The sequence below is a fragment of the Eschrichtius robustus genome, chromosome 16 (genome assembly GCF_028021215.1).
Source record: "Eschrichtius robustus isolate mEscRob2 chromosome 16, mEscRob2.pri, whole genome shotgun sequence".
Classification (NCBI taxonomy): Eukaryota; Metazoa; Chordata; class Mammalia; order Artiodactyla; family Eschrichtiidae; genus Eschrichtius; species Eschrichtius robustus.
In genome coordinates, this window is record NC_090839.1 from 4,500,201 (window position 1) to 4,570,549 (window position 70,349).

Here is a 70,349-nt window from a genome sequence, read left to right on the forward strand (position 1 = left end):
GCTATGGCAATCTTATGTGGATTATTCAGAGAAGAAGGCTCTAGAATTTCTGTGTGGGCGGGGCATACAGGCGGCCATCTTGGAAGAGGGGCTTTGGGACTTTATTCTCAGCCATCACTTTACTTGGACGGTTGTTTGTATGGTGGGCTGGTCTTGTGCTTGTTGCCTAGGTTTTAGTTAATTGTGTTTATTTGGAGTACTTCGGACGATTATGGGAATTTGGGGACTGGTCTTCTGGCTATATTTGCAGAGCAAGCACTCGTGTAGATTATATGTTAATTTGGGGGGGGTTTGAGGGTCGTTTTGTAACGAAATCTACCTACTAAGCCAACAATTTTTATGTGGAATGAATGTTACATAGGAAGCTTTGGGAAGGTTTATGGACATGGGGTATTTGCTACTTTTTCTGCCCTCCGTGGGGCATGCTTTGCTCACCTCTGGTATACTCTGCTTGAGGATTAATTGGCTGGGATTAATTTGACCTAGAAAATGGAACAGGAAGTAGGTTTTTGGCCTGAATTACAGAATCAACTTGATTACTGTCCCATTTGGCTAGTTTCAGAGGGTGCAATGATTGATGCTGGGGGCAAACTGGTCTCTCCCTCCCACCCCTCCAGGAAGCCACACCATGGGTGACCACGAACTTAAGGGATCAGCCTGGGGGGGGTGAAGGACTAGGGAGCCCAAGTGGACCTCAGGTCTAAGCCATAACCCACCAAGGATTCAGAGTTTGATGTGGGGCCCATGAGTGCTGGTGGCCACCCCCTCCCCCAACAGTGGTGGAAGATTGTTTTATTTGTATTTCACTTCATTATGAGTGAGGTTGCATGGTTTCCCCCATGTTAATTAGTTATTTGTACCTTTTTAAAAAAGTAAAATTGCTTGTTCATGTACCTTGCCCATTTTTGCGAGGTGCTTGCTTATTAATTCTTCAGACCTCTTTGCTTATTAGGGAAACTAACCCTTTGTTACAGATTTTTACCTAGTCTCCACCCCCACCCCATTCATATTTGATATTAATTTTTGTACGGTCATCCCCCACCCCTCTTTATGTTATTTTTAAAATCTTAGGTCATGCTTATTAGAGAGGCCTTCTATAAACCAAGATTTTAATTATAAAAATTGCCATTTTTAAAGTAACTTTTTGTACTTAAACACATGTTTGACCCACGTTGAGTTCATTCGTGTATGGAACAAGGTAGGGATAATTAGTTATTGGTACCTTTTTAAAAAGTATAATTGCTGGTTTATGTACCTTGCCCATTTTTGTGATGGGCTTGCTTATTAATTCTTAAGAGCTCTTTGCTTATTAGGGAAATTAACCCTTTGTTACAGGTTTTTACCCAGCCTCCACTCCCACCCCCATTCATATTTGATTTTAATTTTCATACAGTCCTCCCCCACCCCAGCCCCCTTATGTTTCTTAAATCTTAGGTCATGCTTAGAGAGGCCTTCTATGAACCAAGATTTTCATTGTAAAAAATGACCTTTTTTGAAGTAACTTTTTGTATTTAAACATATGTGTTTGACCCACACTAAGTTCATTTGTGTATGGAATGAGGTGTAGGGATCCAGTTTAATTTTTTCCCCAAATCGCTACACCATTTCTTTCTGATTATTTGATAGCTTTGTACCAGCTTTATTCCTCCTCACCCCCCACCTCCCACCTTTACTGAGATATAATTGACAAAATTTTAAGATATTTAAAGTGTAAAATGTGATGATTTAATATACATTGTGCACCATTTCTTGAATAACTCCACTTTTCCTGATTGTAAACTGCATTCCTAAATTCCTCCCACCCAACTGAGTCCCTGTCTTAATGCAGGACAGACAGCCGAAATTCAAACACCTATTTGGGGAGACTAGGTAAGCAGGCACACTGTGAGACAATATAGAAGGGTATAAGTTGGTAGACTCTTTGGATAGGGCAGCAGTGATCAAAGTATAGAACTTTTTTTTTTTTTAATTAATTAATTAATTTATGGCTGTGTTGGGTCTTCGTTTCTGTGCGAGGGCTTTCTCTAGTTGTGGCAAGCGGGGGCCACTCTTCATCACGGTGCGCGGGCGTCTCACTATCGCGGCCTCTCTTGTTGCGGAGCACAGGCTCCAGACGCGCAGGCTCAGTAATTGTGGCTCACGGGCCCAGTTGCTCCGCGGCATGTGGGATCTTCCCAGACCAGGGCTCGAACCCGTGTCCCCTGCATTGGCAGGCAGATTCTCAACCACTGCGCCACCAGGGAAGCCCTAGAACTTTTTTGATGGGGCTTAGTGGCTTTCTATGGGGCATGGGTTTGAGAGGAGGACAGGATGGACATTTTGTATTGTCTGCAAATTGTTTTCAGAAACCCAAGATTAGGTCAACAAAAACATAGAGTGGCAATATTTTATACCCACTTATAACCTTGGGGCCTTGTCACCTCAACACGGGGGCCTCCCAACTTTTGATGCAGTCAAAATCCTGAACAATGGGTGTCTGCTTGAAACCACAAATAATTCACTGGAGTCACATCCTTTGCTCACATTTAATTTTTATTTTGATTTTTTTTAATGCTGCACAACACAATATTTATTTCATTTGTTTCATTTATGTCATTTATTCTGTTATTTCTTTATTTCTGTTTGCTGCTGTTATTTTACTTACTTAAAGAGAGAGGGAACGTTTGTGGCCTTTTTTTCCTTTATCTTTTTCTGTAGGCCGCCTTAAGCTTTCTAAATTTGGAATATTTAAGCAAGCTGAAGGGTAAAGGGGGTTTCGCAAAATCACTTGAGGGAAAGGAAAGGTTGCTTTGTTAATCATGCCCTATGGTGGGTGATCAACTGCGTGTACAATTACGTTTCACTTTTCATTAATTGTGCTTAAGGCCTTAATTAAATTTGGAAGTTCCCTTCTTAGAGCAGCTCATACTGACGGAGGTGCATGCGCTGGATGATGTCACGGCAGTCGTTGAACACACGGCGAATGTTCTCTGTGTCCACAGCGCAGGTGAAGTGAGGGTAGCAATAGTGGCGCCCGTCTCCACTAGCAGTGCTGATTCTCTGTGGGCACAGAGGGAAACTCGGTCAGTGCCGCCTCTCCAGTAACTCCCCGTGTCAGCAGTGGGGTCATCTACCAAGGACTGCCCACCAGTCATTGATGTTATGTGAAAACAAACCCAAGTTGAAGGGCACAAAGGCTAAGATTCATACCGGCTATTGGTGAAATAACACTGAGGAAATGGATGGTTTGATCCCCAAATTTAGAATTAAGGAAACTTACACCCCTAAGAATAAGAGAACAAGCAGAGAGAGGGAACGAAAGACAGTCTCTACTCACCAGAAATTCATCTCGAATGAAGTACTTGGCCCGGGTCACACGTGGGTCCTCTCCAGGCTCGGGAGTCGCTGCAAAGAATATAAATATTTTGTTACTTAAGTGATTAAAATAAGGTTCTTTGGCTCCCCCTACAGATCCCTTATAGTGTGGTGGTGGTTGGGGGAGGGGGGGGTTCCATTCTTAGAGGACGTTCATTTTTAAAATCCAGAAGGGAAAATTTTAACATATGCAAGACACCCCATAGGACCAAGGGGCACTAATCAACTGCAGAAGGCCACACATACCATCCTCAGGAGTAGTGTAGCGAGCAAATTCTGGAAAGTAGTCCTCAATCTTCGATTTTCCAGCAAGGACTTTCTCAGCAAGCAGATCTTGCTTGTTGAGGAACAGAATCACAGAGATGGTGCGCAGCCATCTAAGAAAGAGAGACACAGGTTTAATGCCCAGGAAAAGAAAGCATTCTTTCTGCAAGGGGTTTGAGATGCTTGCCCAAGAACTTGCACAGGATTCTTTTCTATTAGCCATGCAAATACAGGGCCTTGAGATCAGTGGGGAGGAGACCAGGGGGTCACCGCACAAACCTGTTGTTCCAGATGCTCTTGAAGAGGTTCAGGGCCTCCTGCAGGCGGTTGGTCTGGTTGTCTTCCCGGATGACCATGTTGTAGCTGCTGCTGGCAACCACGAAGATGATGGCAGTCACATCTTCGGCACAAGAAAGCAAAAGCAGTGCATGTTAGAAGAGAAAATGATCCTCAACGATGAAAAAACCAGAATGTCCTTAAAGAGCAGAGAAGCCCATGGCTTCCGTACCATTGAAGCACTGGATCCATTTGCGGCGTTCATCACGCTGGCCGCCCACGTCAAACATGCTGCAGGAGAGAAATGACACCTGGTCACTCCAAGGGCCAACACTGGTCCACCGTTCTCCCTGCCAGAGGGAACGTCAAGAAATCTCTCTCGCTCTCTTTTTTTCTTTTTTTAAAGGGAACCATTTACTTACTGGAAGTTGACTTTATCCACCTGGAACTTGGTCTCAAAGATTCCAGAAGTCAGGACGCGGCAGCGCAGCAGGTCCTAAAACAAAATCTTAGGTCAAGGGATCTCACCCAAACCAACCAAAACATTATTAATAATTGGCAATCTGGAGCAAAAGTCTTGACTAGGTTGGAAAGAGGGCTCCACGTCCTCTGCTTGTGAGACCGTGTGCATACCTGGTCGCTGGGCACATAGTCAGCCTGCTTGATGACGTCAATCTTGTCCAGGAAGCTGGGAGGAAAAGAAAGATGCACAGGGGTGACCACACACTCATGCCACTTTGCCCACTATTCCTGCCTCTCTGCCAAGTCCAGCTAAATGGAAATGATCACCCCACAGTTACCTGGCATTAAGTCAATGGGGACTTTGCTTGTGTTCATTATGGGTCCAAGCTTATGCCTTAGAAAAGGTTAGAGCAAACAGAATTTAAGATAAATGTACCTGGCTGACCAGTAGGTCTAGGAACCAGGAACTAGGGGTGGGCTCTCAAGACCCCTGGCCTACAGGTACAGCACAGGCCAGTGCAGAGCTCTGGTCTTGCTTTAATTTTAAAAGGCTGGTTCTGTGCATGTCAATTAGCTGAGGGCCCAAAATCAGGTCTATCTGATTTTGTGCCATTTGATAAAGACTGAGTAAAAAATTCAGATTTTCAAATTGTTTGGCTTTGACTAAAACGGCAAGTAGTTTGAAAATTGTACCCTTCCATGTCACGCAGTTTTTTTAAAAAAATGAAAAAGATGGCACACTTAAAAGGAACAAGGATTTTTTTCCCCAAGGGACTAATGAAAATAAGATTGAGTTACTCAGAAAGGGTATCCCTTCCTTCTACTTTTAAGAAGGGGCCCTTTTGGCCCTTACCACAGTGAACAGGAAACAGACACAAAGTTCCCTTCCGTTCTACTTGGCCCATGAAATAGAACAGTCCAGATATTAAACTTTGAGTTTTCAAAAAACCTCAGGGCCATCCAGGTTAGGGGCCCTTATCTGGGCAGGGAGCAGGTACAGTGGAGGGGCGGCCGCGGTCTCAGGGGCCGTCATTAGTGATGCGAAAGCTTCAGAGGGGAAAGCAGTGTTTTCTATCTCCCGCTCCACAGCCATAACTGTTCCCAAAGTAAAAAGTATCTTACTTGTGTTGCCTGACTAGATACACTGTTAGGAAAAATAACTCCTAAAAGACTGGACTAATTTAATTACTGTGGAAAGTTAGTATTAAAACCAGCTTTTTTGGGGGCAGGGGTCTGGATTGTTGTAAAGTGGGCTAATCAGAAAAAAATCACAAAGAGAGAAAAGTCTATTTAAAGAAATTCTATAAGGTTTCCCCACCCCCCCTCCTTCCTTTTTACCAGTTTAAAGTTAGTCTGGCTTAGAGGATATACCGACTTGCCCAATCAGTCTTACATTACAGCACCGGGCCAGAAATAGCTCCCCAGCCGCCCTGGCCTGCAGCACGTTGCCATGGCAACAGAACCACAGTTCTATAAATAGATCATCAGCACCAAATCTTGTGAGAGAGACATCTGGAGTAAGGCCAGCCAAACCCCAGCTCAACAAATAAAAATAGGCACCTTAAGGAACGGGCAAGGTACCAGGAGCTCAACTTTAACATAAAGGCCGTTAAACCAGAAACACGTTGGTCACTGCAAAGGCAGGGCTACTTTAATCATCGGGCTGGGGAAGACATTTTATATGATTCAAGCTATGTCCTCTATTTCCCGGAGTTCCCTTGAAACTTTCCATAAATTGTGCAAATGTTGCCATTTTCAGATAAAGTTGCAGGAGTAACTGAATTTTGCCTTAAAAAAACAACTTTTAAATGGTGTGAGATTCAAAAAAAAAACAAACTGGCTAAACTGTTCATCAATGAAGTTGTTACACCCTCCCCCCTTCCAGAGCGCTCAAAACTGGGATGGTTAAACCCTCCTAATCTTGTACCTGTACTTCTGACTTGGATCCAAAATACAAAAGGCAAACAATTCCAGGATTTCCATTTGTTTTGCGTTACTATAATTAGCACTTCCAGCTTTAAGCTCAAACTTTTGAGAAAATCAGGGGCTTTGTTGAAGAAGGGGTGGGGGTGGGAGGGTCACAGGGACCGGCCCAGATGGACTGTTTTTCTGCTCCTTGAAAAAATATACAGATTTGCTTGTATATTAAATCACAAAATAGCTACATGTGTGACAACTGAAAATAATCAAATGCATTTCCGATGGGAAAGCAGGGCCAGGGAAAGATAGATTGATAGGTTTCACAGCCCCTAACATCAGCCTGTGTGATGTGTCTATAACAGGATTCTGGGGAGCTTGCTTTGTGTTTGCTGTTTGAGTGCTGTCACCTCTTCCTCCCTCCTGTTTATTCGAGTGGTTTTCACAGTGAGTTCCTCCGGCGTGGGGCTCCTACGTAAGGCGATTTTAGCTTTTTGTGAGCCAGCCGGGGTACCTTGGTCCTGGTTACTTAATATTTTCAATAGCAAAATTGCTCGTGAGTTTCAGTTACTTACATGAGAGAGGCTAAAACATCACAAATCTCTCTTGCCCTTCCCCCGGTCGTAAAAGACAATCCAACTTGAGAAAATGATAACTGAGACCACTTAGTACATTTGTGCAACATCAGCAAACAAACGATATCTTTAAAATATTGTTTATGGCTCCGAACATCACATATTTGCTATATTATGTACAGGATAAGGAAGGTCATAAACTATTTAAAAGGCAACTTTCCAGCTGTGTTATCACATCCACTGGAAGACAGCCCATGAAAGGACAGAGCGAGGACCCCATGGGGGGAGCACCCTTGAGTTAAGGCCCAGTGTGAATGAATAAATAAGGATAGGAAATGGAATTCAACACAATACCCGACTCTAGATGAACTAGAAATACTGGACTCCGGCAGCTACTGTAGTCACCTACCTGATAGCAGAAACAGCAAAGCCACTTATCAGTCACCAAGGAGGAGGAGGCATATTTTTGTCCTCACTGTTCCTCTTTGTCAGGTTTTTACATTACAGCAATCAAATGGAATATTTCTACCTGATCCAAAGTGTGAGAGCTGCCCTATCTCCCTAAATGCTCGGAGGTCAATTCAGTTAATTACTTCAAGCTAGTTCATTACGAATGTCACTTTATTGCAGGTAATTATCATTTTGCTCTAACAGGCATTAATTGTTTGTATAAAAATAATGTCACCGCACTAAAAAGTGCAATTAAGGGCTTTATGAAACAAATGAATCAGACTAGAACTTTCTAACCGCAGGTGGGAATAACTGGCTGCTGGCTCCTATGAAAAGAACTCATTTACAAGTAACTTGGAAAGTGGGAGTCGAGGTTTGTAAGGTTCTCTCCGCGTGCCCGTGTGCGCGGACGTGGAGACGGCGTTACTCACTACTGCGCGCAGTCAATGAGCTGGTACTCGTTGGAGCGCTCGTAGCAGGCACGCACCCCCTCGTCCTCCCACAGAGCCTTGGCGTGCTCGTAGAATTCCTGAAAGTGAACACGAGAGGGAAGGTTTAGACGCGGGAGCTGCTCCAAGTCAGTGAGACCGGAGTTCACTCTGCCACCAACCCTGGGTGTGATTATTCCCAATTTCGGGGCAAACTACGGAATGGGCGTTCATAAAGACCTTCGGCGTGCTAAACGTATTCAAAAATTGAATCCGGCTGTCCTCTGATTGGTGAATTACTGCTCTTGGGTAGTTGTCATCCTATATTTTTGGGAGTGGGGGGAGGGGCCAGAGTAAACTATTGAATAACTTTGTTTCTTCACCCAACGGCTCATCTAGGACGTATAATCTAATTAGGAGGCGCTGCCAATATATGATTCCATGTCGTGGAAACAAGACGTTTTCATTTGTGAAGATGTGGTGGGATCGAAATTTTCCTTCCAGGAAAATTTGAATTTTAGAAAAAAATATTATGGTTGGGAGTCGCTGGCAAATCTGACCTTGTCCGTCAATGCCTGTCAATCAAAAGAGCAAATGACCTCTGCGTGGTTTTAAATTGCAGTAGGTCATGATTCACATTTCATTTGAACAGAAAAACATTTTTAATTGTATCGGGGCAATTCGTCCCTTACAAGGAAAGAGAAGGTTTTTCTGCAATGTGAATGCAGCAAGAAAAGGGTCAAAAGTAGGCAGGAACGTGAAGTTCAGCTAACAGAAGACCCTTAAAAGGTCACCGTCCTGGTGTATTTTTAACGGGCTGCCTTTTTTCTCCTATTAGAAATACAGAATCACGTCTCATGAAAAAGTCTGTGTTTGGCATTATGTGTGCTGTGTTTACTGCTCGACTTTTTTTCCATTTAAAAGAAGTTACCTAGCCATACTTACTAATACTGCTTCCTTGCTAGGAGAAGCTTGCAGCCAAACCCATTTAAAATACACAAACACAAATTCCCACGAAAGCCTGACAAAAGGCAACAATAAGTCATTGTTTTTGCTGTAGACAAGTCTTTTCCTTCTGGGCCTTATAAACTTGCCCATCTTTCCATCTTGTTTCCTGTTCCCCTCTTATAAACTATTCTTCCCCCACAAAGGGGTCAAAACATATATGCTTGGGCCACAGGCAATTTTGTGTTCCCTAAAAATAGTTCTTTATGGAGCAGACAAATCTTTGTTAAGCAGTGTCCTGCACGCCAGCCAGGGTGCACAGAGGACAGTCCCTGGGTTATGACTTATTTAGGTGAAGGTCTTTTCTTTCTTTTTTTTGAATAATGAGAAAAGACTTCATTTGCCCCAAGACAAGGACTGACTTTAGAAGAACCTTAATAAAGGTTAAATGGCAAATTGTTTAAAATGAGAATATCTTCCATTTATAAAACTCAGAGCTGGCACTTCATTTCTGCATTCCTTGGTATCTTAGGATATTTTCGATTAGCTGGACAATTAGCATTTGTGAGCCATACTTAACAGTTTCGTTTGTCACAAGATGTGTATAAGGGAATAATTAAGGCTGCCACGACTCATGACTTTTTCTCTCATAAAGATTTACAGTCTAATACAGTGAGAATTGTAGTACTGAACTGTGATGTTTACTTGCGGGGACGGGCGAGCCAAGACTGACGAGGGGTGATAGAAATTCGCTCATCCATCTTGACCAAAGCTCTAATGATTATTTTCCCTATCAATATCACAGAAATGGGTTTCGCTGGCAGTGTGCCTGTGCGGGGGGGGGCATCCCAGGGGGTGTGTGTGGGGTGGGAAGGGGCGTGGGCTTAGCTTACGGGAGGGAAATCAAAGTCTGGCACGTTCATCACGCTTAGAATGTAGTCCACTCTGAACTGGTTCTCGGGGTTGGCCAGCTCCACGGGGGGCACCAGGTTGCTCATGGCGGCCACGATGGTCTGAAAATGATGGAGCAAAGCGGTCAGGGGGACAGCGCTGTCTGAAAGGGAGGCTAAAAGAACGACAAAAAGGACCGGGCACGTACTTCAATGGCCTCTTTCAGGTTGTTTTTGATGTCCTGCACTTTGGTGGCCTTCTCACTACAGTGGGGTTGAAAAGGAAAAAAAAAATCATATTGCATCACGCTGACTCACAGTGTCGCTTCAATCACGATTTTCCAACTAAAATAGTATTCTGTTCTTGAAGGAGTGGTGGGTTCAGATCTGTGCAGAGGTTGGAGGTTCCTGAATAAAGGTGGTTTCAAATGATAACCTCCCAGACTGTGTCCCGAGGACACGCCCAATTGGGGCAGATTACCAAGTCGGCATCTAGATAAGGATCAAGGCTACTGTACCAGAAGTGGGGGCTGGCTCATCACTATTCAGAGGTGCTTCCATTTTCTTGAGGCCCACACCGCACACCAGCACTTCCGAAAAGGTTCCTATTGGCCCTTGCTAGCATCCCTGCTTTGGGGGTGGGGTTCGGGAGGGGGAAAAGTTCAAGGTGTGCCTCGGGGCTTCCTCAGTCACTGCATTAGCACATGGACAACCAGTGGACGAAATGCAGGTGGTAGTGTTAATTACAGATTTGAGGGCTTTGGGGCCCTGCTTATTTATTTTTGTTTATTTCAGTAGTCACTGTGTGTCTGTCACTGCAGCCAGCAGCAGTGGATGACATTTCTAGTTGATGATGTTAATATAGATTGATCCCTCGATGTGAATAAGGTAAAAATAAGATTCTGCCCCCGGAAGGCTTTATGATCTGGGACTTATTGGGGGGAGGGGGAGGGAAGCGGTGTGGCCCATGTCCCTCGGTTAAGTAGAGGTTAGCGTTTGTTGCTTATTGATTTTAACTTGAGCACCTGGGACAGCCTGTGTGTACATGTGGAACCATCTACATTCAGGGTCCCTGGGACCACAGGTAAAGACCACGCCCTTTGGCTCTGGGGTGCCCTGATGTTGTTTGTCCCCCTGTGTCTTTCAGACACTGTCCTTCATCACAGGCACAGCCAGGGAACATTCTCGGGTTTGTGTTCCTAGGGGTTAAGGACCTCTTGCTCGGGGTGTACATCTTGCCACTCTATAGGGGTTAAGGACCTCTTGCTCGGGGTGTAAATCTTGCCACTCTACTGCCCAGGCGTCACCTCTTGGTTTGGGGGGTGGGATGGGGTATTGAACCCACAGCCATGACACATCTACTGCGTATTAGGCCCTGGGATGTGACAGCACCGTCACGAGGAACTAAGGTGCTGTCCTCACAGAGGAGGGAACTGAGGCTGAGGGAGGGAGGGTCTGAGTGACAGAGGCAGGAAGACAGAGTGGGACACAGAGCTTACGTTTTTCTTGCCGGGATTTTAAAAGAAATCTCTTTAAAGAGAGTCCCAATTTTTGACGTATTCACGGGGTTAATTGCCCAAGAGTCGTGGGATGGAGGTAGAAATTAAACCACGTAGCCCCTCAGGGGCAGAACACGACAGGACATTAATGCAGAGGACACGCGGGGTGGGGGGGGGGGGTGGGTAACAGCAAAGTGCAGCCCAGCGGGGAGGTCAGCATGTGGACGTGGGGAGGCGGCTCTCGGGTCGGGGGACCATGGCGGCGGGGGATGGGGGATGTCACGTGCTCGCCTGCAAGAGCCCCGCCCCCTCGAGAACCTGGCCTTTCCTTCCATTTTATCCTTTCAAAATAAGTCTCTGCATATTCGTTTGAGGGGTGGGCCCTCGTTTTCTGAATGATCTCATCGCATTTCATCCCTACCCCAGGGTCAAACTAGCCTTTGAGACCCCGCCCCTCTCACACCGGAGTCCGGAGCTGGTTTAGAGATGCTGTGCTCATCAGGGGCTGAGGGTGTGGGGCGACAGGTGGTACCAGGAACCCCGTCATGGTCGGGAGAACTCCAGGCACGGATATGAGAGCTGTGCTGCCAACCAGGAGAGTGGGGTCCGTGCCCCAAGCCCCCAGACTCTTAACGCAACGACCCTAGGCTTAAAGGGAGACTGTCCCGACCCCTCTGTGGGACTATTCTGCTTTGTACGTTTCTGAAAATTACTAATCGTGTCCAGACTTGGTGCCACAGTCTGAATCAGGTATTTAAGACGTTGGAGTTTTAAAAGGACACGTGTTTGTCCCTAACGTTCACCCAGGAATTCAAATTCAAAACCCCATAGGACAAATCCATTCCCATTCATTAGAAACAAGCTCCATTTCCATGGTACTGAGAGCGTTTAACCTTTGGTTTTATGGTCCCACCAGAGTTAAAATTAGATTTGTCCGGGTATTTAATACCCAAATGAACACAGAGCAAGAGAAAAGTTATTTCCAGAAACCTGATTCTTTCATTCAGTTTGATATTTTGGTCTAAGTAGTAGTATGATAATTGGAAAACTTCCAGTCTTAAATACGGATATTTTGAGAACGTGTTCAGTATTCATCTACGTATGTGAATAGGTGTGGGAGTATATCAAGTCTAAAACAGCTAAAATAGAAATCTAAAATCTAATTCGGGCGTGTAATACTAAAACATAAAAATTCCTCCATTGAAGCAGTTACTCTGTAGATGGAGCTATGATTCTGGGGGCTGGCAGGTTTATCATAATTTTTACTATCGCTTAATGAACTTAACGTTGATTGTGACATTCGGAGAAGATTCCTCATATGTCTCTGAGCTACTTAACAAAGCCAAATTGTGTATCAATTGCTAGAATTCTGATGGACTGAAAAATGGGGGCTGGAAGTACTTTTAGGATATTATAGCTTCTCCTCCCCCCCCCCCCCACATATAAAGCAGATCAGGGCTGCTTTCTATGCTAGGTTTGAATTCTAAGAGCTGCCCACCCCGCTCCCCCCTTCAGCTAGTATTAGGGGAAGGCTATGTCGTACTAAGTTCTATACCTTTTTTATATTTATGCCTTTCTTTTTTTCCTTTGGTGGGAAAAGACAGAAGACAGACGCAAGATACAGGGAATGCTGAGACATGCAGATAATTTTTATTTATCACGTTAATACTTATTTCTACTTGTAGAACAGAGTCACAGATAGAAGAGCAGGCTGTTAGTAGGTATTAGAAGGGTTCAGGGGTCTAGCATAGCATCTAGTACACAGTAGGTGGCTCAGTAAGGATGTGTTATAGCTCTCAAATGCCAACTTTTGGTACAGTAAACTGTCAATCACTTTTTATGTAGATGCCTTGGATGGTTGATACACTACATTTTTGTCAATTAGGGATTCCTTTTTTTGTTTTTTTTTATTTTTTTGGTGTTTTTTTTTTTTTTGTTATCTTTAGAGGTTAGGTGGTAGGGCCCCCTCCCCCCTCCCCAACAGAATAGTATTCTTATTAGAAGTTCCTAAGACGGGCAATTCCAGCATGCAAAGTGTGATGGGACATAGCCGGGAAGATGAGAAATTGAAGCCATCATCTAGGGGTAATATTGTCTAAAAAAAACAGATGAACAAACATGTGTCAGTTACTTGGTCCCAACCCCCCAGTATCCTTTGCCCCTCCCCTCCCAGGCCACAGAAGCTATTTCTTTGAGATGCCCTAGGCTAGGTCAGTCGGCTCTGCATGTTCTCAGGAGAAATAGCTGCTCCCCCACTGCAAGCTGAATAAGCAAAGCAGTGCTCAGAGAGGGTTACCTGGCATGCATGTGTGTGCGTGTATGTGGGGGTGTGTGGGTGTGTGTGTGCGCGCGCGCACGCGTGATGGGCAGCGCGGATGCAGGAAGTGAAGAAAAAAATTTGATAATGAATGGAAAAAGATGGAGGCCATCATTAATTTCCTGTCCACTAGCTAACGTAAAGTGCCTTGGGTTAAAATAAATTTGACAATTTTAAAAAGACCAGAGGCTTTTCGAGATCGTTCTCAACAATGACCTCCCCTCCTCAACGTGCCGAGCAATTTTTTTTTCCCAAAATTAAGGACAGTGCGGCACCACGTATTTTAATAGAGGTAAAAAAAAAATTTTTTTCCCCCCGGAGGTCTGAAATTTTAAAATCAGACCAACCACTGGGTAGATGGAATTTAGTAGTTTTAAAAACAAGTAGCCAGTTTTAAAAGCAAGTAGCCAATTCAAATGGTGAGCTGAGGGGTCTGAAACCATATGGAAAAACAGCAATTCTCGAGAAACCCTAAACTGATCATCTAAAGCTGAAATCTATAGCCTTCCCCCAGCTGGATCTAATTATACTTTAAGGTTGGCCAAAAAAAAAAAAAAGGTTTTGCACTTCACTTGCTCTGAAATGTTAAGAAATCGTGCTGTTTGCAGACGTATACCAAGATGGCTGATGGCCCTTCAATGATTTTGGTTTTCTTCCCGGGTCTCTGTGTCCTCAGTTTCCCAGTATGATCTTCATGTGTGTCAAGTGTGTGTGTTAAAAAGTTTTTCTGTTTTTGAATGTGCCTACCCATCGCTGTTGCTCCTTGCAGCCTGCGGGTCCTCTTCGCCGCCCCTTTTAAAGAGAGATTGAAAGCTCACCTAATCTGCAAGGCACCGCAATTTCACAAAAAACCCCACACAGCCTCTCTACATTCCTGAACAAATGGCCACCATCCTCCCGTTAATTCTTAGGTCGCCTTCCTGGCTAAATTGGAATGTCTACTGAGACTGCAGGCCGTAGAGGGAAGAATTCCACACCTTCGCTGCAGTATTAGCAGAGTCCTCTGGGGACTCCCGTCGGGTACGTAAGAGACGGATAATTATTTTCTTGTGCTTTCACTAAATGTACATGCATCAGGGAGCTAAAGCAGTGATTTATCTCACAATTCTTTGGAGAATACAGCAGCACATAAGGCCCCTGATTGTCCCAGACCTCAGTCTTCACCACGTTGCATCTGAACACAGACATGGGTGCTTTTGGCCCATGATTTCCTGCTGCCGATATTAATTTCCTCCCTTTCTGTAGTCGGGAAACTACCTATGTTTTTATTTCTATATAACTGCTCCCCATAAACTGTCATCAATTAAGTGTGCCTGGACCGTAAGGCAACAAAAAATAGAATAAAACCCACTACCACCAACCCTCCCCACCCCCCAAAACCCAATCTTCATGAATGGTAGGAATTCCTCCTTGAAGGTGGGACGGGCAAGATGGCTTAAGCTGTCTACGTGGGTTTGTACTTGATTAGCTTATTAGCTCAACCAGTGTTAATGGCACTTTTTTAAAAAAAATGTAAGATAGAGAGTTAGCGTTGAGTTAGGAAAATCCGCATTTGATCTCTGTATTTCTGAAGGTCAGATTAATGACATGTTACTCTGCAGATGTACTCGGCACAGCAGTCTGCGGACAGTTAAGGCAAATGTAATAGCTCAGCCCAGCCCTGACAAAGCGCACATTTACGGAGGAAGGAGGGAGAGACCCTGCACCACACAAAACACCCTTTCGTGGACGGATGTCCCCACTTCACAGGGAATTCCTAGTGGAGAAGGAAACCGCTTTTGTTGCAATACCACAGCGAGGAAAAAGAAAAAAGGAGGCTCAGTTGGACGAGATAAAAATAAGGTTTCTAGACTCACATAAAGAATTCCCCTGTATGTCACTTTCACGGGCTAAATTTAACATCCTCGGAGATTACCTATGGCTTCCTCTACAAAGCAGGCAAACTGGGAATGTCGCTTCCTCTTTTGAAAAAATAGAAAAGAGAAGTTCTGGTTTAAATGCCTCGTCTGCATTACGGACGGGCTCACTTAGGGAGGAGAATCCTTTCCCTAAAAATTAAAAAATTTTAGGGCAATCTGCAGAGTAATAAAACTTTAAGTGAATTATGTCAAGGATGTCCTATCTTCTATTGGACTCGAGCTAAGGTAAACAGTGGCTGCTGCATCCTTTTAAAAAATTCGAGCCATGTCCAGTTTTAATCAAAATATTTATCTAGAGGGTACATGGTCAAATTATTTTTGCTTAACTAGCCTCATGAAGCAGCTCTCCCCAGCAAGTTGCAGGGGGGAAAATTATGCAAGATTTTCCTTTAAATTACAAGATCATAGCAAGAAGCCTATTTCAGGTTTTTTGTTTTAATTGACGGATGGCAACTCTGGTGGCAAGGCTTTAGAAATTAAGAATTGCAGAACTGGTTTGTGACAAGTGAACTGACTTATTTAATTAATAGCATGTATGTGCATATCAGTAACTCATCAGGAGCCAGTCATAAAATTAATAGTCCACCCCTCTGAATTTTAAAGCTTAAAAAGCATCCTAAACTGTCCATTTGTATGAGTGATGTCATCCTTTTCTCCACCCCCCCATTATTTGGTCTAAGAAATTCTAGAATTTTCCATAAAGAGCCTGTTTTCCGTAAACTGCCTTCAGCGCAGTTCTTTTACCTCTGAAAGGTGATAAAATTCATCTTTGTCGTGTCCCCCCACCCCCAGTAGGCGACAGTAACTTTTTTTTTTTTTTAACTGGTTTGTTTGGGGTGCACAACTGAATTAAACCATGCCCCTTTGACTCAATCTTCCCTTTTGAAACCAAGGGGGAATGCAACTTTCAATTGAATCCATGTTTAAGAAAGGGAATAGGACTGCTAACTAGTTAACTGCAAACTAGTGCCTTCAGGTGTTTGTAATCTAGTGAGGTTAACTGCTCTCACCCCCGGGAAAACAGAGGCTGGGTCTGGGGAGACTTGCGCCCCTTATTTACATCCTTCCTGGCAAGTAGAAGGCCATTCCCATCTTTTACATCCCTGATATAGGCACTCTTCTCGTTTCATCTTTATTCTCACTGCGGTATTGTCACATTGTCCTATAACAAAATGCCCTGAAGGACTTTTCAAAGGCAAAAGCACCTCTTGGTCTGGCCGGAAGTGCCCAACTCCCAGCCTTTCCATCATTTAAACGTCTCCTTTTTCTTTTCTTTAGGCAAGACCATCGATATTTAGAAAGGGAAACAATGATTTACCCATGATAATTCCAAAGGGGGGGGGGTGGGGCATGAGGAATTATGAACAAGGGCTGACTCTTCCAACTTTGTTTTATGTGACAATATCATTGAAACCATGTTTCCCTAGTAGTTTACAACATCCTGCACTGGTGCCTTGCGCTGAAGTGTGCTTGGGGGCGGGGGGCGTCTCTGCCGTGGTCAGCATCACCAGGCAAAAGGGTGGCCACGGCCAGCGTCAGCTATGTCGGAGACCCACTGCACCAAAAGCTGCCGCAGACCCGTCACGGGGCCAACACTGGGGCTTTATTATTATTACTGTTTTGTTGCTGCACCAAAGAGTAAAAGGAGGGAGAGGAGAACAACCCCTGAAGAGCTCTTCCCTGGATTTTCTAACATGTAGGCTGAAAAAAATCAAGCAGACGTTGCCCAGCCCCCGAAAGCTACCTAAACTTCCTAAAGGTTAGTATCCAATGTGCTACTCTGCCTGTGCCCTTGCCACAGATTTGACACTTACTCTCCATTAAACCCATTAACATGCAGGATCCTCATTTGCTTCACGATGGTGCTTTTACCAGATTCTCCAGCACCTAGAAAATGAAAGTAAGTCTCAGGTTAAGAGGGAGGCATTTTACACACTTTGGGCAGGGAGGAGAAAGAGAGAGGACTGCCGGTTTCTCCATAGAAGCAACACACAAAAAACAAACAAGAGACTTGCAATTTTCCTTGACATTTCGACGCAGAGAAAATGAAATAAACATCCAACTTTGTGTGTACCTGCAGTATTTCACCATCAGAACAACAAACAAGAATTAAAGGTTTTGCTTTGTTCAGGTGTTTTGTTTTCTTTTTATTTTTCCTTTTGGTTGCCTTAAAATTTGTGGGGTGGGCAAAGGGGCAAAGAAAGAATGACGCAATTCTGTCATGGGAGGGGGGGGTCAAGAAAATTGCAGTTAAAGCCATGAAACTGGATGTTTGAACTATGAGCGTTCACTGGTAAAAATGTACACATTAATGTATACGGCCACATAATTTACTGCTTGTCAGATGTTTCATGGTTAAAATACCCCAGTATTCACAAACAATGCCCCGGCCCTGCAGGCGCCCCCAGATCACGTACTGACGCAGCAACTGCCTCTTCAACATTTTCTTAAGGCTGCTGCCTTCTCTGCAGGGTTCTCGCCCCCCCTGGGCTACTTAAAAATCAACCCCTAAGCCCCATAATATTACATTTTATCCACTTCTCCACACCCCTCCCCCTTTCCCTGCTAACTTTATTTTTCTAAAGATAAACTCTCTCTGGATATGACAACCATGGGAGGGGGACACCATTGATTTGCTGTCAACTTCTCGAGAAACACATTTAAATATTAAATACAAGGCTTGAGAACTACCCTATTAGCATGTTAAAAGGACAGGACTTTAATCAGAAGGGAAAATATTCCTGGGAACCACTGAATTTTCAAAGATTCCAAGCCCTTCCCAACGAACAGAGCTAGAAGGGGCACATGCCCCCATTTTAAATCACCTTTCATTTGTAAAAACATGTATTTTATGGAAAAAAACACTTCCATCAAGCTAGAAGGAGGACTGATAGTTTCTCATTTTCTGTTTTTGCAAATGGATACTCTAACAACTAACCCTGAGGGGACAATTTTTTGTCCTCCTCAAGCACAAACCTGTTTGATTTTTTAGTCCTCTTTTACACTTTTAATTTTATTAATTGTTTTGTTTTACTGCCCAGAGAGCAAAGCATTCCTCCTTCTCTTGCCTTTTCACAAGGCTGTAATCAATATCTGTAAAAAGTTAAAATCAGTTTCCACAGAAACATTGATTTCAAAGCAAACATTCTATCTTAATGAGCCTAACTCTCATAAATTAAAATATTAAAGGTACGATTAAGAGATTCCATGAAGAGAACACACAGTCTTAATCAGAATCTCCAACACTCTCGTGTTAAAATGTGTTGTGTATCACCTCTCTTTACGGGCACAAACAGGTCCGTGCCTCAGTTTCCCCATTTAGGAAATTAGAGAATTGGACAGAAAAATTACTGCAAGATCTTTTGTGGTACTGTAATTCACTCAGATTTCATATCATTAAATTAAAAAAGAGGATTCTGGGCATCACTACTTTCCCTCTTTTGTGGGGGGGGGGGGCATCATTTGGTGAGAATCACCATTTAAAGATGCAAAATGTGTGGCACTGCCTTGGGCTGCAGACCCCCATATGCCAGCGCCTTCCATCAATTACGGTAACAGGGCTAGGACACCTGGGAAAGGTTAGCCCAGTGATGCCAGGTATGTTCAGAGCAACAGTCTCAGGTGAAGACTTTGTGATGTCCGTGCAAGGGTGTTAGAAATTTAAGGTACCATTAGCATCACACTTTTTTAAAATTAGTATTCAGATAGCAGGAGTGTTCCTAGGAAAGATTCTAGACTTTTCTAGGCTTATACTTTGAAATCAAATTACATGCACATTAATATTCACATAGCGTAGTTCCACCTTTAGAAGTTTTTGACAACACCTCAACATACGTACCATTTAATTACTGTAACTGCAAATGCATAAACACACACCAAAGGGACTTATTTTCACTTAATAATTTTCTGCTTTACATAAATCTGGACCCAGGAGAACAAAGACGTGACCCATCCAAAAAAAAAGCAAAGCAGACGCCACCACAAAGAAAAAACAGCCCTTTACATTTGATTCTTCATAATCAAGCTGTTCTGTTGATATGTGACCATGAACTAGGTCTTAACCTAGCAAATTCACAAATTAACTCAGATAGCCAAATTACTAAGGAAGTGGAAAACTTCCATACTAATTAATGCTTGTGTAATTCTTCTGGTTATTTCAACAATTTCTTTTATGCTTCTTTTGATTTATTTTTCCAAAGCAGCACCTTTAAGACAAAAGGGGAAAAGGCTATCTCCTTAAGAGTTAACACACACACCCCCGCGTATTTTTTTTTTTTTTTTTTTTTTGGCCAAAGAGGAAAAACCGCAATCAAAAGAGAAAACCCCAAACCAAACAACCAAATGTCACTTGACAAACAACTAATTAATGTAGTCTCATCTCCTTCCACCTGGAAAAAAAGTCTTTTCCTTAAAGCGTTCTCAATCCCCCCTCCCACCTTGAAAAGGACAAAAAAAACCACGCCATTTCCAGACCAAGAAGCCATTTACAGACAAATGTCATTTTCCAGTTCTGATTTGTGCATGTTTTTTTTTTTTCTTTCCATTTTTTTCACAAAGCACTCTCAATGTGGCCGACTAACAGGAAAATGTGTGTGTGTGTGTTAATGGTTTGGGGGGGCGGCAGCTGCTACAGTTAATTCTCTTCTTTGCTTTTCAAAGAGCCTGCATATCTGGAAGGGGAAAAAAGGTCATACTGTAAAATGACGTGTCATTTGGCTTCACTGGGCACTTAGAGTACTAACTCCATTTTTTTTTTTTTTTTTTTCGGCCTTATTTTATTCGATTCTCCTTCTCTTCCTTCCACGGCCCGGCCCGGCCCGGGACACGTCTGCTCCGCGCACACAGTGTGTCCTGCCCGCAACGCACCAAGTCGCGCCCAGCGGCCGCCGCGCTCCCTCCTCCGCCCGCCCCCCCGCCTCCGGCGCCACGACTCGCCCGCGCCCCCTCCCCCTCGCTGCACCACCTTTACCACTCCGAGCCCTTCCGAGGGGCTGATGTCACCCGCCCCCCCCCCACTCTCCTCGGCCACTTCTCCCGCCGAACCTCCCCTCGACGAGGCCCCCTCCGCCACCGCGGCGCCCCCCCCTTCTCCGCCGGCCCCTCTCGCTTTCTCCCCTTCCCTCTCCCAACAAATCACACACCCAACGGAGGCGGGTCCCCCTCCCTCGGCCCGCCACCCCATTTCCTGTCCCCGAAACCCTCTTTTTGTCGCAGTCTCCCGAGCCCTATGGGACTCCCCCTCCCCCTCCCCAACACGCACCCGAACCCCTGGCGTCGTGTAGGCCTCGCGGAAAAAGAGAGAGAAAAGAGCGAGGGGGAGGGCGAGAGAGAGACAGAGGGCGAGCGGCCAGGAGAGGGGGACCCGCGCCCGCGTCGCTACGGCCCCCCGACCCATTTTGGGCCCCCGCCCGGCCGAATGGCGCCCCGGGGTCCCCCTTCCGGCCTCGCCCCCGGGAGACTGAGCCCGCGGGCGGGCGGCGGGCTCGGGAGCGCGCGCCCGGGGCGGGGGGCGGGCTCGGCGCGCGCGGCCTGCGGGGCGCCCCGAGGGGCCCCCGAGCCGGGCCGGGGCCGGCGCCCCCCGCCCCGCCCTTACCCAGCAGCAGCAGGCGGTGCGTGGCCCGGTAGACCTGCTTGTCCTTCTGCAGCTGCTTCTCGATCTTTTTGTTGGCCTCGCGCTGCGCCTTCTCTTCGTTGCGCTGGTCCTCGGTCTTACTGTTTCCGAGGCAGCCCATGGCGGCGGCGGCGGCGGGGCGCGGGGCGCGGCCGGGCTGCGGCGGCGGCGGCGGCGGCGGCGGGGCCGGGCGCGGGCGGCCTCACGCGGGCGGAGAGGGCCGGGGCAGCGCCGGGCGGGCGGGCCGGGCGCGGGCTCGGCTCCTCGGGGAGGAGCGCGCGGGGCGGACTGCGAGCCGCGCGGGGAGGGTGGTGTCGGTCTGACCGAGCCGAGCGCGCGGCTCCCGGCCCCTCGAGCCGAAGCCGAGGGGTCTGATGGCCGCCGCGGACCGAGGCGGACCAGAGCAGGAGCTGCGGGAGCTGCTGCCGCCGCTGCCGCCGCCGCCGCTCTTATTGCCTCGGCCGGGGCCCCGCCGCCGCCCCGACCCAAAGCTCCGCGGCGGGCGGGGGGAGGCGGGGGGAGGAGGAGGCGGCGGCGGCGAGGGGGGTGGAAGGAGGAGGAGGAGGAGGAGGAGGAGGGATGAGGAGCAGCCGCGGCAGCGGCCGCGGCGGCAGGGAGGGCGGGAGCTGGCGGAGGGAGGCGCCCCCCCCCCCACGGGTACCCGGGGAGGGGGTCCCTCTGCCCGCGCCCGGCCCGGGACGGGACGGGCCTGGGAGACGCCCCCTCGCCCCCCTGGCTCGGGCCCCAAGCGGGGCCGGCCGCGGGGGGAGAGGGGGCGTCTCCGAGCCGGTGACGACCCCTCGCACGACGCCAACGCTCCACCCCCCGGGCCGCGTCGCCCTGCGGCCCCCGAGGCCGAGCCCCCTCCCCCCTCCCGCGGGCGCCGCCGAGGGGCCGGGGTGGGCGGAAGGGGAGGGAGCGCGAGCCAGAGCCCGGACTTAGGAAATTTTTCGAAAAGAAGAGAGAGACAGAGAGAGCTAGAGAGCAGGGAGTGTGGAAGAAGCGAGGCGAGCACGAACCAAAAGACAGAGCAACCGAAAAGGAAAATGTGTCCAAACACACACACACACAAATACTCAATAAAACTCCACACTACACAGCGATGGTGGTGTCTGGTGGCGGGGGAGGGGACGGGGGTCTGACTAGATGAGCCGCTCGTCGCGCCCCTGGCGCTGGGCGCCATGGCCCGAGCCGAAGGCACCCGAGATCCCGGAGCGCCCACGGCCTCTGCGCTTGGCCCGGCCGCCCACGAAGGCGAAGAAGGCGCAGCCCAGGAACATTCGGAAGCAGCAGGTCGCCCCGAAAAAGAAGCCGCAGCCGCGGCCCTGCTCCGGGCGCTTCTGCAGCAGGAAGTCGAGCACCCACGCGGGGCTGCGCACGGAGAGGACCAGGAAGGTCAGGAGCGGCAGGTGGGCGCTCAGCGCGCTGATCTTCAGCAGCCCGGACCCCCACACGGCGCCCCTGAAGCCTCGCAAGGCGTCGAACAGTTCGTCCTCGTCCTCGTCGCTCGAGTCCGTGTCCCACTCGATCCAGATCCTACTCGTGGCCCCGGCGCCGGCGCCCACGCCGCCCCCGCCGGCGCCCTCCGCGGCGCCCTCGTCTGCGCCGGCGGCGGCGGCAGCGGCGGCGGCGACCTCCGGGCCTCGGGCCTCCTCCTGGGCTTCTGGCACCTTCTTCTTCTTCTTCTTCTTCTTCTTCTTCTCCTTCTTCTCCTTCTTCTTCTTCTGCATCTTCAACTTCTTCCTCTCCTTCTCCTTCTTCTTCTCTTCGTTTCTTCTCTGGTCCAGTAGCTTCTCGATCTTCCGCCGCTCCTTTTCGGTCAGCAACTTCTCGGAGGGCGCCTCTTGCTCCGGCTTCTTGGGGGGCTTCTCGGTGTCCCCTTTCTTCCGCGACGCGTGCGGCTCGGCCAGCGTTGCAGCCACCGCCGCAGCTTCGGCAGCCACCCCGGCCGCAGCCAGCGCTGTCTTCCTCTCGCTCTCCACCGCCCAAGCTTTGATCTTCATGGCCATCTTCAGCATGGTGGCTCGGCCACCTCGGGGTGCCTGGCTCTCGCCTGGCCCGGGCGCCCTGCTTGCCCCCGGCCTCGGGCTGGCCGGACCCCGTGCGCCCCGTGTCGGGGGAGTCGGCTGCGATCCCCGCTGCGCTGCCCCGGGACCGCGGAGCGCGGCTGCCGGGCTTCGTTCGGGCTGCTGGGCTGGCTGCCTAAGAGTTAGCGCCAAAAAGGGTGAGCAAACGAAAAAGGGGCGAGAACAAACCAAAAAGCACCCAACAACACGATAAATCAAAAAGCAACAAGAAATGAACAACTCAAAAAAGAAAAGTGCAGAGGCGCGATGGCACGAGGTTGCTGTTACCCTCAGGCGCTCCTTGGTTAGGCTCTTGGGCACGCCAATGGAGAAAAGAGAAGAGAGAGAGAATTGGGGGGTGCCCGGGAGGCGCGGGCAGGGCGGCAGTGCTGGGGCACCCCTGCCCCGTCCCGGCCCCGGTCGCTATTTCCCCGCGCCGGGCGACTCGCACTTCCGCGGGAGGCCACGGTGCCCCCGGACTTACATGTGAGTGAGGTGCACTCACACGCAAGGCAGTGCCTGCCTGCCTGCCGGCCGCCCGCCGCCGCCCCGCGCTGGGACAGGGGTTCGCTCCAGCCGCGGCGCCGCAGCCCGGAGCCAGAGAGCCTGCGAGCCAGCGAGCGAGCCGCGCCGGGCCGGCCACCTGACGCAGCCCGCTCCGCGGTGCCGACGCGACTGAGTGTCCCCGCCGGAGAGCAGCGCTCCTAAGCAGCCCGATGACGCCCCAGCCTCTTCAGAGGACGGACCCACCGTGGCGGCCCCTATAAACCGAAGGGGAAGCCGAAAAATCGGCCCGCCGGGGACGCGCCCAAACGGGCCGCCGCGCACCCCGGAGGTGCAGGCCGGTGCGGGGTCCACGCGGGAGTGGGCGCGGGGCGCGGGGGACGCGGCGGCGGGGGCCGAGGCGGCGCCCAAGGCGGTGGGCGCCGGACCCCGCCTCCCAGACCTGCCTCCCAATTTTCGGTGAGTGGTGTAGCCCTGGGCGGCGTGCAAAGTGTGCGACGGCGGCGCTTACCCCTGCTGCGCGCCTCCTTACCTCCAGCTTCCCGGTTAGCGCGCGCGGGGACCGCCACCCACCCCTCCCTCCCGGCGGCGCGTGCCCGGCAGTCGGTCGTCCGATGAGAGGTGTTATGTGAGCGCGAAAAACGAGCATCGCAAGAGCAAGCAGGCGCCGGCGACTCGAGAGCCGAGCGGTGGTGGCCGGGGCCGCGCGGTCTGCGCCCCCGGAGTCCTCCTGGGCGGGCCAGGTGGCGGGCCAGGGCGTCCCGGTTATACGAGGCCGGGCCGGGGCGCCGCGGGGGGATGCTCTGGAACAGACGGAAAAGTAGTTTATTGAACACGAATTTGTTTGAGAATTGTTTAAAGACTTTCAAGAGTCCCACCCCAGCCCTGTCCCATATGAGGATAGGGTGAATGAAGAGCAGTGACACCAAGTTCTCAACGACTCGGCCGCGGCTCACTTTTCCTGGGACCTTGGTTGAGCCTCCCGGTTGAGCCCTGCGCGTGTCTGCTTGGGTACAATTCATTCATTCAGTCAATAAAAGTTTGGTCCGTGCGGCCCACCTTGGGCCCAGGTGAGTCAAGAGTAGCCCGGCCGTCAATCTAAGACTTGGCAACTGCCTTTGGTGGGTCACGGCTGCCTGCCGGTCAACGCAAATCCACAAAGTAGTCGTGAACTCTCCCGCCTTTAACTTTCTTTCACTTCGAAACAGTAAAACTTTGGATGTTTGGGGGTATAGAAAGAAAGAGGCTGCCTACTTGTAAATGGAAACACAGCTAACATACCTAGGGGGCGGGGTGATTGTTCGGTTTGGTCAGAGGCCTTGAGTAAATTGTCCAAATAGTGTTGTTTTCTTTGAAAATAGACACTGTTAACCATTCAACGGGAGTGCTGCAATCCCCCGCTTCTCCTCAGTTTGCTCAACTCAAAGTAAGAAAAGTCGTGACAGATGAAGATGTCAGCTACTATTGTTCTTGGCCCCATCCAGTACACCTCTACCCTCCTTCTACAAGGCCTCACTTTATGGACCTGAAAGACAGCGGAGGGCAATTCAAAGCCAGCAGAGAACACTTGGAATTAAGAACAGGAAGCGAAATCTTCACGCCAGACCCTCATGATCTGCATCTGCTACCTCGCCTGACTGCGGGTCTCAGACTCGCTTGAACTCTGCAGAAAAGTTGCTGTGCTTGCCCTTTCCTCCTCACATCCAAATAAGCCAGGTCTTGAGCGCACTCTGGATATGGCCTCTCCTTCTTACACAAAAATACACCTTCTTTCGACAAAAACTCAAAGGAACTACCGTTCGTCTAAACAAAAGCCGATAAAAATACTGACCCTATAGACGGGAATGTTCTCCTAAGCAAATTCGACAGTAAGGCTGTTTGAAAAGATCATGACACAATCATTCACCAACTAGATTAGAAACTACCTAAAGACGGGGCCCAAGTTTTATACCTTTATGTATTAAATAAAAACCTGTTGGTTGAATTTGATTAATCAACTGATTGTCATTTTTAAAAATTGGTGAAGACTTATAAGGAGGCGGAATAGGCCAGAAATTTTTGTTATGCTCCATTTGTTGCAAAGCATCTTCCTTCCTGCTTCTAATGTGGCAAAGCGCAAATACATTGTATTTAAGAGGAAGAAGGTAAATAGTAACCAATACAACCTCGATACTTATGCCAGTAGCTACACATTACTACAATGAATATAATGAAGGCTCCTTATTTGGAAATCCCTGAGTTGGGTTACCATCTCCCCCCTTTTAGATAAATGTCACACCTGAACTTTGAAAGGAGTGAAGCTGTCCCATGTCATATACTGACATATATTCCAGGCAAGGCACAATCGGGACTATTGTCCTAGAATGTATAAAGCAAGGTCAGGCTTCAGTCATTTCAACTTCTAACCCGGCAGGCCATCCTTGAAAAAAAAATTTTTTTAAGTGTAGGTTTCACCTATATTTTATTATGACCAACCACTGATGGACAAATAAAGCATTTACTTTGTAAATAAATGACAGCAGGTGGAATCAAGGGTTTACAGGTAAGCAAAGGCCACTGAGAGCTCTGAAACACAAGCTCGTTTGTGGTCTGTTCAGCTTTCTGTTTTCACCAGACACAAAGTGAAAGATGAGATTTTTACTTAATTGGCGTGGTGAGCTGATACCCGTCTACAGTTTTCCGTCTAGCATTTGACCTACCTGGGCCTTAAACATTTTAATGAAAAAAAAAAAAAAAAAAAAAAAGGCTTTCAGGTTTGGAGGTCACCATGCGTGACCTTTTCATATGAATTAGTAATTTATTTTAATAGGTTGTTACCATTTTAAGTGCCCGGTTTATGCTTTGCAAGTGAGCAACCCATTAGCATAATTCTTGGAACAGTCCAGACTCTAGAGTTTTCCAGTGGAAGGGGCCTCTTTTTTGGCTCAGGGAGAGATGGAAGTTGTGGAAATTTCAAGCTCCAGAGAGGGGCAAAGGGCCAGAATGTCCTGCGTGTAAAATGTCTGGTTCAGGTGACTTGCTTCATGCCAAAGCCAGCAAGTTGGGATAATAACACAAACCGCAACCTAAAGCACTAGGGTCACCTCACGATACAACTTGGTAAGACAGATGGGGGTCCCACTGCTATACACAAGGCCGGCCTAGCAAAAGCTCTTTCGAGCAATGCATATTTTACAACAATGGATGGATTTGCATGTCATGTCGGGGTTTGAATTTTGTGGTCCTGTAAGCTTCGTATTTATGGGTGGATGTGTTCCTTGGCCCTTTTGCATCTTCCTGTCTGAGAAAGAATGCCTCGTCTGCTCTTAAAAGAAACAGACTCGCTGTAGCTTAGTATCTTGAAAACATTTTTACACTTAATGATGTAATTCAGTTTTTGGACAAGGGTGTTCTTCTTGGCCTTTCATTAGATGGGGTCACTGTAAGATCCCAGAGAAAATAGAAATATAATATTATTTTAATAGCCCAGGAAACAATAAATAGGTTTCCACTGAAACAGAAACCTTAGCTGTAAGGTTTTAATAATAGTGCTTAGCACTTCAATGGTGCTTTCTGTCTTTAAAGCACATTTTGCACTTTATTTAAGTAGAATTACTGAAATTGTTGCAAATGAATGTGACTTGAAGCCTGCACCATACCGATGATGAAGCAGGTATTGTAAAAAGCCTTTTCCTAGTCCCAGTTAATCCCCGGTGAGAAGGTTCTATTACTTAGGACCATAAAGTTCTTAAAAATCTAATGTAGTGATTACCTAGAGCATTTTTTTTCCCTTGTCATATTCACTAGTTAATAATGGCAACCACAACGTAATCCAAAACTGGCATTCAGAACTAAACATGGTGCTCAAGTTAGTAAAACCTCATTTCAAAAGCCCTGACATTAAGGGACTAACTACAGGGCTTCCCTGGTGGCGCAGTGGTTAAGAATTCGCCTGCCAATGCAAGGGGCACGGGTTCGAGCCCTGGCCCGAGAAGATCCCACATGCCGCGGAGCAACTAAGCCCACGCGCCACAACTACTGAGCCCACGTGCCTAGAGCCCGCAAGCTACAACTACTGAGCCCACGTGCCACAACTACTGAGCCCGTGCACCTAGAGCCCGTGCTCCGCAACAAGAGAAGCCACCACAATGAGAAGCCTGCGCACCGCAACAAAGAGCCCCCGCTCGCAGCAACCAGAGAAAGCCCACACACAGCAACAAAGACCCAACGCAGCCAAAAATAAAAATAAATAAATTTATTTAAAAAAAAAAAAGGGACTAAGTACAAGGCCATATGAAATCTCCCTATTTAATTTCTATCAACTAATTTTAAAAATAATTTGTTTTTAATTTAGAACATGCTCGAATCCAAACAAAATATAGGGGCACATTGGCCAATGTGTTTGGACCCAATTTCTTGAGCCAGTGGCTTTGAGATTCCAATCAAACATCTACTTAAAACCACAGTTCACAAAATGAGGGCAGCTGGGACTTTTGTGCCTTTATGAATCTTCCTTGACTTTGATGGGTGGACACCATCGAAGAGGGGGACTTCCTGGTCTCCATGGATGCCCAGTTCCCAGGACGATTAGTGCCTTTCTCACAACATCCCCAGGAGCCCCAGAGTAAGTGGGAGTGGACTTTTACCAAAGCCACCATCTATTTTAAAAGGGGGAAACAATAAAGTAGAGACTACGTGCATTACAGTGTTCCTTTTAAAAACTTAAACCTAAATAATATGATACATATGGTAGCCTCGAAAAGATTCTAGATGGATAATTTGGATTAGGGGCTTACTGACATCAACCACAGACCAATGGACCCACTTACTGGAGATCCTGGGGGGGCAAAAAGATGTAAATTTGTTACCACTCTATAGCAGGAAAGTTATAATTTTCCTAAACTAAAATATCTTTAGCTTCCCTTGGGGGTGGGATTTCATGAGGACTAAGGTAATGGGAAAGCCTGTTGCTTAGAACTTTTCATTTGGCCTTGAGGATGGAAACTCATCCAGGATGGGGAATAATGCAGGGAGGACTAGTTAAAAACAGGTGCAGGTCAGCTAACTTTTGTTTTTATTTACAAGATGCCTTATTTAAGTGACATTTTGATCCAACATCTTACTTAACAAGTACCAACAGGAAAAAACAAAACGAAAAGCAAGTTGGCGCAAGCGAGTCTCAAAGTCCTAATGAGATCTCTGTAGATAAAAGAGCTCTGATTTTAAAGATTTTAGTGTTTTTTATTTCTTTTCTTTTCATTGCATTCAATTCTTCAAATTTAGCCCCATATAATTAAGAGTTCAGAGCGTTAAACACTCTGGATGAATCAGGTAATAAATTTCCTTTCATTAAATGCTGCTTTGTGTATACATATATACATAGGAAACAACTGCTAAATACAACTTTTACATCTTGGGGTTTTACTTTATTTACCTACCAACCAAGCATCGGTGACCGTTTTCAAACAGGCTTGCCCTTAGTTACTAGCCTCAGTTTGGGACAAGTGAGATTCTGATGGGGCTGTAGGTGTCACCTGCCTTCGTAGCTGAACCCTCCTCTCTAAACCCACTTCCGCCTGCTGTTGGTAAACCCGGAATTAAGCAATTAAGGGGACCTAATTAGTCACACGTTTAATTTATCTAAAAATGTAGGTACCTTTTCATCCGCCTGTGTTTGCCCACACACGTTGAAATTGAAAAACGTGTAATTATAGTTTAGCTCCACCTCTTTCCCCAGGTTTTTATTTTGAGGGCGCACAAATGCTTGGCTCCCACAGGACGAAGGCAGCCTCCTTCCTCCTTTGCACGTGGCTACACATAAGTCCCAGCCAGAGGCTGTGCCCTGCACTCCCTCCCTCACTCAGCACTTTATGGAGGGCTTGGCAGCCTGCACAGCCCTCTCTCCCTGACAAGTCAGGAGCCCGCTCGACTCAGCGGAGCCCAGATGGCACTGTGGCTTCCTAAGGTCTTTGCCGACCTCTGGAAGTTAGCAGGAGGAGAAAACTATCCAGTCAAAGCATCAGGCATTTGCAATCAGTCTGGGGATCAGATGAAAAGGAGATGCTGTTACGAGCTACAGACCTCAGCTTTACCCACACCCACGTCCCGGGGTCTCTGCCCGCCGCCCAGAAAGGGGAAAGAGGCCTCTGCCCGCTTTCTCCAACATTCCTGTCTCTCAGTCGCTTAAGTCTCTACTACCTTCTCAGATTACGGCTCCTTTTGTGCTAATTACACTGAAAAAATTGAAAGAATGTCGCTGACTTTACAAAGAACACAAAGCAGGCTTGCTTTAAAAACTAAATATAGCCAATTTCTTTCAGAAGGCAGACAACTCAGCTTTCAAATGATTTGTACTATGTGGATTAACTGCAGATGGACAGTTATGAAGACCCAGGTGACAGAAGGGAGGACACATCTAACATGTGTGTTGCTCTGGGGGGCCATTTACATAAAATCCCAAATCTGGTTAATGATGAACTTTCCCCACCCCACCCTCCAGCACTTAATTGTAAATTAAGACTTGCCACAGGGACTTCCCTGGCGGCCCAGTGGTTAGGGCTCCGCGCTGCCACTGCAGGGGGCGCGGGTTCGATCCCTGGTTGGGGAACTAAGATCCCGCATGCCATTCGGTGTGGCCAAAACTTAAAAAAAGAAAAAAAAAAGACGTGTCAATGATGGCAGACTAATATAAGCTACCATGAAAAAGGAAAGGGATGGAATGCCAATGTGTAGAAAGCTATGTACTACGCAGGTAAAAATATAAATGAAAGGAAAAGAAAGTCTAACTTCTCACTCTGGGAGGCTGTGGCTGCCAGAGAATGAGAGGATGCTGGTTTTGCAGCTCCTGTTGGCCATTATATAAGAAATGGTCTTTTAAAAGGAGAACTGGGAAGTGTCTGTTACTGGCCAAGAAAACTATGGATGACACCCCTGCCCTCCCTCTATGAAATCCTCTAAGGGTTAATAGGTGAACAGTAGCAGCTTGGAATGATTTATTTTTCTAAGGAACATTAAATACTGAATTGCTCATGCTGAAATAATGCCACAGCTGTGACCCTTAGGGCTGAATTTTGGACACCGGCACGAGTGACAGGTGTGCTCGATGTATGCCCAGCTTGGCTGAAGTGATGCCTAACTCAAGTCCCCCCCCCCCCCGCCCCCGATTAATTGGTGGGGACTCTGGAGCCAGCCAGGAAAGGGCCTTTTGCCACGGAAGACCATGTGTGCTCAGCCGTCAACAAAAATGCCAGCCTTTGAGGGGGATGGAGGCCCTGCTCCCTGAATAGAAAACAAGAAAATCAAGACAGACCTCAGAAGACAGGGGAAAGAGGAAGTGGGAGCTGAGAGGTCTGGTCAGGATCAGACCCTTCTAGGTTTTAAAGCAAACAGATCTGTCCTATAATTGGCTCTTGGAGGATTTTAGCAAACGAAGCAAGCCCAGGATTCTAGGAAATGTGTCACCAAAATTGGTATTATTAGAGGAAGTGGCACAAAGCTAGAAATACAGAGTCTAATCTGTAACATACTAATTACACCTATTTTTATCCCAGGGTTGCAGTGACCTAACACCAAGAAATAAAAACTCTAGAAAACTAGCCCTTCACGTATACAAGACATGAACACCTTGAGGGTAGGGGCCACAGGGCAAAGGTTTCACTGAGTCCTTTAATCTGACCTGGGGTTAGAAATCAGCAGTCACGAAGGTAGTTGACTTTCGAGGGAACTTGGCAACAGTGGAGGAGGACCAGTGAGGCTCCAGACCAAACCTTGGGAGCTCTGGTATGAAGTCAGCATGCTGGTAAGAGGGCAACTCTGGAATGTCAAAGTCCGGCCTGAGGCCTGAGCAAAATACCTACGGGGTGTCCTGGTCTGCAGAGGGCAGAAAGAAGGCTCTGCTAAGCCAAAAAGGAGCCTAGATGAAAAAGCTTTCCTTGGTCCATCCCACCAGCCACAAAGGCCCTGGGTCCCTATCCTCCAGCAAGATGATGCCAGATGGCTGACGGACAGAGAACCACCTCCAAAAGTTGACAAATCTCCCACTCTGGGGACTGGTTCCAATAAGGATGCGTCTCACTATAATGGTTGAAGGCATCAACCAGCTTAAAGCAGCATTAGGTTTTTTGCTTCCTTATCCTGAAAAGACAAATCTCTACCTTCTGAGTACCAGGATATTTTCATAATTGTACTCTCTGGGAGCTGCTTCAAAAAGCCTAGCTGTGAAAGAATTTTTCAAAGGAAGTTGATATAAAACTTACTTGGGACCCAAAGACATCTAATCTGCCAGTTAAATGGATATTCCATGTATTCATAACCATTCAAAGCATCCTAATGTCTAGAAAAACCTAACTGACCCCATCCTATCATGATGTTATTATTAACCCGGGCCTCAGGGGGGCGCCCTAGAGCAGGGGAACTTAAAGTCATTCTCAGCCTTAAAAGTGAATTTCTTAAACGGTTTTCTATTAGTTAAATCAGTAATTAGTCTAAATACATCATTTCAGTAATCTGCCATGAGTTAGTTGAATGCAAAATAGGGGGAAAAAGTGTGGGCTAACTAGGGTGATCCCCAAGGACACTTAATGTTTTAATCTTAGATATAAGATAACTTCATATTTCATTTGCCTTGCACATTCTTAAATGTGTTAAATAGATGTGTATTCCTCAACCTGGCATAACTACGTATCCTCTAGATTTACTGAGGGTACAGAAGGCAGACAGGGCAACTCTGTAAAAAAAAAAAAAAAAAAAAGAAGAAAAAGAAGAAAACTAAAGAATAGAACTCTACAACAGAAATTTAGTTTCTAAAATGGATGCCAAAGTAGAAAAGATATTGAGAGAAAAATATATGTATATTTCAGCAAAACTACAAACACACCAAAAAAGGTACCAGCAGCATGAAAACCCCAGGGGAACAAACAAAAAAATCACTCTAATTTATAGTAATTGAACCCTTGCTTTACCTTCCTCCCAACACCTGATAATTCTGTGAAATCACCCAGCTGTCACTCTTTAAGAAACATGACACTGATTTGTCTTTATTAGAATTCAGAGGTCTGCTTAATGGGGTCCCTAATAAATGTAAGTTCATCATCACTTCTTGACCTTTTTTCCCCTGAAATTCTCGGTATGCGGTTAAACTGCTGAAAACATATTTTCAAGGTTCTGTGACTGTAACATAAAAATAAAGGATCAAGGCTGGGTGGCTTTGGAGGTCTGAGCACATCTGGGCTCTGCCCTGCCTGCACCCCAGGGGGAAAATAAGGCAGATCGATTAGAAACAGCATCTGGGGGTAATAGCAACGCTCTGCTTTGGGCTGAGCTGCTTGCAAATAGGAATGCTCTGCACAAGACTGAAGTACAGCAGGGGGTACGCCAAGGAGCCCTTGCCCCTTCCTCTGCCCCTCCTAGCATCGCCTTCCTCCCCCACCTGCCTGGCTAATGAGTGCCTTGAAAGAGCAGGAAAAAAACCTGTAGCCCAGAGAGCCTCAATTAGCTATCCACATGAGAAAGAAAGAAAAAGATTGATGATGGAGTCCTAGTTATGGTGACTTTGAGATAAAAGGATGGGGGGCGGCTTTTTCAAGAAACTGAATCATGACCCTTTTTTTTTTTTTTTTTTCTATAAAAGCAACACTTCTCGTCCTTATTTTTTCACTGGCTGCACTGGGCTGGTGGTACCCTAAAACAAAATGAGGGCAGGTGGCTTCAGCCTTCACCACATCCTAAGATGGCCGCAGGCACCAGACAAATCTTGACCCTGACCGTGATGTTGCCAAGAGCCTAGTCATAGAGATTCCCCTCTGCATGCCTGTCTGTAAAGACCGGTGTCCCCACCTCCCCTCTACCGCAGACTTCAGATGGCCACTGCAGAGAAAGCAAGAGGGTCTAACATCTTATTCGTGTCCTCTCTACTTCCTCATTCTTCAGAGAGCAGAGGAATGGCTTCTAGGTCTGGCTTCTAGGTCTGTTCCCTCCAATTCCTAAAAATACGTTTCCCTACGGCATTCGGTTGGGGGGATGTCAGGGTAGGTGGTCAGATGAGCTTTTTCTCAAATATTTGACAAACTGGCTGTCTGTGGACAAAACAACCAGATGCTTTTTCATGATTGAACTTTCGACCAGATTGATTGGATGCTTTGGTGTCAAGAAGACAAAAACTCAAGTCAAAAAGATCACCAGAATAGGAAATTTGTGGGCGACAAAAAAAAAAAAAAAACAAAACCATACTATAGTAGGAAGCATTACTTTTTCTAGCAACAAAAATCTGAGTTTTCAGGTTGTGCTAAATGACTCAAAATTTGCCAGAGTGAAGAGACGGCAGAGAGAATGGATTTTTTAAAAGGTTATATTGTTCCTATTTATTTGGCTTCGCTGCTGCCAGAAAGTGGCTTGGAGCCCTCTTTTTTAGCACTCTATAAAATGTAAATGGTCTAAATTAAGAAGCCATCTAATCTCAACCAATATTAATTCTGACATGAAAAATGAGACCAATTCTTCAAACAGGATTATGATCACCACCACCCGACATTAACCGATCACCTCACCCTGTTTCTCAAAGAACGGGATATTTTCCTTTTCCAAAGTGCCTATTTATTTCTGAGAGCGGACCAAAATCCTCACACACTTTCCTTATTCCGACGTTGAAAAGGTACAGCCTCCTAACGTGGGCTGCTTTGACACGCCCCCATCCCCCAACTCAACAAGCTTTTGTATCTTATTTGTCTTTTTTTGTTTTTTTCCTCCAAACTAAAATCCCTCTAAAATATCTAAACACCTCAACGGTCGTAAGTTTCTCCTTGCAGACCGAACTGCCGGCTCCTAATATTGTTTTCCAAGCAGAAAAGGGAAAACCGAGAAGAATAAAGATTTTTTTTCCCTCGTGTTTTCTCCTCAACCGGTCCACTGAAATCAGCAGGATCACGGTTCCTCCGTCTATGCAGCAGGCAGAATCACCGTGCATCCAGATAAAGAATTTGCCTTTTGGCTGGGCTCAGATGGGGACACTGCAGTTGTTCTAGAAAAAGGAGGCATCTCTGCATCCCTGCAGTACCGCCTCGGCATCCCAAGACCACTACCCCCTCCCATAAGATCTTGCAGATGTTGCATTTGGCTTGTGAATCAATCCTCTTGGTAAGTGCAAGAAATAAAGTGGCTTTACTCGGAAATGTCCATCATTCACCTACCACACAAAGCCCTAAGTCCCTGCTGTTTCATTATCCTCTGCCCGGTAATAATCATCAAAATCAGAAGGGTCTCCAGCAGCATGATGATTCAGTGAGGGGCATAAGGGATCCCGGGAAAATCACGGATTGTTTGGGAGAACTTGCCGCATAGAGAGCCTCCCTGGGGAGAGGGGAGTAAGGCCCCTCGGTGTTTATCGCAAGGCTGCGGGGTGCTCTCCGTGGGCGACATCACTTTTAACAGAGACATCGGGTAATTCAGTTACACAAAAGCAGCGGAGATGAGCAGGGTCAGATCATCTCTCCTGTTCTGTGTAGTTCTGTCCTAGAGGCTCTCCAGCAGCCTGCGCTTGGTGTTTGCAAGGCATGAAAGGGTCCTAAAACGGAGGAGGGGGCTGAAATAATGCACCTTCTATGCCTTTTTGTTTTTCCCCCCCCTCTGCTCCCTCCATCCCTGGGGACCCGCGGGCAATGTGGATGCATGTGGGTGCTTTCTTCTTCACATTCCCAAGCCCAGGAGCTAAGGCTCTTTTCAGCTGGGAGACACTGCCAGCACGAATCCCAGGGCCACCTTCAGGGGCTGTTAGCAACCCAGTTGGGGGCGGGGGTGGGTGGGAGTTCCTGAGGGCTCAGTGTCTAAGGTCAAGGCAGGGTGGGTGGAAAGGGAAATGGGCCCTTTCCCTGATTCTCGCTTGAGCTGAATGAAACTGATTAACATCTGCTTTCCACCTCTTTTCCCATCGCTAAAACGCCGCCTCTGCCCTCAGAACAGCAGCCCCGGGCCTGCAGGGCTCTCTCTGGCCTCCTCTGCAGCTCCAAGGCCCTGGAATGGCCATTTGAACCAAGCACCTGACTTAAAAAAAAAACCACCCACCATTTTCAAGAATGAGACATACGGCCACTGCAAACCCCTCGGCTGCTTTCAAAGCCGATGGAGCAGAACACAAGCTAGACACCTACCCCCTCCTCCAAGGCTCGGGGTTAAAGTCACAGCTCACCCCACAGAGGGGAAGGGGGAAGCCGGCACCCGGCAGCTGGCTAAGTTCTGTCCTACCGGCCCTTCCTATGCCCGGCTCACCCCTGGCTGCAAACAGCGGGCCTGACCGGCGCAACGGGGACCGGGACCCAGGACCGTGGTGGTGGTGGGGGGGAGGCGCTTCCCTCCCTCCTTCAGTGTATACATCAGCCCGCGGTGACAGCCCGCTTTGCACTCCACTCGCATCTCTTTCCGAGCCCCCTCCCCTTCCCCCCACCACAAGCCTCCTCGGTAAAAAACCAAAAACCATCTTGTTCTTTCATCATAATTAAAGTGCTGTCAGGGAAAATGGCACGGCTGATTTTTGCCGCAGTTGAAATGACCCTCTGCTTTCCTCTCCTCTCATTTCCTCTCATGCTAAAGTGGTCCTTTCTCTGCCTGAAATCAGGCCCTTTGGTGATGGAAATTTTAGCAGGAAGCAGAGAGTTCTAAGCAGAATCCTAACCCTGGGAGGGTGGGGAGAGAAATCGGTGTTTTTGGAGCTGGCCCCTCTGCGGCAGCAGCCTAGGTGCTGCAGGGCTATCTTCCCGGCTGCCGCATCCCTCTGGCTCCATCCACGCCCGGCTCCCTAATTACCAGACATTGTCAGGGGTCGCAATTTAGCCACATTTGGAGGTCGATTCTCCCCGTTGACTTATCTAAAGGGCAGGAGGAAGCTGCTTGGAAGGAAGTAAACAGGTTCTGGATCTGGGAAGATAAAATCCAAGCGCCTTCCTCGCTCGGAGGGAAAGCGTGACTGCATATTTAATATCCTCGTCAGCCTGCGTGTTTGTGTTTGAAATAAAGCTATAACTTAGACGCATAATGAAATGCCCTCCTCCTCCCTGCCGAGTGCTACCGAGCCCCTGGGTGACACTCCTGTCACGGCCACTGCAGTGCCCAGGGCTCTCTCTGGAAATGGCATCTCATCTAATTTTGTGAAAACGTCACTCTGTCCTGTTAGCTATCAGCGAACTTTCTAAAAAGGACATTTCAGGTGAGCAATGCAGTAATGTTTAAGGATGAAAAAAAAAAAAAAAGAAAAAAGATTAAAAAGAAAAGAACGAAAAGGAACCCAGGGCCCTGAATACTTTTGAGCTGTGCCTTTGGAATCCATGACATATTATTCCAACTCGTATCATGTGAGGAATTCATAATAGTCATCCCAGCCTTCAACTACTTCGATTTTAAGGAAACATTTCAAAATTAGCTTAATTTCCTTTTCCTAAATATCATGCATCTTGGAAAGGCCCCTTCTGAGTTTCACTGGGGAGCTTAATTGGCAGGCTTCCGGGTTTCTAGAAGGGTATGCTAATATCTGGCAAGTCAAAATGGCAATCCAGGCCTCCCTCAATTGAATCATTAGTTGTTAATGCACCTCTGAGTAACTCCAAGCTCAGGTGTGAAACCAACCCAAGTGTCACTAAAGCACCACTTTTTCCTCGGGCTGCAACGCGGGATGGTGGGGCTGTTTATGTAACACGCCAGCAGCAAGCTTGTTTTTGCTGCTTCATTATTTGCCGGTCTGGCCTCCTGCCTCCTTGCTCCTTTTCCCCCGCAACCCCCGACCTTTCCCACCCCCCCCCCCTTTTTAGAGAAAGCAAAGCAGCTGTATAGTACTCAAATCTTTTATTTCCTGACTATTCTGTGTGTCAGAGCAGTGGACGCTGGAGAAAAACATGGGGCTTGTTATTACCGGCCTGAGCCGGAATGAGTCAGGCACCCGAAGCTTCGATCTGGACCTGACTCTGCCATTCGGATGGGGCCCCCCTCCTACCACCCACTAAGCTGTACCTGGAGAGCTGGGGTGGGGGAGAAAGTCCTGGGGTCACGGGGCAGGGGAGAGGGAGCCAGTTCGCTGAATTCACTGCATTGGGGGTGCACAGAGCTGGGCTGGGGAGAATGGGGCTCAGGTGTCAACTGCCCTAACGCCCCCTCCCCTGTCTTCCTCCACCGCCTCCTGTTAGAATTCTATTCCACTATTAAAAATGTGACTCTCTCAGCTTTCTGGCCCCGGAGAGCTCTTTATTAAAATGCAAACGTCCCTTAAGGGTAGCCCCATAAGCCTCTGCCAGCTAATGGGATTAAGTGAACAGAACACAGCCACCTGCAGGGAGGTAAGGAGGCCTGGGGGCCAACCCCACCTTCTCAAATTTGCCAAAGGCTCATCCCTGAACAGGCGGAAAGCAAAATTCAGCCTTCCCCGTCTCAGATGTCTTTGAAAGGGGACTCTGCAGCCAGAGCCTGAGTCCCAGCAGTGGGATCGTTTGCTCACTGTAATTCTTGGCGCCTTGGTGGCCCCATCTCTTTCCAATCATTTCTCTTAGGATGGACATCGTTTTCAAGGTATCCTAGCAGAGTGGTCCGGATTCAAGAGAGGAGCATCAGGCCAGCAGTGGGGAAGTAATTGCACATAACTAATTCATTTACAGAGGCAGCCACTTGTAATAAAGGACGTTTTCAAAGTGACTTGGCAAACTGATTTTTTCCTGAGCTGGTAAACAAGCTTTGCTTTATGCCCTGAAAATGGGTTTTCACTCACATTGATTTCTTAGTGTGCCTCTCAGGTGAAGAGCATGAAAATGTCACAAACAAGGAGAAGCCCAAACTTAATAATTCTGTAAACCTGAATTTTACTCATGGAATAAAACCAGTCCCCGTCGTCGGGGAGTTCCTTCAGTTCAGTAACCTTCACAGAAGCACTTCCCTCATCGTACAGCTAAGATAAAAATTCTCCATCTACCTATCTACACACACACACACACACATATTTTATAAAAATCACATACCATGGTGCTGAGCATTACAGGAGGCCTTTAGATAAAACGACTCTTCCAAAGCTACTGAAGAGATGACTGAAAAGTTTGTGAAAGAAACACTGGAAATTAAATTCTGGAATTAAGAGTGCATTTTTCTTTCCACAATGACCGGGAATTAATTATACTATTGAGTATCGCGGATCTCTATTTGCATTAGGAGACAGGAAAAAGAGGCCCAGAGCTCAGGATCTAAGATGGAGGACGGAAGCTAAGATGGAGGGCAGGTCAGGATCTAAGATGGAGGACGGAAGCTAAGATGGAGGGCAGGCCAGGGCCTAAGATGGAGGACGGAAGCTAAGATGGAGGACGGAAGCTAAGATGGAGGGCAGGCCAGGGCCTAAGATGGAGGACTGGAGCCAAAATGGATGGCAGCCCAGAAGCTAAGATGGAGGGCCCAAGCTAAGGTGAAAACACCCCACAGGACTTCTGGCTTCACACTACAAACACTCCCTCACCCCACCCCTCAGAATACAAACCCTAGACACAGAAGATCCTAAGGTTCGGTGGAAGAATTTGGGGCTACCCCAAAGAGCATTCTCAGTCCTTGAAGATCCTGGAAGGCATAGGCTCCAGACAGATCAGAAAAGGAAGAGAGATGGGGCCAAGGGCAGTTCTCTCACCACCCCAGGGCCAGGCCTCTGGAGTCCCTTCTGAAAGCAAGCCCCCGCCTCAGCTCTGCCAGTGACACAGGGCAACACCTCCCGAAGAAAGGCATCGTTCAGTAGCATCTCCGAGGCCCACACGGCGCCTGCAGAAGGCCCGTCCCCGCTGTTGGCATATAACTGTTCAGCCCCAGACTGGCATGGAAATCTGAACCGTATGCCTGGCCAATATCTACACACGTGTGTTAGTTTTGACCCAAGCAGATCCTTCGGGGTTTTCTGCAATCTCATTATCAGGACTCAACAATAATTTCATGTAACCACTGATTTGCTTTGCTCAACTAGGTTGGAGTCGTGTCGGAAGGCCGCTAAAGTCTGTTTTTTGACAACCTTTCCATCTTTTCTCAGCTGCCATGTCTATTACCCTATTTAATCACCGGGCAGCGATGGTCCACACTTAACTTCCTGGGGCTGTTTTGATTGTGAGACCCTCAAAGGGAGCAGCAATGTCTTATATCTTTATCTTCCCCACGGGGAAGGGCACATATTAGGTGTATATTGACTGAATGAATGAATAAATGAAAATGCCGCAGCGAAGGCCAACTCACCGACCCGGCAAGGATTTCATCCTTCTGGGAGGCTTGGCAGACACATGAGCGGCTACTGCAAGTTAAGAGACGCTACTAGAAAGGCAAAAAGGAAACAGCCATTTCGACATCCCATTTAACCCCCAAATTAGGAAAGAACTTATTGGTGAGGAAAAATGGGAGCATTTGCACCGAGAACTGGGCAGTATTCCATGCTCTTTGCCAAGCTGGACACAGTCTACTTATGAGGTAAACCTCAGATCTGCCAATAGTCAGAAACTTGAAAAATTAATTCGTGACAACTGTCTTCATTTGGAACCATGATTTCCCTCGATTAGGCATGTCACTTTATGCTAAATTCCCATTAATCACTTCCCAACAACTTTTTCTTTCTTTTTTCTGAAGAACAGCCATGACCCCCTTTCCCTCAACGATTCTTAAAGGTCACAGAAGGTCCATTTGATAAGCATATTGGTGGCAAATCCCCTTTCCTGGCTATTAGGACAGCAATTGTTTTTCCCCCTACTGGCCCCTAATCGGCAATTTTGCTGGGTTTCAAAGCAATGCAAATTTAGCTCCAATCAATTAGTAACACATTTCTAACTTTTGGGGGCTTGGGAAAAGTGTGAACTTTTCCTGGTGGAGGGAAGTTAAACCTTGAGAACAAACCAAATCCTGGTCAACCTAGCAAACCTCTTCTGCCTCAGTGGGCTGTGCCATTTTTTTTTTTTTTTTTTTAAGTCCCAAACTTGGGAGAATGGAGCCCTACTACAACAAATTAGGACAAGACTTTGTTTTTTTTTTTTTTTTCACTTGAGCTAATGAATAAAGCACAGGACACAGGGGCAGCTGACGGAATATTTTCCCCACTAATGCCAGGAAGCTGAAATCTGCTCTCGTGTTGTACTTTTTTTTTTTTTTATAGCCTGAGAGATTTGCATCTGGGTGTGATGGGCACTTGGGGGCCCCCCAGCACAAAGCAATAAATCTTGTCTCCTGCTGCAGAATCCCCCTCCCCCTTCCTCACTGAATAGAACTGTCTCCCCTCTCTAATGAACATACCCAGGAGAATAAAACTTGTTTTTCAAAAGTGTGGGGAAGGAAGAAAGGAAGGAAGGGAGGAAGGAAGGAAAAAAAAAGCACACAATGCCTATACTGGGTCTGGCCGGAGCCAAGTTCTTGAGGACACTAACCTATAAACTTCCAAGGATTTCCTCAACGTCTGAGATGTATACGTAATATACAGGGTGTTTGCTTTCAGCCTTAAGATTTGCTTTGCTTTGTTTTGAGTAATTATCAAAGAACTCATAAAGATTGGCCTTTTTTTTTTTTTTTTTTTTTAGGTCAAAAAGGTCCAACGGGTGCCAGATTTCTTAAAATCAAACCACTCAGTGGGGTAAGGCTGGTGAAAACACTCGGAAAGTTAGGTCATGCTAGAAGGGGGCTTATTACTAATTAAAAAAAAAAAAATTGAGCTATCATTTTAGGGTCAGGAGAGGAACATTCGGGAAAGTGAAAAAGGGCCGACTGTGGGAGAGAGGGCAGTGGTCAGAGCTCGGGGACAGTGGCGAAGGGAGGCAGGGGCCTTGGTCCTGGCACTCTCCACCAGCCCTCAGGTCCCTGTGGGCTCAGTGGGCTCCTGGGACCCACATGGGGCCCATGGGGCAGAGGGACGGGGAGGGGGCGATGCACCCCCCGCCAGACTCCCGGGCCTGCCTCCTCAGTCCTCCGGTCAAGGGCAGCCTGGCCCCTCAGCTGTGCAGGCCCTGGCAGCTCTCCATCCTCTGCCTGGGGCAACTTCCATTCCTTGCACCCCACCCACGCCTCCTCCTCCTCCCTTCCAGACTCTAAGTTCCTAGAGGGCAGGGACCACGTCTAGTGTCTAGAGCTAAGCTTAGCAAAGGCACTTTTTCTTTCCTTCTCTTTCTCTCTCTCCCCCTTCTTCCCTCCTCTTGCTCTCCCTTTCAAACTTTGCTTTTCATTTCTGTGTTTCTGTAGCTCTTTCCTTCCTTTTGTACCTTCTTTCTCTCTCTTTCAACAATAAAGAACTGGCTTGGGGGGAGCTGGTTTTTAACTTTGGAGTAGTTCACAAAAGTTCGGGGGAGGAAACACAAAAAAAGGAATTCAGATTCCTTCCCCCACCCCCCCCATCCCACCCCAGGGAAAGCGCTGAGCAAGTAAAAGAACCGTGAAAAGACACAATGGAGAATGTGGGAAAAGCTCTCAGGAAGTCAGTGTGTGTTGGCTGGGGGGTGAGCTAAAGGTGAAGTTGTTTGCACACCACGATTAGTACCCTCTTTAGAAACATCCATACGTCTGGGTAAAGAACAGGAGGAGATAAGGAGATATAAAATCCTGACAGGATAAGGGCGGGACGGGGGGGATTTCCTGTAATATTATAATGTCATTTTAACAATAAGTACGACTTCTGGAAGAAAAAGGGAAAGGGGTCAGGGAAAGTATGGGGTGTGGATTCCCAGTCCTGTGGGCAGCGAAAGTGGGCGGTTTGGCCCCGTGTGGGAGACCCTGAGTTCTAAGAGGGCATGGCCCCCTAGAAAGTAAAGATGTGCATGCTGTCCGGGGCGGGGGTCGGGGGGGTGGGGTGGGCGGGGAGAAACTGGCAAAGAAACCCATCCAATGAACAGACCTAAGCCCCCTGTTCCCCCAAAGCACAGAATGGCAGGATTGGTGTTAAAACTAAACTCCCAGGGACCCAGCACAGGATGAGACCGCAGCCTGAGATATCCCCTGAAACCTGGGGCTTTTTTCCGTAGGGCTTTCCTACATTTCATCTAGAAAATTCTAAGTGATCCCACTTCCTGCGGGCATCCCAGCCATTCTGAGCTCTCTGCTGACCTCTGGTGGGGGAGGAGCTCTACTGGCCCAGAAAAGGTGTTAGAAACTGGGCAGCGCACCTGCCCTGCTTTCCCAGGGACCCCAGCATCCAGAGGAACCCCCTTCCCCGGGGGGGGGGGGGCTTTGTTAACCTGCCTCGTCCAAGGTTCAGGGCTATAGGTTGGAAGGTGTGAGGAGGAAAAAGGTCAGAAAAGCTTTAAAGGAGCCCCAGGTGATTAGGAGCTTAAGAGAAGCATGTCGGAATAAAGTTTGTTGACTTAAAGAAAAGGATTTTACTAGCAGGGCGGGGGAAGCTTTTGCCCGAAGTTAATATATTTTATTCAGTCCCTTTGATTTTGTTTAACTATAAAAGAGGGAGGGGAGAGAGAGTATCTAAGAACAGTATATGGAGGGTAAGTTTCGTTGGAAACGAATAAACTCCCATGACGGGACTTGGTAGGTCCTGGCATGGTAAGTTCACGTGGCCCTTCTCAAATAGATGACCTCATGATTCTACAGCTGCTGCAGGGCGGGGAGGGGAGGTGGGGGGGGGTGGGGGAAGAAATGGCAAGGATGCCTGTTCTCTTTGGAACCAAGGAACTTGGCCCCAGACACCATCAGATCTCACCTCCCCGCCACTGGAAACTTGGCCTAAACAAGACAGAAGTGACCTTCCCCCAAGTCCAGGGTTGGGCCTGAGATGGAGGGTGCGGGTCCCATCCTTAGATGGAGAAGACTCTTCTTAGTAAGAATGCCCCTGAGTGCTCAGCGGGTTTGCAGCCCTGAGAGGTAGAGAAGGGCTGTAAAGGGGAGAAAATTAAAACTAGCTCTGAAATCTCCGAGACCCTCAAAAACCCAATGATGCTTCCATGAATGAAAAAACCATAAGGATTTACTCTCAGCCAGTGTCTTCTCTATAAGACAGCACCGAGCATTCGCCCCAAAGTCTACTCCCGCATTTCCCTGCCTCTTCCCATATTGTCTCAAATGCTAACTCCTCCAGGAAGGCTCCCTGGGTTTCCCCGATGGAAAAAAGGACCTCTACCCACCTCTGAATTTCTTTTCTAGCCCTTGACTGGGGTGAGAAAGAATGTCCCACTCTCCTCTGCATCCTGCAGAGATTCTCCCAGGGATGGGTTCCCAGAAATTATTAATTATGTACCAAAGGGCAAAAGATAGGCCTAAAATTTCCTGTACAAGCTGCCATTTTGAAAAGGATACTTTAAGAAAGAGAGAGAGAGTGTGTGGTGGGGCAGGGGGGTGGTTTGGCATACCAGGTCTACTGAAACTTTTAATAAGAGAATTAAAGAAGTTTTAAAGTGAGAAGGACATCCCTCTCATTTTTCAGATGACAAAAACTGGGACCCAGAAGATAAAGCAATTTGCCCAAGGTCTCAGAAACTGGTTCCCAGAAGACCCAGGGCACACACACGGCCTAGGAATTTAGAGGTCATTGTGATAGTGTGTGTTCCTGCACTGGCTAGGGTCTAATAGAGCCACTAGTTAAAAGGGACAGGATTGGGACTTCCCTGGTGGCGCAGCGGATAAGACTCTGTGCTTCCAATGCAGGGGGCCTGGGTTCGATCCTTGGTCAGGGAACTAGATCCCACATGCATGCTGCAACTAAGAGTTCTTGTGCCACAACTAAGGAGCTGGCGAGCCGCAACTAAGGAGTCCACCTGCTGCAACTAAGACCTGGTGCAACCAAATACATAAAAATAAATAAATAAATAAATAAATATTAAAAAAATAAATAAAAGGGACAGGGTTTGACCTCAGATATCAATTGTTCAACTGGAACACCTTTAAAACTATCCCTGGGCCTTGGGGGCGGGAGCTGTGTCCCTGGGAGAGAGGATTAGGGGAGGGGCCGTGGAATTCTGCCTTAGGCACCAGCACACAGTGAATTTTGAAAAGCCAGGCTCTCAATAGTAAAAGCCGAGCGCCATCTGCCAGCCAGTTCTGAGCAGCCTTGCTTTATTTTATCGTCTCTACTTCTCAGCCCTAAATAGTTGGTGTTCTCATCTCTTTCCCTTAAAAAAAAAAAAAAAAAAAGGTATTTCTTGCTCAGAAACCCCCTTAAAATAAGAATCTTATTTTTTTAAAAAAAATCTCAAGAGAGAGAGAGAGAAAAAAGGGAAAGCAAGGAAAAAAATGAGGGAATCTCTTAAGATGCTGATTTCTGCTCCCCCATTTCTGAGCTGTGTGGACCTCTGGGGAGAATGGGACAGGGCACCCCGCTTTCTCCATCGAAGGCAGCCCTGGTGGTCTGTCTCCTGACCCTTTCTTCCTGGCAGAATGAAAGATCAGTGCCCAGCTTGGAGCCTGCCTTAATATCGGAAGTCAGACCCTATCTCTGGGGAATCAAGGTTCTAGGGCCAGAAAGAAAGAGAGAAGTGAGGCCTCTGCCATCTGGCAACTTAAGTCTCAGGATAAGATGTCTGCAAGGGTTTTGGATTTGTCCCTTGGGTCATTACCTCTTTCTACATAAAGGTGAACACACGGAGATCCCCCCTGGCTTCCTCTTGGACGGCCCACCAAATTTAAGTCCCTATCCTGACCATGGAGCTTTGTCGGTACTTTCAAGAGTCAAACTTTGGCCTTTTCTGGATGTCACCTGGCAAATTCATGGAATCCTTGAATAGAGCAGTGGAATCAACCAAGGTTCCGGAAATGAGAGCCTGCTAACATTTACCCAGTGTGCTCTTTCCACGATCCTGGGCCCCTCTGCCCGCCCCCTCTACAACCAAGGCAACGTGGGGAGACAGCGAAGGATGATCATCACAAGCTCACCCCATCCCAAACCGCCCAAGGATAAAGATTTCCTGATAGCGCTCCGGAATGACCGGATCCCATCGGGAAAAGGCCCAAAGACTTCCATTTGGAAAGGAGAACCCTCCATCAAGTGTCCATCTTAAAATCAGCCCTGGCCATTTGTTTGCAGAACAAAATGATCTAATACGCTGCCCTTTTAGCAGCTAAAAAGGAAGAAATGAAATCACCTAAGTGTTGAATTATAAATAGCTATTATTTTCTGGCAATCCAACTTTAAAAAATTTTCCCCTAAGGTCTGGCATTTGTTTTTGGGTTCTGCCTGGAGCCTTCTAAGCATTTCCTTGGAAAGATGGTGCACTTGGTCCCAGGCAAAAAGTCAAAATCAACATTCAAAAAACATGCCTTGGGTAGTTTCGAGGCTTCTGCAATAAGAAGATCTTAGTTAGGGGGCACTTCACTTAACTAAACTTGGAACCTAGAAAAAAAAATGATATTTTAAATTTAACATGTCCAATATATAATTTATCAAACTACCCATCAGTTTCCACCATTTACCCTAAAGTAATCTTAACAGTAAAAGCAAAGGTCCAAGTTCATATAGGTGTCTGGAGTGGAGAGTGGGTTTTTTGTTTTCTGTTTTTCCTTCTAGACTTTGCAATTAACTTAAAGGCCACAAATTCCAAATTCTCTAAGGAAAAAGAAAAAAAAAAACTTTTTTAAAAAAAGTTAAATCTCTGATGAATCTGTAATAACTGTATTGGAAGATCAGAAGGGGGCAAAAATGTAAGTGTTTTAGGCTCAAAATATAATAAAGAAGTGATAAAGTCTCCTTCCATAAGGGATACTTGGGGGAGAGACTCGTTAGGTGCAAGCTGGGGGCCTAGACCACTATTTAAAAGTAAAATGATTTATTCAACTATACTTCAGTATAAAAAAAATTTGTAAAAAATAAAATTAAAAAATGATTTATTCCTGTTGTGATTATTCTAAGATATTGGTTATAGAATCTGCCCTAGGATGGGGTGGGGGGGGGGCAGCGTGCATCTTATTAAAAACCAAGTGCAACTCTCTTGATCAGGAAATGTCCCTGGGTTCTTATTCCTGTTGGCACAAGTATGTTTTATTCCTAAAAGATCTTATTTTACCTTCCTCAGTACGGTCATTCAGAGGCATTCCTTCCACTGCCCCCTATCCCACCCCTACAGCTTCCTGCCTTGAAATATCAGTTGCTAAAGGTTAGGGGGCACCTCCATTCAGTGGGCTGGTTCCCTGTGGTCGTGGGACTCAGGTGACCCAGGTAACAGGGCCCACGCCCATGGCAGGTGTGTACGCACTGCCAATCACAGGCTCCATTTGCGTTTTGTGGCACACACGCAAGGTGGGTCCCCAGCCATCCCAGAGCTGATATATGACCAGCAGCCATCTGAGTACCAGGCCTTATTATCTTGGCCACCCTTCTCCACGATGCACAGTGAATTAATTTACGCACATCAGACGGGGAGAATTCCCTGCCTCCTGCAGACAAAGGCCCCTAAAGAACCCCTAAGTGGTAGATGTGATCATTTAAGGGTTAAAGTCTATGTAAGCCCCCATTTATCCTGGCCCATTGATTAGCTATGGGACTGACTTGGTTAATCAGAGTCTTAGACCGATTCATAATTTCCACCCTTTTCTATTCTACTTAGGGTCAGCTGGTGACTTTTTAGGTCACCTTCTTTTCAGAGATTTTTGGAAATTAGTTCTACCCCGGAATGTAGGATCACCAACACTGGCATAAACATTTCTGACTGGTTATTAGTAACTGAAGTCAACAGCCTTTTCTCTGAAAATAATTTTTTATTTTTAAGGTGTTCGAGTTCTGACCTGTATGATCTCTACCTTCCCCAGGATTTGATGTTGATACTGTTAGGGCAGTGGTTCTCAACTGGGGATGATTTCTGCCCCCCCACCCCAGGGGATACTTGGCAATGACTACAGGAAGTTTTGGTTGTCACCACTGTGTATGTGGTGGTGCTTGGTGGGGTAGGGTGTGTGTGTGTGTGTGTGTGTGTGTGTGTGTGTGTGTGTGTGTGTGTGTGTGTGTGTGTGTGTGTGTGTGTGTGTGTGTGTGTGTGTGTGTGTGTGTGTGTGTGTGTGTGTGTGTGTGTGTGTGTGTTACTGGTGTCTAGTGGGTAGAGGTCAGAGAGGCTGCTACACACCCTACATTGCACAGGATGGTCCCCATGGCAACGGAACGCCTATGGAAGACCCCTTTGTTAGACAGAGCCCCCTGAAAATGCCAAAATCCCAGCACAGAGCCAGCAGGGAGAAGTCAGAGCTTAAACATAAAAGGCTAGGTCTGAGTAAAGCTCTGGGGCCTGTTAAATCCAGGCTTCGTCCTGGGGTGGGGTGGGAGGGTGCAGTTGGAGTGGGACCCTCCTCTGCCTCTGCTGGCTCTCCCCTTCCCCTCTCATTTTCACTATAGATGTGACACCTTTCTTCTGCCTGTACCATCTCACCATCTAGTGGCCACCTGAAATATCAACTCACCTTCACCATCTCTGCGCCATTCTAGATTCAGGCATTAAAAAATTCATATGGGGGGGGGGGGCAGTGGGTGGAAGGACCCCGAACGACATATATGATTTTATTAATAAGTTAATTAAGCATCTTGTAGGCCTAACAGACCTATATAGAGAACAGCGATAAGGAATTAAGATGAACTTTCTATGATTTCAGCAGCCCACAAAGGCCAAAAACCTTAGGAAGTTACCTTACATAACCACAGAGAAGCAAGTAGCATCTACTTAAAAGGGGGTGTCCAAGTGGCCCCAGCAATTTAAGTAGCTATATACTTCCTAAGTAACATGGCCTATTCTCCACAGATGGGTTTTTCTTTTTCAAAGGTAACAATCAGCTACTTTTACAGCTAAAGAAACAGGCCTAGGCATGTGGTCCCCGAGGTCAGCAGGGTGCTGGGATGGACACTAGCTGAGGTGTAGGACCTTGTTCCTACTTCCTTGGGCTGAGCCCTGGCAAGCAGCCCTTCTTGGCCCTGGACTCTATCAAAATGCCTGATTTTAGTTTGTGTGCCTCATCATACGAATTATTCTTTCTTTGCAAAAATCCCACAGCTGCAAACTTACCTGAATGGAGGTTCCCTATAAAAAAAAATCTCCAAGGTCATTTGCAAATTAGCAATCAGTTTGAGGCAAGGCAAAACTGTTCAAATAGGAAAGAGGAGAGAGGTACTCTGGTCTTCGGATTGAGGCGGAGAGTCAAGAGCTGGAGAAATCGAGTTCTTTTTCCCTTAGAAGAATCGACGCTCCGTGTTGACACAGAGCTCGTGAAAGCTTGACTGTGGCACTCCTTCAGAAGTGGGTACGAGAGATTTTCCTTCCCATTATCAACTCATTAAAGGAAGTTTAAGGTACGTACTCTGTCCCACACACCAAGTATGTGTGACAACTTCAGAAACATTGACTGACTCATAATAAATTCGGGATCCGATAACAATTTCTACCTTTATACCTCTCTCCTCGCCCCAAATTGAATCATTAAGAAACATTTAGTAAGATCTAATGTTCAAGTTCTGTGGGCAGAACTCCAGGAGTCGAAATGCTCGGGAATTCTCCTGAGGTTTAACAAATTACTCTGCAATGCAACGTGGGATTTTCCTTCTAAGTAAGGACGGCAGAGGCGCACGCCCTTGATTTTCATTGCTCTGTCACAGATCAGTTACCTAACATCCTTCTCTATTACAGCCCCCAGTTGCTGTCTGGGTAAAACTACGCCAGTAATTCTGATTGGAGGGGGCTACACCCCTCAAGTGTTTGCTGTCTGTCAGAGACCAGAGCATCCCATATCTCAACTGAGCATGTGATGATCAACAATCAGGAAAATTCCAACATGGTTTTTTTTTGTGTGTATGTTGTTCCCTACCTTGTTCTTGGAGGTCTCCTCATCTTCCATTCCCAGTGGCTGGCCTTCGTCACCATCTGGCTGTCGGGAAGGAAAACTAGAGACAATCTTTTTTTTTTTTTTGCATGTGTAATAAGCACAGAGCAATCTGTGCTCAGGACCCCGGGCTCAACCATAGTATCCGGTTGGTTTATAGATGGGGGCTAATAAAAAGAGGGGGAGGTGGCAGAGGGGGCTGTGGGCTCCGAGAGGGGGGTAGGCGGCACTGTCTCAGGACAGGTAAAAAAATAAGTTCCCGCCTCATCCTGTTGCGTACCTACCAGTGACTCCACACGATCATAAATTTGGCAAAGTGTCGTCAGTCTACGGCTTGGGTTGACCCTTATTTATAAAACGTGTACAAAGAGTGTACTCTGAAACGTCAAGACAGAAAGACAGGATGGGTGCCTGGGACTTTTAGAACTTTAGGTTTCATAGGGGAATACAGAAAACAAAAAACCCAACAACCAGGGACTTCCCTGGCGGTCCAGTGGTTAAGACTCCACGCTTCCAATGCAAGGGGCATGGGTTCGATCCCTGGTCGGGGAACTAAGATCCCATATACCACACGGTATGGCCAAGAAAATATTAAAAACAAACAGAAAACACCAAAAAAAAACCCTCACCTGGACCAGGGAGAGAAAAGTCCAGGAAGAAAAGTAAATTTCTAAAAATAATGGCTACCATTTATCAGACACTTACATGTGCCAGGCCCTGGGTTATAGGCTTCTCTCAATTGCTAGTATCTGGCCCCCATTTTAGAGGAATTAAGGAAAAGGACACATCTTCCTCTGATTCTTCTGCAAACACCCCTCCCCTCCCTTGGCCTACTCCAATGGCCAGTTTGTATCTGGGGCTTCCCACTAGCCTTCCTCAGTTTTATAAAGGCCACTTTGACTTGCTGACTCTTTAGCAGAATCCCAAAGAGAGAGACTCAGGCCCATCTTTCTCTCACTCCCTGAAGAGATGAGGCTCTTATGCTCAGGGTGACCACAGGCCAGAACAGGAATCTGATGGGACAAAGACCCTTTCAGTCTAATTCAATGAAATCTGTTGAGGTTGGTGTTAACAGGGCCAGAGTCTGAGTTCCTCTTACTGGGGGGCCACCAGAGCTGGAGAGGGTTAATTAGACTGACTTGACTAACTGTTTTAATTGCTGGTGGGAACCCTGTCACAGCAACTGGCCCTGCCCTTTCTGTTTTGAAAATTGCTACACTTGCAGAGGAATCCGATTTTGAAATGGACAACTGGCATGGTAATTTCACATTCCACTAGAAACCCCAGGAGGCACAAGGTGGGTTGGGAAGAACCCCGCCTTTGCCACAGGTTAAAGAAACCAAGAAGTGTAGAGACCAGTTTTCATTTGCTATTTACATGCCTCCTAAAAGTCACTTAATGGAGAGGGATTTGGAGGGCCACGGTTTTGCTGGGGGTGAGGGGTATATTTTATTTGGTGGGGAAATTGACTCTAAAAAGAAGACACACGGTTGGGATGGAGAATTTCAAATCTAGTCTATTAGGTTACCTTCTCTAAAAAAGTTTTTTTTTTTTTTTTGCTTAATACCAACCTTCCCCCATAAAAGTCAAAGGTGATTTCCAAGATTATGTACTGACACTCACTAAGAAGGAATTAGCCCCCACTGAAAGGAAGGAATACTTTTAAAAAAATAATCACTATGAAGAATATTGAGCAAGAGTTATTTTAATAGGGTCATTAGATCCAGGCCAGGAGATTCTAAACAGTCTATTACACTCAAACACTAATAATGGAGGGGCTATGCATAAAAGCAACTGTATTTTTAAACGATGATGATAATGATTTTTTAGTGGAAACCTGAGTAAAGAAAAAAGCTTTAGACCTTGCTAAAGAACACTTCTGGGGGATTTTAAAAAGACTTTAAAGAAAACCTGCATTTAAAAAAAGAAGTCCAACAAACAAACAAAGACTGCAGTGTTGGCAGATGAATTACAGCAAATGTGGAAACAAAATATCACCACAGCAGTGACAGGTATCCCAGCAATGAGGAGGCTCACATTTCACGTACACTCAATGGACATTTATAACCAAGGATCTGTCTGGTTCTGGCTATAATTCAGGAAGCAGAAGACTGCGGGACACCTGTCATCTGACAAGGGATTTTAAGAGCACATAGCGCACTTAACAATAATCATGCCTCACACTGAAATGACGCTTTATAGCTTATTACCGCATTTTGGGGGTAAGCACTGAATTAGAAACTTCTGATTCCTTCACTTACCTTGCAGTCTTTGAGCAAAAGTCCCTGACATTTAATCTCTGAGCTTTTGGTTTACTTGCCTATGAAATGGGGTCCCATCACATTTTTACTGCCCAAGGCTGTTGCAAAGGACAAATGTGACTGGATGAAAGGCTTTTAAATCTACAGTTAAAAAAAGTGCTATCATTATGTGTAATCATTACTCTTACAGGTTACTAACAATTCTGAAGGCAGTGAGGCTATCCCTCTCAAGCTGGGGGTGGGGAGAGTAAGGGGGTGGGAGGAATGTACAAAAAGGTGACAAACCCCACTTTTTTTTTGCTTAATACCAGTTTTCCATGGTATATGTAACGTAGGTGAATGATAAAAATTAACATAGCTGTATAGAAAGGCATTTTTTTTTTTTTTTGAGAAAAATCTATGGAAATTGGATTTTAAAAGGCAAGGAAGAGATTTTTGGCCTGGTAAGCCATGCCCTTCCCACTGCACCAAACAGCTCAGTGGAGGCATTTTGAATACGGAAAAATCTCTGAATTAAAAATAAATAAATAAATAAGCAAAGCAAAGAAAAAGGGCACTCCAGCAGGATGAGATGGATGCCTCACTGTTGCACCTGGTGGCATAAATAAATTATCATACAATTAATTGAGATTCACTGTATAAATAAAGTGTCATGGCAGAATAGCCATTATTATATATAGCATTTGCCTGTACAATTTTAATAAATTCAACAGCTACTAAGAAATTCTAGTCTAGCAGTCCCTTCAATTCTTAACAAAAATGAGGGAATTACCCAAATTAGTTTTCCAAAACATGTTTAAGCCACCAAAATTATTCAGAAAGGCAACAGAAACATGGAAATAAGTCTATTATTGGCTAGTGTTGAGTAAGAAAAAGGCTTCAACTTTTTAGCTATTCTAGAATTTCAGTCATATTACTGATTGTCTCTCTATCTACTTATCTATTTCTAACTATTTATCTACCTCTTTCCTTTTTAAGATTCCCTGTAATGTGGTTAAGCTGTTTGGGCAATAAAAATGGAGAGGGTATATACACAGAAACACACACAGTTTTAAAGCAACAGATGAATCTGTATGTCACCAATTATCAAAGGATGGTCATCTGATCTGCGTTTTCAGTGGTCAGCGTATACAGATGTCTTGTTTTATATGTTAGGATTTAAATGTTAGTGAAAAGCCTTGTCCTAAATGGAAGTGGGTCTTCATCCTGCCTCCTCTCCCCCTCCGCAATCAGTAATTCAGACCCAGCGGGGTGCCTCTCTTGTCACTTTGGCAAAATGAAACCTTGTCAGATTGCAGCCTGGCTCAACAAGCCGCACTGCCACAGCAGGCAATCTGGCTTTCTGAATTCAGGTTCATGCTAGACAGGGCCCACGTTTCACTGGACTACACTGCTTGTGAAAGTGCTTGGCCTGGGTGCAGGGCCAGGATGATGGCAGGGTGACCCCAGCTAATTTCCTTTACTTAAGGTGAATTTTCCCCCCTGCATATAAAACATGGGTAAGCAAGGGAAACTTCTAATATTCTTAAGGCTCAGCCCCAGACACGGACTGTTTGCTACAGAGTCGATGCGTGCATAATCTATGGTTTAAGGCTCCAGTCCCGATTTAAGTGGATGGTGCTCCCCACCCCCATCCCAAAGCCCCAGAATAGGGGATTCAGGGCATGGAGCAAAGGAGAACTTAGTGAAGATCTGCTTGAAAGCTTCATTTCACAAATGAGGCAACTGAGGCCCCGGCATATGAGGGGCACTGGCCAATTAGGGGTCAAGTGCACACCGTCACTTGGCTCTCCTGTCTGCCCCCAATTATGGCCGCCTCCCCCATCACAGGTTTGCTACCCAGAGCTATGCTTGGGATATTGAAATGGGGCTCTTGTGGCAAAATCAGTTGTCTGCAGGAAAACAGCACGTTGTCGTTTGAGGCGCTGTGCCTTCCACGCAGTTGAGGCATCCGAAATGTTAAAACTGTCTCCCTCCTGTATGTTTTTGGGGAAATGATGTTGTCCATATTTCCCTGGGTGGGCATAAATAGAATGACCATCACATTTAAAACTGTGATGCGTTAAGAGGCACATATCACAACAGCAACCAGTGATGCCCATAAGGTCATTAATAGACACCACCACACATTATAAAATATTTAGCAAACAAACGTAGCACCGCCTGAAAAGTTGTGATCTTGAAATCCCTTGAGAGGTCTTAGAGAATAAAGAAAGAAATTAAGATTGTGGAGTTTCACATCTGAAATTTTCACTTAAGCCCCACATTCAGACCTTTGCTAATTGCTGCTTTGATTAGCTGTGGCACAAGAGTCAAGCCCCAGGTTTGAGCTGAGTCTAGGGGAGGGGGAAGAGGGAAGGGGGAGGGGGGAATTGGGCGGGGCCAGGGAGGGACTTGGAGATACGGGAGAGGGTCTCGCTGTGGGGGGAGGAGGGAGGTCCTGGAGAGGGGAGAGGACCCTGAAAGCTGGCATAGGTGAAGGGAGGAGGAGGGGGAAGGCCAGGGCCACCAAAGGTACCCTTTCAATGGGATTATGAACATCTTTTTAATGTTTCTGTATCCCAAGCCCATATGCAGAGGATCTTACCTTTGAGCCTCTTTGCCCCCAGCTAAAGCTGCTTGAAAAAATTCACATGCAAACATTTACATGTCTCACAGTTTTATCACATTTTGTCCACACACTTAAAATACACTGGAAGCATTTTTTTTAAAGTTTTATTTTAATTGCATTTCAAACACAAGATGGGCATTCCACTCCCAACGCATAACCCCTCTCTCTTTAAACCAAGCCCCTCCTACTGTATTCTGTAAAAGGGTAAGTGATTGGCTTACCTCAGGCTCTTCCCTAGGAAGAAAAATGATTTCATATTTTGTAAACATGGCCACGCCCCCCTCCACCCCCCCCACCCCCTTCCCCCCCCCCAGAACCAGCCCCGTTTGGTTTGGGATGTGGGACTCGCCTACAGCGGGTTAAGTGGGGGGGTTTTCTCCCCCTCCTCCCTCCATCCCCCGCCAGGTGGGCAGAGTGTGTGCAGAACACCGAATTTCTGCGCACAGCCCCGGACGCCCCAGATACCTGAGTGTCTGGTTTTTCAACCGTAAAGGCGGGAGGGTTGGGCGAACGAATGAGAAGTGAGGAAACGCTTAGCGCAAAGGGAGAAAAGAGAGAAAGACAGACAGAAAACAGGTTACGGAGGCCGGCCGGAGGCGGCCCCCTCCCCGCGCCCCGCCAGCGGCCCGACATCCTGCCCGGCTTCTCCCGGTACCTTCTCGGGCGCTTTTGCGCCGCCCGCTGCACAGCGCCAGCGCACAGGTACCACCCGAGTGTGCGAACACGGAAAGTTTTTGCCCGCGCAATGGCGCAAAACACAAGACAGCCCGTTCCCCGGTACAAGTACACAGTCGGCGGGTAATCTGGGGGTGCCAGGGGCGGGAATAGGAGAACGCTTGAGCATATCATGCACAGGCGGACACAATATGGACACCAACACACACCAACAACAAGCCGTCTTAGTCCAAGCAGCCGTGCCAGGCGAGGCGGGGACGCACCTTCCCCAGTGACCCCAACCCACCAACGGCCCCAGCCAGCCTAGCCTGAGCGACCCCGGAGCCCTCCCCTGCAGTTCCTGGCTCACCTGAAGCCCCCGCCTTTCTTGCCGTCCCCCACCCCACGACTCGGCGACGTCTTACGGTCGTTGGCGCTGGTTTGTCCAGCTGGAAACGACCCTCAGTGTTGTACGGCACCACTTTTCTCCCTAAAGGGCATACACTTCGCCACCCAAGCCCACCCGAGACCCCTCCCGCTCCCGGGGCCAAGTTAGGGCCCCTAGCTGGAACTTTCTGGCAGGCTCTTCCCGCCTTTGCCCAGACCCCCTCCTCCCGCCGCCGGGCCCCAGGCCCCACCGGGCAGCCCTGCCGCCCGCTCCCGGGGCCCCCGGGCGGCCCTGCTCCCCGCGGGCAGAGTCCGCCGCATTACCTAGAAGCAGCAGGCGGTGCGTACACATGTAGCCCATCTTCTCGTCCTGGAGCTGCCTGTCGATGAGCTTGCCGCGTTTCTTCTCGGCGCGCTTCTGGGCGCGCTTCTCCATGCTTTCCTTGCGGGTCTGTCTGCGCTTCTCCGCCAGGGCAACCTTCTTGACCTTGGGGCTGAGGGAGCCTCTGGCCTGGGGGCTCTCGGATCGGCAGAAGCAGCCTCCGAAGGCCTGAACGAGGAAGTTGCGGAGCAAGTTGCGCCGGCTCTTTCGGCGGCGGCGGTTTCGCCTGGACCGAAACCAGCGGCGCCATCCGAAGGTCCCGTCGTCGGATTCGTCTCCGCTGTCGCTGCTGGCCGACATGTCGTCGTCGTCGTCGCCGCGGTAGCAGCTGCGCTCAGACCTGCCCCGCCAGGCATACGCGCGCGGAGGCCGCGGAGGAGGCGGATCGGCAGCCTGGATCTCGGGGCTGGGGGGTCTGAGGAAACTGATCTTGGGTCGCGCTCCAGAGGCTGGGGTTGCCCAGGCGGCGGGAGCGGTCCGGGCGACAGGGGTGGCCCGGGCGACAGGGGCGGCCCGGGCGACAGGAGCGGCCCGGGCGACAGGAGCTGCCCGGGCGGCAGGAGCTGCCCCGGCGGCTGGAGCGTCAGGGGCGGCAGGGGCTGCCCCGGCGGCTGGAGCGTCAGGGGCGGCAGGGGCTGCCCCGGCGGCTGGCGTGTCAGGGGCGGCAGGGGCTGCCCCGGCGGCTGGCGTGTCAGGGGCTGCTCCGGCGGCAGGGGCTCCGTCTCCGGGATCGGGGACTTTGCCTCTCTCCGCGGCAGCGGTGGCTGAGCCTCCTTCCATCTCGGCTGCTTCTCCCTCAACTGGGGGTCTCTCTCCCTCTGCTTGCTCTCTCTTAACTGGGGCTCGGGAGACCTCGATGGGCGGGCCGTCAAGCGCGATTGGGGGGCTGTCCACGTTGACGGGAGCGTCGTCGACCCCAACGGGGGCGCTGCCAATCTCGCGCGGGGGTCCGGAGATCTCCATCGGGGGGCTGTCGCCTGCGAAGTGTGGAGGAGGTCTGACAGCCTCTCGAGATGGGCTGCCGATGATGCCTGGGACCCAGAGGGGGGGCTCGTTCGCGGCGGGAGCGAGGAGGACCGCACTCGGGGCCGCGACTGCCGCGATCTGGTTGCCGCCAAGGCCGTCGATTTGTGGGATAGCTCGGGGGAGCCCAGGGGGTGGGCTGTCGTCCCCAAAGGCTGCTCCATCAAACTCAAATGGCATGTCCTCCTCAGGGGGAGGGCTGCATCCTCCTCTGAAGCCTGCGTTTGCAGGTCTGAGGGCTCGGGGCTCCTCGGGAGGAGCCCTGAAGACCCCCGCACCTGGGCCTCCTGGAGCGAGGTCTGAGACCTGCAAGAGAGGTTGGTTGCAACCTCCCTGGGCAGGCTGCTCAAACTCAAAGGGCATAGCTTCTTCGGGAGGAGGGCTGTAGCTTCCCAGGCTTGGCCTGGCCTCACCGAAGGCTCCGGGCTCCACGATCGGTGGGCTGAAGGCTTCAAGGCCTGCATGGGCCCCAGTGGTGTCTCCAGGGTGCTCCAGGGTAGGCCAGAAGCCTCCCAAGCTGGACTGCTCGACCTCGAAGGGCATGGCTTCTTCAGGAGGTGGGCTGTAGCCTCCATGGGCTCCGGCTTCCTTGATGGCCTGGCTGAGGCCCTGGAACTTGGGCCTGGAGACTTCTGGGGGTCCACAGGCCTCGCCTTCAATCTCGACGGGGACGGGCTCGCTGTGAGGCGGTGGGGTCTCCATCTCTTCGGCTGCGCCAGGCCCAGCACCGGGGGCAGCTGCCCCTGGGGCCTCCAAAGGTGGTTGCTCGGGCTGTTCCCCGAGTTCAAGGGGGATATTGCGTTGTCCTGACATATTATTGCCGTCGAGGCAGTTGCGCACGCCCATAACACGGTGGCGGCTTCTTAAAATAAACTTGGGGCCCCGTAAGACGGAGCACCCGACCGAACTAGGGTGAAAAAAATATTTTCCAAAAAATTTAAAAAAAAAAATCAAAGTACCAGCTGGAAAGTTCTCCAACCTCACTTTCTAACCCTAGTGAGGTCTAGGGGTTCAGGACCTCAAACCCCAGACCATGGCAGAAGCAAGTCTATTGTTGCTGGTTGAGTCTTGGCTCCTTTCTGGCCACTTTTTATCCCCTCAGGCTGCCCCTGGCCCCCCCTTTGGCCTGCCTCGTCCCCTCCTCTCTCTTTCTCTCAGCTCCAGGCCAGCCCCGCCTGCTTGGATCAGAGGAGCGCGCCGATTCGGTCCGAAAATCGCTCGTAGTGCTCTTTCTCTGCCACCAGGGGACTCCAGCCCCGGCCGAGGTGGCTCCGGGAGCCGGCTCCGGCAGCCGGGAGCCCCGGACTTTGGGTAAGGGGGCTGATGAGCGCAGGCCACGCAGGGACGTTTTGGCTCCTTCCAGTCCTCTCCCTGACTGATTTGGAGTCTTTCTCCTCTCTTCTCCCCTGGCCAGAGAGAGAGCTCTCCTGCGTTGCGGGACACGTGATGCAAGACGTGGGCCCCGGGCTGCTTGAGCGCAGGAGCTGAAACCCTCCCTCCCAGACCCAACAGACTCTCCTCGAGGGGAGGGGGGACTGCAGGAGTGTTTCATAACCCCAAATTACCCCTGAACCCCTGAGCCCCAGCCCCCAGCAGCCTCGGATCCTAAGCTCCGAGTCTGGAGCGCAAGGCTTTGGGCGCGTGGGAAGGGGGTGCAGGCGCGCGCGGGGATGCGACAGGTGGTCGTGAGCCCACCGGCGGAGCAGGCAGGAGGCGAGGGGCAAGGCGTGCCGAGTGTGAGCACGCAATTTGTTTTTAAAATGTGTTCGGGTACTTCCCATCGCTTCTGCAGTTTTTGTTTGCCGGTTGCCGAGGCTGGCTCCTATAAAGCACCTCTATGTCCCCCATCCCCACCACACTCTGGGGTCTCAGCAGTGGCCTGCGGTGGCGCAGGCAGGGTTCCTCCCCGTTTATGGGGACTATGATAAATACAGGGGAATAAGAGGGTCTCGGGCATCTACCACCGAGACTCTCTAAGCGGTAGCTGCCGCGGCACGGAACGGGGGGGCATGGGACGCACACAGGGACCCCACAGACTGTAGGCCCCAGAGTTCCGGGGGTCCTACTGTGCGGGGGGAAGGGCTAAATGGAATTTCAGTTGAAGTTTATGGCCGGTTTAGGGTGGTCTCAGAGACTGAAAAACCCCATGCGCACCAAATCCAAAAATACACACCGTGCCGCGCGGGCAGCTGCGGCCGCGGTGCGCTGCTCCCCGCCTCGGGCAGCGGCTGCGGGGTCGGTCAGTCTGCTCCTCTAGCCCCTCTCTAGCCCTCTTCCAGCCCCCTTCCAGTACTTCTGCTCTCGCTGTGGGTCTCCCAGAGTAGCTGCTTTACTTTTCCAGTGCTTGAGCCCGCTGAGGAGGCACACAAGTCCGGCCACAAACCCGGCAGTCGCCCGGCTGCATTCCCGTCGCCGTAGCGCGTGGTGGGCTCCTAGCCGGCGGGGATCAATGCCCACACCACCTGGGTGGGCTCGCGCGTGCATGCACACTGATCTGGGTGTGGGGTCGGCGAAATCTGGCTTTGAGCCCCGGGAAAAATTTGCTCTTTGCGGTTCGCGTAAGACCCGGGACTCGGGCACCGTATCTGTCTCGCCAGTGGGTGACAGGGACCTGTGAGCCACTTTTCGGTGGAAGGCAGCTGGGCAAGAGTCAGGTGGTCGCCTGGCCTTAGGGCGGGGGGAGGGGCGGCGGGGGGAGGGGCGGCGGGATGCGGCAAGCGGGGCGCATCGCCGGGATCGCATCGCCTGGATCGCTGTATCTGCCAGCCGCAGTCGAGCGAACCACGTACGCACGCACGCTCCAACCTCGTGAAACCTAACGCAACCCTCTTCAAACGAGGGGGTCACAGCCAGAGCGCCTCACTGCCCCCGCACGCGGCGGCGCTGCGAGGAGGAAAGCTGACCAAGTTGGACCCCGGGTAACGTGTGGAGCCTCCCCAAGGGCGTCTCCTCTCAGCTCTTCGGGTCTACACACTTCCAAGTGCCAACACTGAACTTTGGTTCAAACTTTGGACAACTATCCCCACGCGTAAAGGCTCAACCTTTTGGGCATCCACTGAATGGGCCAACTGGGTCGCAACAGTCAACTCGCTCCCCTCCGACCCCAGCGCTGGGTCGGCCATTGGGCTGGGGTCACGCCAATCAAGGCTGCCTGGCGAATGAGCGGGGGGCGTCGGACCGGAAACCGGATATGAGTGGGAGGTCCAATAGGGGGCGCCGCGTTGGAACGCCCTAAGAGGTTATGCGGCCGGGGTGGTTAGAAGCGGATTGGTGGGCGGGCGTATGGCGGCCAGGCCTGGACCGCCACGAGGCCGGGTGGCGCCGTGGGGTCGCTCTTCCTGGCGCCCCAAGTCACCAAGGCTGAAAGGGGAGGTGAGGGCTCTCGGGGACCAACCCTTGTTCTCGCTGATGGCGGTGGGCGAGCCCACCTAACAGGGATCCGCCGCCGGGGTGAGGCGAGGAGCAGGGCTTCCAGGCCCTGGAGGTAGAGGGCCCAGACCCTGAGGAGAGGGGCTCACTGCCCCGCTGCAGAGGAGCGGCCCCAGATGGATAAGGAGTTGAGGTCGCGGGGGTGCTGAGCCCTGCCGAAGTGGAAGGTTAGTAGACGTCGCGGCGTGGAGCCTCAGGGAGGCCACGATGGGGGCCCCCGGAGGGACGGTTTGCGCTCGCCAGGCCTCGCGCGCCGCCCACGTCAGCAAGGAATGGGCACAGGGTCTCTGTTCTACACCCTCATGAGCCAGTAGCATCCTGGTTGTTCGCCAGGAGAGCACAGGCATTGGCGGGATACAGACTGGGCAGACGGCGGGCCTCCCTCGCAGAGGCTGAGCAACGTAAAAACGAAAGAAAACACCTGCAACTGGGGGGACCTTGCTGGGGAAAATCTAGTTTCAGGTGGGCCTCTATGGAGGGATAGATGTCTAGGCTGTGAACAGAAGGGGGGGGGAATGGGAGACGCTGGCCTACCACGAACAAAGATCCAACAGTGGGAAACGTGGCACATGGCTGGGTAAAGAGAACAGGCCACCTCGCCGGGTCCGGGAGGAGCAGTGGGAGAGAGAGGCAGGAAAAACTGGGTAGGATTTCTCAGGGCAAGCAGTTTTGAGGCTCTTTTGGTAGGAAATGGAAGAGATACTGAATTTTTTTTTTTTGTCCCGCAAGTGAGGATTTGAGCCTGGTTTTAGGACAGGTTTGAGGCAGTGCGGAGGATGGTCCTGTTGAAGAGAACAAAGAAGGCTGTGTCTGGTCATGACCTTTAAGGGAGAGAGAACCACACACAGGGAAGGAAGCAGGAGGGCTGGAGGGAGGGACTCAAGAGGGATCCCAGAGGACCCTCTGGCGACCTCTGTGCGACGCACAAAGGGTGGGGGAGTCAAGTCTGGCGCCTGGATGATGGGACACCTGTGGGATCGGGACGTTGTGGAGGATCTGGAGAGAAGCTGGCATGGTGGTGGAGCCAGTCTGGTTTTAGACATGGCAGAGGGGAAGGAAGGATGTACAGTCTGGGTGGAGATTTTCTTCAGCTTATTATTTAGGAGGAGGGGACGGAAGTTTAGAAGGAAGGTGAAGACCCCGAATTCAAAGGGACAGTTATCCTTCTTAGAATATGAAATGACTAGATCAGATAAAACCTTCAAGGGGAGAACTATGTTTGGTGATAGAAGCTCAAACACCTGGAGCACTGGAGAAGAAAAGGGGGGACATTACAGGAGAGAGCAGTGGGGCTAGGACGGGATGGGTGGGAGTACACCGGAGGGAAGAGTGTAAGAATTGGTCAACAGATCTCATCTCGATGGTGGTTTCTTAACCTCCGCACTGGTGACCTCTGGGGCCAGGTAATTCTTCGCTGTGGTGACTGTCCTGGGCGCTGAAGGACGCCTAGCAGCGTCCCTGGCCTCTACCTACTAGACGTAGCATCCCCTTAGTTGTAGCAACCAAAAATTCTCTAAATTTTGTCAAACGTCCCCTGAGAGGCAAAATCGCCCCCAGTTGAAACTGCCCCACTGCTGTGGGCTGCGAAAGGACCCTTAGACTTGAGTAGGAACTTTAACAGTTAAAGTTGGAGCAAGGAGAAAAAATGCCAGCATTTAACTCCAGTGTTCCCCTTTTTGTCCACTCTTATTTTTCTCTAGTGACTGGCTACCAGAATCTGAAAACCCCAAATCACTTGGATGAGTGGGGATCGGAGCTGCAACTCCACCACAGATCAGCAGTGGGACCTGAGAGACTGCGGCAATGTGGCCGATGTTTGAAAGGCAGCTGGGTAGCCTGGCCACAGGGACCCGAGGAACGGGTATGGTAAGAGCTGGGGGTGATCAGCTGGTGGGCTGACTGGGGGCCACACTGATTGGTGGGACTGTCTGGCGAGCCCATTCAGGGCTGGCGATCTTGTTGGCTAAGACAGAAATGTGGCCTTGACCTGGATGGAGATGGCCAGAGGGCACAGTTTTTAGGATCTGCCATTGTAATTTTATAATCGCAAAGTACCTGGGGCATAGATTTCCAATTCTGGATGGATTTCTATCGGGGAAGAGGTAAATCTTTTCTAGGAAAGAGCAGGAAGGGGGAAGAGAGTTAGTTAATGGGTTCACGCAGCCCAGGAAGAGGAAGGCTGTTTAGGCTAGTCAGGGTGCCTGAAGGAAGGCTGAGCTGGGGTGAAGCTGCGGGCCAGGGTCTGGACCCTCCCCGACAGGGAGTGTGCGAGGGGCTGCAGTGAGATGAGGTGCCCGTGAGAGGAGGAGAGGATTGGCTCTCAGTATCTAGGTGAAGGGTTCTTGAAAATTATATATTCTCAGCTACTTGAAAAGGATAGCTTTTCTCCACTTGATGCATTAAGAAAGGATGAGAAAATTACTCATGTTTCAGTTAAATGCTGCACTTCTAAGGAAAGTCAGTCTGTTCAGACCAGACAGCCCAGGTGCCACAGGTAGCAATCGGCTGGCTTTTTGTAAAGAGGTAACCCCAAATGGAAAGACGGTATTTCTTCACTGTTGACCTGAAAGGCACCAGTGCCACCTGCAGGGATGTGGCCCCCTTCCTTGGTGGCTCCACACGACTCCCTGGGCCTCCCCAACTCCATCCTGTGCTATAGCGACGCCTCCGTGGCAGCACACGTCATCATCAGTGAACGATCGTCAGTGTACTTGCGTTCAGGGACTCTTACGCATTGCCCAAGGCACGAGGCCCATCCAGATTTTAAGTAGCTGCCTGTCAGCTTTCTTTTTTAGTTCATCCCTATATTCAAGAAAGAGAAAGCAAAGTGGAAGAGGGTCCCTTGAGAGGGAGGCGGGGTAGGCAAGAGAGAAGAGAGCAGAAACCAGGAAAAAATGATCTTTGGCGGTGGCATTTCCTCCTAGCAGGGGGCTGGGTGGGGGGCAGTTTGCAGAAGAGCCTTCTCTGCAGCCCCCTCGAGTCATTAGTTGTCAGTGGGTTACTGTCAAATGAGGAGAAGGAGAATCTCTCCACCAGTTGTGAGGAAAAGGCAAAAGCAGAAAGGGGAGGACAAAGGGAAGCGAATCCAAGCAGCGATTATGTTTCTCAGCCTCCCGGTGACAAATGTTTTCTGAGTGCTGACTGAGTAGCAATAAGACTTTGAAGCTGTTCAATTAATTACTGTTCAATTAGGACTCGCTGCGCCCATCCTTCTACCTTTCAGCATCTCCTCTGCCAGCCATGGCCGGTGGAGGCGGCAGCAGCCTACTGCTGTCTCTGCAGAAGGGTCTGCGTGACCGGGCTGTTTCAGGCAAATGCTAAGTGCAAGGAGAATGCCTCAAATGGATGAGGGTTAGGAGCAGATGCAGGGATGATGGTACAAGACAGTGGCAGCCAGATGTATGAGAAGACTTGATCTGCTCAGATTAAAAAGCTCCAGGCTGGAGCCCCAGGGGCCAAGGGTTCCCACCATGAATTCAGACTCCTTATAGTTCAGCTCACTAGCTGTACTCAGCAGCCCTCATCTTGGACCGGCCACCCGGGTCTGCAGCCAGACCGGCAGGCATCTGACCCCCTGCACGTGTAGGGCGGGTCCAGACATTCTCCAGTCACCTGGACGAAGCTGTGGACTCCAGGCTGGCTGGTGATGCAGCAGAGAATTTCAGGGGGAGAAGTGGTGGTTCCAGTGCCACCCCGGGAAGGGGACTGAGAGAGAGGGGGCAAAAGTGGGGGGCTGGGATGGCGGGAGGGAATCCCGGAAGAGAAATCTGGCTTTAGTGGAAGCTCTGTTTGAAATTTCGGTAATTCATGGTGGAAATTCCAGGCACCCCGGGTGATTCTTGGCAACGTGATTTGAATTTAAGGGGAATGGTATATTTCACCTTCGCGCACAACCTCAATTACCCAGAGCGAAGTTTCCTAATGAAATCTGAGACAGCAACATAAGCCAGGGCACTCAGAAGCCGGCTCTCGCGTCGGGGAGGAGAAACTTGTCTTCTTCAGCGGGGGCGGGGTGGGGGAGACTTTGGCCCTGCACCCCGGACACCCCTCAAGTTTGAGATTCGGGGACTCTCCCTGAGCCAGAATCCAAGACTTAGGATTTGAGCCATATAAAGCAAGATTTCCTAGGCTGTGAATCTTTCCATTTAGTTGAAGCAGCCGAGGTATATGTATGACAACTCTACTGCACCTATGAAATCGAAATTTCTGGGCCAGGCCTGGAAGAGACTCTCAGAGGGACAGGGACGTTAAGGGTGACTAATCTGAGACCCCCATTAGCGGCCGTCCCCTGACATCCTTGGCTGTGAAAAATGCTCTTCCTAATGCTAAGCTGACGTTGCATTTGAAGACTGCCACGGAGTCGCCCCTAAACCTTTTTCTCCCCCAATCTCTTGCTTCAGCCTGTTCTTCCTAGCCCTCACATGTACAGGCTTTGTGACCCCCATCTCCAAACCTCATCTTTTCCTTGTCAGGTGTCTTGTCTCCCTCTTTCCTTTTTCCTGTGATCCCCCCAAACCTTCTTTTCCTTTTGTCGTCCTCACATCGACCCCCCATTACAGCCACCACCTGCCCTCTGTCCATGAAGCCTCCTCTAGTTATGGCCTTTCTGATAGCTGTGCCCCCCCCAGCTAATTGGCCACGCGCTCAGCCTAAACTAAGCCCGCAGAATAAAAACAGGCCGTGTCCATGCGTGAAGCTGGGGGGGCTGCCTTCCCGGTTCTGCCCTGGAATAGGGCGTTGGGGGGCGGGCTCCATGGCACCAGCTCCTGTCAGGTGTCCTGCCTCAACTGGCTGAGCGCTGTCAGCAGGTGATGGTGGCCCTGCGCTGCACACTACTGGCCTTGGGAGAACGAAGTCACTCGGCTGTTTACGCTGGCTTCTCTGCCACGTGAACTAACTAGGCACTAGCATCAGTATCGGTACCAGGGGGCTTGGGGAAAAAACACGAGATGGAAAAAAGAGAAAACAAACATCAGTAAACTTCACCTTACATAGAGCCTTTTAATATGTAGCTCCCCCAAAAGTTTAAGATACAAAACAAAAACGGGATGTTAAATCACTTAATTTGACATAAACCAGTTTTCTTAAACATTTGCTTTCTTTATCTCATGCATTTGCAACAGAGGCAAGATTGGTTTGGGGGGAGTGCAAAAAAACCCTTAGCTATTACCAGATCCCGCAGTACAGAAACATAGACGGTATATCTCTATATCGGTGGTGTCCACATTTCATGGGCGAGGACTGTTTAAGAAAAAGATGTCTGAAGAAGCTCCTGGGAGGGAGTGATAGAGAAAAAAGATACAAAGGTTGAGAAAACTGGTTTGTCCTAACTAGCTGCAGCCTCTGGGCCATTTTTTCAGGTCTCACCTAATCAGGGCACTTGAAAGTGTTACCAAAGAATATATTCAACACTTACGGTCAGTTAAGCAGCTCAGTTAAGCAGCGGGGCTGTTAAGTTCGCTCTCCTAAAGCGGCCAGCATCTCCAGGCTGCAGTGCTCCCTGCCCCGACCCTGAAAAGCTTGTCTTCCGACCCTGAGATCAGGGACAGCAGGTGGGAAAACGAGCACACCTAAGGCAAACACTAAGTATCTGCTCTTGAGGAGGCCATTTTTCCCCCCTGGTTAGTAACAGGACACAGTAGAATTCTGAATTCTCTAACCTGCCTGCATGCTTGCTTATTTACTTACTTATTTATCATTTATTTATTTCTAACTGGCCTCAAAACCATTTTTGCCCCCAATTCAAAACCAGATTTGGGAAAATCAAATTAGATCAACACAAAACGGATTTCTTCACAACTGGTGCTTTTATTCTATCAACGTTTAACGTTGGGGGGGCTCCTTTAGCATTAAAATCATTGGTATGAGTCAAATTGGGCAACTCCGGGCTTCTTAATCAACCTCCAAGTGTTGGGAGCAGAAAGGGATGCTAGGACCATCTCTTCAGCTACTTCATTTTCCACGTGAAGAAACTGAGGCCAGAGGCCACTGGGTCTGACCCGAGGCTGCTGGGCAGGGCCAGGGTGAGGAGAGCCTGAGGTCTTAGATCCTGCTGCCCAGTTCTGGGGCATCAGGATTTAGAAAATAGCGTCAGTAATGTCAAACCCGCAGAGCAGGACGAGGAATTCCATCCCTCATTCTGGAACATGGGGATTAAAGATGTAATATGAGAATCTCATTCCCCCTTTGCTGGACAATTTTTAAGAGAAGGGCAGCACTTGAGCTGGCATATGACATCACTCTGGAAGCTTAATTTGATTCTAGTGATTTGCTGTTATAGGCCACCTTTCTGTTAAAGAGACATACTTTCCCAAACACCAAGGTTTCTGCTCAGTTTCCTCTCGATAGTCTCCCTTTACATGAAGAGCAGTAATAATACAGACAAATTAAGTAAAATCCATGCAGGTTATTTAAAACAAACAAACAAAAAAACAAACCTTCTAACCAACACTGAAGTTTCAGCTTTCTTTCTCATTAAACCCTCTATCACAGCTGCTAAAAATGAGGGCTGAAGGGTAAAGGGCTGATAGCAATTCCAGGGGGAAAAAGTTTCTAGTGCGTTAAAGAAACATCATCTTAAAACAATTCCAAACTTTAAAATTCCCAATTCCTGAATTCTGGTAAACAGATTAAAAGTCTTGTTTGCCAAACCTTAGAAGTAAACCTACACCAGATTGTGGACACCACACACAGTATTTGAACACTGCTGCATGACTTTCCGACTCAAAAAGTTCAGTTCAAAGAGCACCTTTGTCCAAGAAAAAGCACATTTCTATTAAGCAAATGATTAATGTCGCAAAATTAAAAATCCTGAATATCAGAGCATACAGTTTAAGTAGCTTTACTTAACTAGCTTTAACCCTCCTTCCCCTCCTCTTCCTCTTTCTCTCCAATCGAAACCTTATAACTGGCTGGTAATTCACCCCTGTGGTCAACTCTAAGGTCTGCTTTTTTTGAGACAATTTCCTAAGTTGCAAGGGCAAGTAAGCCCATTCAAATGCTAACACCCCAGTTGAGCAGGGCGAGACAAAGGGCTAGTTGGGAGACTAGTGAGTTGGGAATGCTTGGAAAACTTGCCAGAAATGCCTCTAGAAAAGAGAGGCAGCTAAACACCAGTGCCTTAGGTAGAAAGAGGGTTTTTTTTTTTGAAGCGTCTCTGTAGCAAAACCCCCTCTCCGTGGGGTGAGTCCTGGTCATAGGGGCTTGGTATGCTCCTCAGTTGTTTTGGATGTGCCTAATGACTCTTCCAGCCTGGAATCAGGATGGAAGGAGGGGGGGTGGGGGAGGGGAACTGAGTGGGGGAGGGGTGGGTGGGTAACAGGTTTTCACAATCAGGTAGTTTATGGAGGAGCGTCTGAAAGATGGCAAACTGTGTGTTCCTAGATGCCCCCCCCCCCCCCTCCCGGCCCCGCAACAACTAACCTGGTGTATTGGTTACAGTTAAGAAAGCCAGCCTCTCCATATGCACGCTTCAGGTTAAAACAGAGCCCAAGACTTGGGGGGGGCAGGTGTGGGCTAGGCACTGACGGCTTTTTAAAAAAAACTTGTATATTCATCCTGCAACAAGGCGATATGCTAATTTCTCTAATGAAAACCCCAGCTCTGCAGGAAAACGGGTCTCCCCAAACTCCCCAGCCTGTGAGGGCAGCCCTCGCACTGAAAAGCACACCAAAAAAGCCAACCGCACCCTGGCTGATTTTGCCTGTTCACCAGAGACATTTTACTGGGTGAACTCAGGCTGCTAAGACGTTAACGGAGAAAAAACAGAACACTTAATGCCACGGAAAGGAACACAGAACCGCTGTTTTTACACTAAGTAGAAATGTCAGCTTTGGGTAGCCCCATTTCACTTAGGCAGTTTCACGCTTTCAAGCCAAAGCCAGGGCACACCGGACCCTTCTACAAGTCTTCGGCAGCCTCCAGACTTCTGGACATTTCCCCGCTGCCCAGGGAAGCCCCCTTCCCGGTATTTACTAGTGAAGACCAGAACAGCATCCAACAGCCATTAGTCAGCGCCGCAGCCCAGCATAACTAAGTTCTGGGGCTCCGCGACGCCTTTCCCAGGGAAGAGACCTGGAAGGAAGACCCTTTAACGTGTGTTTCTTCTGGCCGCAACCTTATCTTAGGAGTCTAAGAACCTGACCCGTCTTTTCAAGTCTCAAAACGTTTCACTTCCCCCCCCCCCCAAATCATTCTCACCAGAACAGCTCAAACCAACGCCAGACGAGACGCGCGCGCACCAAGATACGGCCAATTTCCAAATCGGGTGAGGTTTTGTAAATACATTTCACTAACCAGTCTTTTCCCCCAGGATTGGTGAGAAAGGCACACTTTCCGCACCGAAGATGCGTTACCGGATTGCGGCCGTTTTTGTGCTCCGACACCAGGACAGCTTCGCCTCCAGGTTAGATTCCAAACTTAGCTCCACCCCAGCTGAAAATGGCCGGTGCACGCAGCCTCCTCTCCCCTCCCCTCCTCGAGGCTGCCGTAGCCGCCGGCCCCTGCCCCCTCTCGACCGATCGCCCAAGGACTTGCGTCGGATCCAACACCTTTCCCCAGCTCGGCGGGTGCCGCGCTCTTTGGGGACGCGTTGTAGGGTTCCCTGGTGATAGGCGCGACTCCCTCTCCAGCTTGTTCCTTGTTCCGCTTTACCTTTCCGCTCGTGACCACCTCGCTGACCTCTTAGCCCCTCTCTTACATCCCCAGGCCCTTGCGCAAACAGCCCGGGACCTCTCCAGACAAGCCGCACCCAGCCCCACCACCAGACTAGCTGCGCCAAAAGGCTAGCGATGCCCCGACGTGACCAAGCCCACGCCACCAACCCTGGTAGCCCGTTGGGCACCTCCCAAGACTCCCGTACCTCCTCTGCCTGCCCTCCAAGCACCGGTGACTCGTGGGGAACCGCCGGCCGGCTCTTAGAGGTCGGCTCTGGGGCGTGCGGGCAGGTGCGCACGCTCTTTGCTGCGGTCTCCGGCCCCGCGAGCGCCCGGAGACGGGCGGTGGCGGCCAGGACCGGCGCGCGGCCGCGGGGGGCACTGGCGCCGAGGTCCAGCGGCTCCAAATTGACAGCGACGGGACCTGAGCTCTAGGCTCCGAGCGTCTTAAGCGGCGCGCTCGCGCGTGCGCGCGCGACTTTCCCCAGGAGCCGGCAGTCTCCGGAGTTGTCGCCCAATCCCAGCCTGGTTGGTATTTGCACATTGCAACAGTGTCGCTACAGCCGGGCGGCTCTGCTTTCTGAAAGTTGGCGCGAGCACCTCCGAACCACGTTTCTGGCACCCGCCAAGGCCAACTGGTTTGAGACTACTTACTCTAGGAGGGAAAAAAGCACGTAAAGCAAGTGACTTACCCGTGCCTTCTGGGTGTGCAGCTCGAAACCTGGGGCACTCTCGGAATCCAGTCGTGCATCCTGGACACCAGCTCGGAGACCTCAGGCTGTCTCCAGAGGGGCGCGAGGAGCGCCCCGCCGCCCCTCCATCCAACAAGCCTTTGGCCACCCGGGCGCCCGCCAGCGCCCTGGGGGAGATTCGCGGAGCTCTTCCCAGCTCGCCCTGCGCCCCCGCCTCCAGGGCTAGCTAGCTGAGCCCGCTCTCTTCCCGCCTTCCTTCTAACCTGCCTTTGCTTCTCCCTCCCTCCCTCCCGCCGCTCCTGCACCGACCCCAGACTCCCCAGTTTAGCGGTGGGCCACCAACCTGGGTCAAAGAAAACAAGGAGAATCTGGGGCGCGTCCTCCATTAGTGACGCCGGATGGGGATGGGTCCCCTTTTGGAAGGAGACTCCGGAGATGGGTCGCGGCGGGTGGGCTTCTTCGGCTTGCAGCGGCGCCGCCGCTGCTTCTCCTCCTCCTCTGGCTGCTCGGACTCCTCGGGGTCCCTCGGATCCTTGTCCTCGGGCTCGGGCTCCTCCCCTTGTCTGGGGCTCTCAGACTCCCGAGTGCTGGGCTGCGCGCGACTCGGGGAGGCGTCGGGGCTCTGCAGCCTCAGGGCGCTGAGACGCTCAGTGAGAGACTGGTCGAAGGTGCGGCGCTTGGGCACCACGGGGCCGCGCTCGTCCTCGGGCTCGGTCTCAGGCTCAGTGGCGGGGGCGGTCTCAGGCTCGGTCTCGAGGTCGGTCTCCGACTCGATTTCAGACTCGGTCTCGGTCTCGGATTCGTAGTCGAACTCTTCCTCGTACTCCAGGCACTCGGGGAGGGAGAGCTCGCGGTCTGCCTCCTCGTGCTCGTGGTCGGATTCGGGGGGCTCGGGGAATACCTGGGCGGCGGAGCGGTGGTGGGCGTTAAGGAAGCTCCGGCGCTGGGCAGCCGCGCGCTGCTGGGCGCGGGCGCTGGAGGTGGCAAGGGCGCGAAGGAGCGCGATGGAGCAGGAGAGCCAGAGGAGTGCGGTGGCTGCCCGGCGGCCTAG

At 49.2% G+C, this 70,349-nt stretch overlaps 2 protein-coding genes across 10 annotated transcripts in view; both read right to left on the reverse strand.

The window, feature by feature from the left end:
- Positions 1–2,513: 2,513 nt before the first annotated feature.
- GNAS (GNAS complex locus) lies at positions 2,514–57,369 on the reverse strand. Of its 9 annotated transcripts, none has more exons than XM_068524329.1 (13): positions 55,443–57,369; positions 17,111–17,183; positions 14,125–14,169; positions 9,771–9,825; positions 9,565–9,684; positions 7,730–7,827; positions 4,528–4,582; positions 4,317–4,390; positions 4,127–4,185; positions 3,898–4,018; positions 3,601–3,731; positions 3,317–3,384; positions 2,514–3,039 (listed from the first exon to the last, which is right to left on the reverse strand). In XM_068524329.1, exons 1-13 carry the CDS (start codon positions 57,367–57,369, stop codon positions 2,893–2,895), a joined length of 2,973 nt encoding a protein of 990 aa, XP_068380430.1. In that variant the 3' UTR covers positions 2,514–2,892. The 9 variants fall into 9 exon arrangements, with proteins under 9 accessions (XP_068380430.1, XP_068380436.1, XP_068380435.1 ...); XM_068524335.1 differs by lacking the exon at positions 55,443–57,369 and adding an exon at positions 23,458–23,595; XM_068524334.1 differs by lacking the exon at positions 55,443–57,369 and adding an exon at positions 23,458–23,595 and having other exon boundaries at positions 9,771–9,828.
- A 12,314-nt stretch (positions 57,370–69,683) lies between these two features.
- Positions 69,684–70,349, reverse strand: part of LOC137750116 (neuroendocrine secretory protein 55-like) — a 735-nt gene continuing 69 nt past the window's right edge. Inside the window, exon 1 of the mRNA XM_068524437.1 lies at positions 69,684–70,349. This exon is cut by the window's right edge and continues 69 nt beyond it. Within this exon, the coding sequence (XP_068380538.1) occupies positions 69,684–70,349 (666 nt within the window).

Coding starts and splice junctions, on each gene's coding strand:
- GNAS (XM_068524329.1), bottom strand. CDS start 57,369: ATGGGCGTGCGCAACTGCCTCGACGGCAATAATATGTCAGGACAACGC. Junction 9,685..9,770: donor ACCTGAAAGAGGCCATTGAA/GTACGTGCCCGG, acceptor CATCATTTTCAG/ACCATCGTGGCCGCCATGAG. Junction 4,583..7,729: donor CTCATTGACTGCGCGCAGTA/GTGAGTAACGCC, acceptor TTTTCCTCCCAG/CTTCCTGGACAAGATTGACG.